The sequence below is a fragment of the Anabas testudineus genome, chromosome 14, assembly GCF_900324465.2.
Source record: "Anabas testudineus chromosome 14, fAnaTes1.2, whole genome shotgun sequence".
Taxonomy (NCBI): Eukaryota; Metazoa; Chordata; class Actinopteri; order Anabantiformes; family Anabantidae; genus Anabas; species Anabas testudineus.
In genome coordinates this window covers 457,576-508,085 of record NC_046623.1, presented here as the reverse complement: position 1 = coordinate 508,085, position 50,510 = coordinate 457,576, and the positions used below count along the sequence as shown (strand labels likewise).

Sequence of the window (50,510 nt, the reverse complement as noted above, 5' to 3'; positions counted from 1 at the left end):
CTATAGCTCTACAAAATTACATTACTACTACTATTTTTATATTTATTTATTACATTTTACAGAAAGCATCACACATGTCTAAAATGTTGTAGGCTATTTGTCATTAAATTATAAAGGCACACTAATTTACACACACATACAAGAAATGGTCACATGTATTATTTAGGTGATATGAAGTGAAATATCCCAGAGTTATTTTTGTTGCTAATTACTATTGTCATTAGCTTCCTTGTTTTTCCATTTATCCAACATCTATGGCATCTAACCCTCACTCTCTGATTATCACAAAAGATAAATAATAATGTTGGTGAATTGTACTGCAGTCCCAATTCACAATACAGGACAGTGTTCCTTCCCCTTACCCCACCTCCCCAGACTTAAAGCTCATGCAATTTCCAGGAAGAGAACAGTGAACATACACAAGCAAATGTGAGAGGAACGAAACATTTATTTTTTTATTTTTAACGGTAAGCAATGATGCGTTTTAATTTACTTAGCTAACATGTTTTTGTTGTGTCACAATTATAAACCAGCTCATGTAGATGTTATACTATTATGTATGGCTGATTATACTGCAGCCAAAGCTGAGCTTGTGACAGACAACACAAGACTCAATGAGGAGGATTGTAGAGAGAAAATTAGAAAATGCTGCATGATAAGGAGCAGGAACTGTAGAGGAGGACAGCTAGAGAGCAGTTAGATGTGATTGCTGAATCACTCACCTCATGCTAACAACCTGCAAACGTTCTTGGCCATATTTTAGGCTACTCACTCTAGGTACAGGACCCAAACACCTGGCAGGAGACACAGTAAAGTTAATACAGTATTTCAGTAAGGTTAGGTTAGGTTGTAACCTTGTTGTGATTAGGCATGAAATGAAAAGTCAGCAGGTCCATTGTAAGTGTGTGTGCTTTCTCAAGTTCCTCAATAAGGTCTCAAGCCACAATTTACAGATGAGGCTGGCATCACCTCAAGAAACAGAAACAGCTCTTCCTTCTTTTGACAGTTCCTTGGCATCTTGTGATTTTTATCTGTGATAAAACCACTTGTCAGTGAGCAAAGCTTAAAGTATTGATTGACTGCATGACTGTGATTTGGATAGAGTCTGTACAAAGTGTTAGAGTGCCACATGCTGCCTTTCTGGAAACCAACCATATACCCATAATTTGACAGCGACAGTCCATTTTAGTTTAGAATAATAACTTAACTTCTGACTTCCACTTAGTTCTGATGCCATGTGAAAGGTAAAAGGAACAACTTCAATTTTCTTCACTCATAGTTTTCCGTTTTACACACTGTAAGTTATTTATGTAATGTTTTTTTTTTATTTTTTTAAAGTTCATTTTTCAATGTCTAGAATTTCAGCTTTTCTTGAAACACAGGAATCCCGCATGTCCCTGCTACAGGCATTACGTTCAAGAGGCTTAGCACTGTGTTATTCTCTGTGGTACTTTATTGCTATGATGTTTTCTACTTTCATAGGCTCCTTTAAATCTTCTAAATCAACAGCCTTATACTTTTGTCAACTTCTTCCTAAAATGTTATTAAAGTTGGACATTTAAAAAAAATGTGTGTGTGATTTATTATTTAATTCAGTTTAATTAAATTTTATGTGCATAGTACCAACTCACAACAGAAGTCATCTCAAGGCACTTCAAACTGTAAGGTTTAAGACCTTACAAAGTAAGTATATATGAAGAATTATATAGAAAATCCAACGGATATATGGATGTCTTAACAGAGGACATGAGGTTGGCTAGTGTTAGGGTAGAAGATGCCCATGATAGAGTTAGGTGGAGAAGGATGATTCGCTGTGGCGACCCCTGATGGGAAAAGCCGAAAGAGAAGAAGATATAGAAAATCCAACAATCCCATTTGACCAAGCATTTGGCAACAGTGGAGAGGAAAAGCTTTCTTTAGAGGAAGAAACCTCCAGCAGAACGAGGCTCAGGGTGGGTGGCCATCTGCCTCAACTGGGTGGGATGAGTGAAAAGAGGAGAAAGAAAAGAACAGCAGGCAACAAAAACAACAACAAGCAGCAAAAACATTGGGCAGGTTGGTAGGGCCAGTAACTGCACTCTGGAGATATACAGCTCCAAGGTCTTGATACCTGCAGAAAAGTACAGAGAGAGAGAGAGAGAGAGAGAGAGAGGAGCAAGCACAACTACAGGAGAGAGAAGACATAAAGGTAATGGCACGCAATGGTAGCATTTGAATGGATAGAGGAGAGAGGAGCTCAGTGTATCAGTAGAGGTCCCCCAGCTGTATATATATATATATATATATATATGTGTGTGTGTGTGTGTGTGTGTGTGTGTGTGTGTGTATGTATATAAATGTGCGTGTATATATAAAATTTAATTTTCACCAGTAGCCTATGAACATACACAAAAAGAAATACAAAGGGAAACAGCCTTAATAGCAAAAGAACATCAGTGTGATACAATACAAGAAACAATGATACAACAATGCTGTAAAAGAAGAGGTTCTGTATACCCTAATAACACATTCTCCTTACCAGGGGGAATGTTCTATCATAGGCTTACAAAGTGCCGACACTGTGTTAGAATTAAATAATTATTCCATTATAAGCCCTCAACCTCTGCCGTGGGACAGCTGATCAGTATCCCGTATCCCCACAGGACGTGAACGCACGCAGTGGGAGACACTAGATGTGTGCGGCGACATGTGAGGCAGGCGGGCGGAGGCGCGGTCGCTCCTCGGCAGCACATGTGCGCTGCTGGGGAGAGTTGGAAAAGCACCGTGAGGATCCCGTGTGTCAGGAGCGGAGAACACAGCGGCTCCAGCGACGACCAGCGCGGTACAACAACCTGTTACGTAACACTGCAACTTCACTCGCTCACAACAGTGAGATAACAGAACACACCGGGGAGATTGTAAGGAGCTGACAATCACTGTGTCTCTGCGACTTCAGTGTATAAGCAATCAAGCCTTTTATTTTCAATATTCAACTCGCTCTTACTTCACTAAGGAGTACTTGCTTGAAAAACACTCCTCTACAAGACATAGCTTATTACTTCAAATTATTCTGAACTAGAAATACTGAGTAGGCTCTAAAATGCTCTTAAATTGACTTGAAATACAAATACATGTTTCTGGTAATGAAGCTGTAAAATAAATATAGTGGAGTAAAAGTACATTTTTCTATTAATTACAGGGGAAGTACTAGAAATGAAATACCCCAGTAAAGTACAGGTACCTCTAAATTAGTTCAATTAGAGCTTTGGTTTTCTCTTATTCTTCTTTAACAATGTTAGAGTGATTGGACACGGCATAGACAATTATATGAATTAGTAACCTTCTCTGGTAATCATTGGTCATTGCACAGGTATGTGTTTTTCTCTGCTTGGATGCACTGTAACAAAGCCAGTCCTGAATGAGCCAGACAGCAATGATACTGAACTGAGGTGTCATAGAGTGGAGAGTGGAAAGAAGAGAGAGAAAAAAACAGCAGGCAATAAAAAACAACAAGCAGCAAAAACATTGGGCAGGTCAACTGGATTCTGGAGATATACAGCTCCAACCTTTCTGCAAAACCACCTCATAATAATAAAAAAAATATTTATAGAGCACTTTTCTAAACATATGTTACACAGTGCTTCACAAAAAAACGATTGGGGTGCAGGAAACAATAAACAATAATACAAACAAAGCTTACAACAACTTCAACATCAGTATCAGTTTAGAAAACCAGTACCAAGGGAAAGGCATTCATCTAACTTAATGGGAAGTCGTCCTAAATGAAGAGCTGTCTCTGTTTAAAGAAGATCAGAAAAGGCTCGCCGGTAGAGGTATGTTAAAGAAGAGATTTAAAAGATGTTACTGAGTCAGCTATTTCCTCAGGTAAGTTGTTCCAGAGTTTGGGGGCTCTAACTGCAAAACCTCTGTCACCTCTAGTTGTCATTCTAACATCAGGGACAACAGAAGATTTCTACCAGAGGATCTCAGGCTACGTGCATGCTCATTAGGCTTTAAAAGCTGGGATATATAGCTGGGAGAAACGCCATGTAGGGCTTTAAAAGTTATTAATAAAATCTTAAAATCTATCCTATAACATATTGGCAGCCAGTGCAAGGAAGCTAAGACAGGAGTGATGGGCTCATATTTTCTTTTTCTAGTTAAGAGTCTTGCAGCTGAGTTCTGAACAATCTGGAGCCGATTAATAGATTTATGGCTGAGACAGGTGAACAGACTGTTGCAATATTCAATGCGTGAGGAAATAATGAAATAAATGCATGTAGTCTGATGAAGGGATCCAGGTTTTTTCAAAAGAGGTTGCACACATGCAATTTTAAAATAATCCACATATCCAGTGGACAGAAAAGTATTGAAAATAATCAGGAGAAAGGGAGCAAGCGAATCAATGATTAAGAACTTAGTTGGGATGACATCAACTGGGCTGGAAGATGGTTTAATTTTAGAGACAGTTTATAGTAGCTCAGATAAGGACATGGGAGGAAACCGGCTTAAAGTGCATTCTCTAAAAGGGTGTAAAACTATGACTGGTGAAGAGTTGGGGATAACAGAAGCTCTGATTGATTCTATTTTTTCATTAAAATATGTTAAGAACTTCTCACACTCTGCATTAATTTCAGCCAGAATGTTGGGAGGGGTTGGGTTTACTAACAGTCTGAAATAAAAACTTAGGATTGTGGAGATGAGCAGTGATCAGGCCTGAGAAGTATTTAGCTTTGGCATTCTTTACCATTGTATTGTAGTGGAATAGTGAGTCTTTCATAGCTTCATAATGCACTTGAAGTCCAGTTTTCTTCCATCTCCGCTCAGCTTTCCTACACTCAGCTTTACAGCTACAAATGCTGACATTTATCCAAGGCTGTTTGTTGGTGTCTTCAAGGGAGCAGCTGCCTGTAGCGCAGAGGCACAAATATTATTGAACCGTGACTCAACTTCCAGAAAATATTATTGAAATGGCTGACGATATCATCATCATGTGATGCACATGAAATACCCTGCTCCCACATAGAAAAGGTGCTAGTGTACTTTGCTACTGACTGGCTGTTAAATAGACGGATATCAAAGATTAACTGTGATATTTTGAGGTACAGTGATTGGATGAAGACACATATTAAATAAAACACATTTATGATCAGAGATGGAGTCCTTTAACTCAGTGGAGTTTACAGTCAAGTGGATATGGTAAATGGTCTGCACTTATATAGCGCTTTTCTACCTAGTTGGTACTCAAAGCGCTTTACACTGCTTCTCATTCACACATTCACACACACAAGCACACACACATTCACACACCGATGGCAGAGCTGCTATGCAGCTGACCTGACTCACCGGGGGCAACTAGGGGTTCAGTATCTTGCCCAAGGACACTTTGGCATGTGACGTGGCAGCCGGGAATCGAACCACCAATCCTGTGTGTGATTGGCAGTCAACTGCTCTACCTATTGAGCCACAACCACCCCTGTTGATATCAAGTCAAGGGTATGCCCCTGGTTATGAGTGGGACCTTTAATGTGTAGAACCAGGTTGAAAGATTTAGTAAGACTGATAAAATCATTTGCTAGAGTATTAGTATTATTATCAATATAAAGGTTAAAGTCTCCAGCAATAATTACCTTATCATACCTGTCTTAATACCTCATAACAATGTCACCAACATACTCAGAAGTCAGAATTCTGACAAAAATTTACCATTTGCTTTTGGTGGGCAGTGAAGTGGACCACTTCACTTAGGGGAATTAAAATTACACTTATTCACACCCATTCTCAGTCAGGTTTCATTTAAGAAAAAGAAGTCTAAATTCTGTGAGAAGATAAGGTCATTTAAGAGAGATGCCTAGTTAGGGATCTGACATTTAGAAGACCAACTCTTGTAGTAGGGGAACTAATATTAGTACTGGAGTTGGTCAGAGGCTTAACAAGATTAGAAAAGTTTCTTTGCACTGCTCTATAGCCTGTTTGCTGGAGGGGGAGATGAGGGAAGCAGATCTGAGATGAAGGTAGGAGGGAAGGATCTCCAGGTGTTAAAAGGAGAGACCATCGGTAATGAGGTGTACACTGAATGGCATGCTGCATATTAGCAGCGAGCATGCGGCTGCCATGATGGCTGCAATCGTAGATGCTGAGACTTGCAGGCAGACTGGAGCCAGGTATGAAGATTGAGGATTCAGCTGAAGCGCCCTATTCCTCTGCCTAAGGTAGGAATAGGGCCAGAAATAAAGACAGAATTGCCACAGGACTTTAGGAAGCTAAAAAGGGCATTAAAGTCCGTCTTAGTCAGTCAAGTGCTGGCGATTGGTGATCATACACGATCAGTGTCTATGTCATGCCTCAACAGCTGTTTGTTTCAAAGTAGCTCTGCAAAGACATATTTGTACTGGACAGTCAGTTTGTTTTGATACCTGCCATACTCTACTTCTATGGAAGTAGTATCCAGCTGATCATCTTTGCCTCTCTCATCTCTGGGCACATCTGTCTCATGCTGTTGCAACACAGATTAAATGTGTTGAGGTGGGCAACATGACTAATAAATCGGGTTCTTGTGTCAAGATGAAGTGCTGTTTACCATCCACCACTTTCACATGTTTTTCAGTGAGTGTTTTTCACCTGGATTAATACGACTGAGTGGAGGGACAAACAGAACAAAGAACAAAGGTGTATTAAGACAGTTAAAAATGTGTATTGGATCATTGTCTTTCAGAATTACATTCATAAACAAAGAGAAAAAAATTGTTTGAATGGAATAACTGTAAAACATATTTCCTTAATTTGAGTAGGTTGAGAAAGGACGAAGGAAAACAGTTAACAAGTAAAACGGGAAAAAAAAACTAAAACAAAAATAACGGAAATTATATGATAACAGCATATGTGGTAGAAGGCTCTGCAAACATGTTGGGCAGGTTCTCTGCACTAGCTCTTTATTTACACTCAGTGTAGCACCAATACAATGCTGGGCATATTTTTGTGTATGTATAACACCCAGAATTGCAAGTTTCAATGGTGCACCCTTCCTGGTTATCATTTGATATTGGTAATAAGAGCATATGTAATATGAAAACAGTAAAAGACAATCTTGCGAATCCACATTGCACTCAAACACAAAATGTCGCAATGGACCATGTTAATGACATACTGTACTTGCTGCATGATTTCTTCAGCTCTGCAGCTAGAACACGTTCAACCAAATCTTGTGGCACATTCAAGTCTGAGAAGCAGCAGCAGTTGAAATCCACTGGAACAATGTAAGAACAGTATGGTTTATATGAAGATGACAGATGACAGGACATGAAAACATGCAAACTGTCAGCCACTTCAAACGTGTAAAGGTCTCCACCAAGTAAAGTATACCATGGTGAGTTATGATCAGAGCAAAGACAGCTTTCATAGAAAGGCTACAAAGATATATAACACTTGAGAATGGAAATATTATAAAATAAGCTTTGGAGGCCAACAAAGGCTGACTTTCCAAATATGTTCTCTATGTTAATAAATGAGCTTTGAAATCAGTTGCTTGGGCTGGTTATCCTTTCTTCCAAATTCCAATATTAGTGCCAATATAACACCTGAGTTTAAGTACAAATACCAAATTCAACTTAGCTAACATAACACAATTTATACAAATGCCCAATTGGCGTAATTGAAACAAGTCATCAAAGGGATTATAAATTTGACCATACACTTGATGCCACTTTCTGGCAACTGACTTTTTGATAACTGGGGCAAACAGACCTGATTTTATGAGATGTTTAAATTGTAACTATGTGCTTACTGGGCTTGTTAAATGTTGTGACTGATGTGTTAAAGATCTAATTCTGAGCTGGGAGCAGACTTAACACAAGTATGTTTTACTTTGTCAAAGCTTTTCTCCATAAAGACTTTGTTTGACATTTGTTATCAATTCAACTGTTGTTCATGATGCATTTCTTGCATTAAATAAATACACACAAAAGCTCATGCTTTCGTAGACTCGGGCTAAACCGATGACGTTGAGTTTGAATTTGATTCCCCCACTTTCTCAAAAAAAAAAAAAAAAAAAAAAAAAGACAAAGAGATACACACACCCCTAAGAGAAAAACACCTGACAAACGACAAACTTCTAATCCTCTTCCTCCCTCATATATCTCACCAGTGGTAACAGCTAGTTCTGAAGAAGAGCACTTGGAAACATAAAGGAACCGTATGGCTTCTCATAAAACCATAAAAAGTAGAGTGTTAAAAATTACCGGTGGTTTACAGTCTGAAAAAGCAGCAGCAGTTGTTGTTGTTTATAAGCCACCTGAAGGTGCTACAACAAAGTCCTGATTACGTTGTTGAGTTATGCTGATGCCCATGTGAGGTACTGAAGTCCAGTTTGATACATTACAGTCAATGTGGCCAGGCTTTGTCTGTAGTGTGGATAACGGGGGGTTTTGTTAAACGATATGGCCACCAGTCGAGGCACTTAGATCCTGTTGGGACCAAAACCTCAATAAAGACAGAGGTCGTCATTTTATAGATTTAAGGGATGTGACCAAGGTGTTCATGCCTCATGTTTGTGTGTGTTTATGAATGTATGTGGCAGAGATGGTATCATTCTCTTATGCTAGCAGAATAGGAGAACTGGGGAAAATGTGCTTGCTGGCCGGGGTCCTCACAGTCCAGACTGTTATCTGTAACAACAAAAGCAAAAGCATCAGTAATTTGCCATATAGCAGCTGGGAAACGAAACCTTGATGGATCAGCCAATGTCACTGTGCAGAGCTGAAAGTTGGTCAGATGACGCTTACACTTGTCTGGAGGAGTTAGCGTGATCATCTGTGCCGTGAACTCTTCATCAAAGTATCGGGTGTCTGTCTCTGATGTCACTTGTGGTCTAAAGAGTGGGGTCAGCTGAGGAGGCAGGAAGGGAAAAAGATTAATTAAATTAATTAATTTAATTTCTAAGTCTATAAAAATCCCTATATGTAGAAAAGGGTCTGTGATTTCAGCTGCTTTGTCCATATATGACAATACTTGGAAGATCAGGGCCATATTATCTCTTACCAACACTGTCCACCAACTCCCATCAAGCCTTTGGAATGCAGGATACTCAGCGTAGTTAAAAGTATTCATTAAAATATAGCTCATGTGATACCAATTCAGCTATGTTGTTGTTTAATGTATCTACAGTAGGTAACAGGTAAGTAAAATCTGAAATTCTAAATTCCATCTTTTGATCTTAAAACACAACATGTTCACTTTACAGCAGTGGTCCCCAACTAGCAGATTCTGGTCCAGATCCAGACCTCAAGAGGTTAGAGGCATCTAACCACTCCACGTGCCAACCCATGTGCATGCTAGAGGTAACTAGTTAAATTCAGATCAAGGCAAGTGGATAAAGGGGTATGTATGTCTATAAGAAATCAGATTTCACATATAGCAAAAACACCAATAAATTAAACAAACAATTGTTTCGGATGTACCCTTAAAAAAAAAAAAAAAACTAGATACAAAAATACTTTTACACAATTTAATTTGTGTCATCTTGTCTCGACTACTGCAATGTGTTACTAACGGGGTTACCTGCATGCATCATCATGCCCCTCCAGATGAGCAGAAAATCATATCTTTTAACAACCAAAGAGTGAACATTAAACCACTCTTCAAATCTCTTCACTCACTTCCTGTAGCTGCCCACATCAGGTTCAAAGCCCTGACCCTTGCCTACAAAACGATCAACTCAACAGCACCTGTCTACCTGAACTCCCTCATCCCGGGCTACAATCCCTCCTGTCCGGTGCATTCTGCCAGTAAACGATGTCTTGCAATTCCCTCACCTCAAAAGATCCCAGGCTAGACTTTCAGCTCAGTGGTCTTCTGCAACTTTCTCTGCACTTTAATAATAATCCAAAAAATCTGGCACCTCCAGATAAACAGCACTTTGCTTTTAAGTTTCTTCTTGGCTTAGATATTTCAGTAAAGTTAAATGTTATTACAAGAATAAAAGACACTCTTCCAAAAACTGTATAAATTAAATACAATATTTTAGTTTATTTAGTTATTTTAAACAATTACATCAGTTTTACTAAGAATATAGACTTACGAGGCTTTCTGATGATATAATAATCACTAAGAATAAAATAATTCTTAAGAATCTGTCTACATAAAGTGGCGAGGAAAAGTATGTGACCCTTTTGGAATTTCAGGGCATTAATTTCTTAAAACATCTGATCTAATCTTCATCTGAGTCAAGAGTAGAGCTACTTTAACTGGCAAAAAACACAAGATGGCACAAGAATACACTTATGTGAGCCATACCTCACAAATAAGAGTTTTTAGAGGATCTACGATCAAGAATTGTTGATTTACACAAAGCTGGAAAGCCTTACAAAGTGATTTCCAAAACGTTTGAAACTCAAATCTACAAATGGAGACACTTTGGGACTGTAACTACTCTACCAAGAAGTGGGCGGCCTGTAAAAATGACCCTAAGAACACAACAAACTGAAACTATATTGAACAATTTGAAAAGAACAACCAGCACTTCATCTGGTGTAAAAAGGACACAGCATATCATCATGAAAACATCATAACAATTGTAGTATGGTATGGACAATGACCCAAAACACTCAAGTCCACAAAAGATTGGCTTCAGAAAACCAAAATCCACCTTTTTGGAGTGGCCAAGTTAGAGCCAAGGCCTCAAACCAATAGAGATTTGAAGAAAGCCACACACGAGAAATTCAAAGAATATGATCTAAAGCTGTTCTGCCAAGAAGAACTGTAATTCCTCCTGAACAATGTGCAGATCTGATCAACAACTCCAAAAAGCGCCTAGTTTATGGCTGTATCTGATGTACATCATTGTGAATAATGTGGTAGAAAGGAACACTTTCCTTTTCTCATTCATAGAAATCAATTTATTTTTTCCTGATCTCTATGTATTTCCAGATTCTAGGACCAAGAGCATTCGATCTAGTCACTGAAGGTCACTGTTTCTCTAGTCTCAGTATAATTTAGGCTTACCTTCTTCTGTACCACATCCTGCCAGTTGATGGTGCTGAAAAATTTGTGACTCATTACATCTTTGGCATCATTGGGACCTCCACCTAACCTGTCAGTCCACACAAGATAATTTACGACTTAAGTAGGTCTTTCCAAAAGAACACACACAGTCTGGATGAGTCAAGTGAGATACAAAAGTACTGTACCTCTGTTTCGGGTCCTTCTTGAGGAGGCCAGCTAGCAGGGACTTAGCCTCAGGCGACAAATTTCTGGGGAAACGGATCTCCTCCATGAGAATGAGCTCAAACAAACGCTCGTGGTCCTGGTTATAGAAAGGCAGACGGCCGCACATCATCTCATACATGACTACACCCAGACCCCACCAGTCCACCGCCCGGCCGTAATCATTATCTTCTAGGACCTGTAGAAGAACAGACATCTGCCTTGAAAATTTCTCATCTAAGAAGTAGCTTTGAAATTGAGTTTGGAATTGTGAGTTATTTTTTTACCTTTATAGCATATATGCAAAAAAATTATTGCAGAAATCGCAGTGTTTTTACAGCACATCGAAACAGCGCCAGTCAAATGACTGAAATGTAGTCAAGATGCCTACTTCTTCTCTATGAATTCAGTCAGTGAACTGCTGTAGTCACACACACACAAATTACACGAACCTTACACTATGGATCTCACAGGGTAAAGTCCATTTAATATCTAGTCCAGCTGACTCATAAATTTGTATTTTCAGACCCAGCTCCTCTGAGTAATGCCTAGATAGGTTCATGGATGCAGTGCATGTCTGTAAACAGGTCCAATGATGGCAGGACTAGGGGAGCAAGTGCGCCCCTGAAGACACTACAGGTTGTTTGTGAATAACTAAATTATTATAACCGTAAATATATAATATTGGAATCCGTAATGTCATATTACATGCATATACATAACATATCCACCATGTATTGCCAGAGAATAGACTGTGTGGAAACTAACACTAAGAAGTAAGAAAAGTAACTTGTCCAAGATAACAGACTGGGGATTTCACTGAACAGGGTACAGCTATTTTTGTTATTTGTTTTTAGGGCTTTCAAATGGTGCTCAGTTCTGGAGCCACAATACAAGGTTCCACCAAGAATACTTGATGATTAGCCTCTCTCTATATGTTGGAAAGTGGCCAATCATCTCACCATCATCAACAGGGCTCGTCAGCACATTACAGGACTGGCAGCTGGCATAAACATGGATCAGCAGCTAAATGCCTCTCTTCTTGCAGCAAAGAGCACCCCATATTGCCTGACATGGTGCTTGCATCAGAAGAAACAAAGCACATTGTCATGTTAGAGGTCAATGCGAAAAGGAGCATACTGAGAAGAACTCTGGGGGAAAAAAGCTATATTATGACAGACTGGCCGGCATGTGTCATAAGCAAGGCTGGAAAGTGAGCCTTGCTTGTAGAAGTCAGGTGCTAAGGTTTTGTAGGGTAGTCCAGCTCAGGGCCTTTGTCTTTTCAGGCTTACCAGCGGTTTGCATATTTTGGTGCATCCTACAAGGTTAAGGTCACTAACAAGGAAACATGGAAGCTTATGTCTTATTTCATTATATAAATTATTTGTGTTCCTTGATTTACAAGGTTGTTTCCAGCTTGCCTTTGTGCAGCATTTTAATTCAAATTGAATGTGCTGAAGCACGGAGCCTGAGGAACATAAATGCATCTAAATACTAACAAGAGACAGGAGTAAAATTCTTAAATAATAGCTGTGAACACCTACTCTGAGATAGGTACTTTTTGATAAATACGGGCACTGGTCAAGCCCTTTGTTCACATGCACAAGTTTTAAAAACATACACACAAATACTGAGACTAAGTTGAATGCGGTAATAATTGAATGTAGGCATTAAGAGCCTGATTTACAATAATATATTTTCAATATTGAAAATTGTGCTTTTCACAAATAATATGCACAATAAGGTTCATAATAAGGTGGCTGTATTTAAATAAGAGTTCTGCATGTTTCAATGGTGCGTCATAGAGAATTCAAAGAATGACCATTAATAAAAAAAATAAAAAAGCATATATTCTCTTATAGTTCTCAATGATTCATTCTCTGTAACAAGAATTTCAGGACCTGGGAAATAATAAATGAACACCTACTTTAGAAGATTGCAGTAGCAGCAACAGCTACAGTATGCTGGAATGACCCAGACAGAATAAAATAGAGAGATGCAAGAAAATTGGCATAAACAGTATAATGTGGCTATTGTTGTAGTAGGTAATAGTCCAAATATGCCTGTAGCTCACCCAACAGCCCCAAAATTGGATGATTACAGAGATGATATTTTTGATCATTCCAATTATATTAACACAAGTGTTTAACATACGTTCCCCACATTTCTCCTATGCCTCCTACTCGCCCAAATAACAGCAGCAATCTGATGCACAAGCAGATTGCATCAGCCTTTCAAAAGTACTGCATACAAACACAATCACAGCCACCACAATACTTTTAGACATGATTGCCAGTGCTCAGTTTTATGTATTCCATGTTCTCCTCCCTGTATTTTGCACACTCAGGCAAAAACAACACACTTTTTATATTTATGATGCCAAGGGTGCATAATCCAGTGTGTCAGAAAATAGGAATGTTTGTGCAGAGGTCAAAAACTGTGTTTAACATGGGCAATACAGTCAGTTTTAATGCCTTACCTCTGGTGCCAGATACTCTGGAGTTCCACAGAAGGTTTTCATGGTAGCTTCTGGTGTAATGCCCTCCTTACAAAGGCCAAAATCAGTAATTTTGATGTGGCCGTCTTTGTCCAGCATCAGATTTTCCAACTGACAGGGTAAAACAAGACATATCAGATGTGAGTCTGACAATCATGATATGGATATGATTGGATTACTGATCAAACTTTGATTAGCCTTGAAGGCTAATCAAATCCAAATTATGTTTCAGAAGACAGATATGACATTTCAGACTGATCTGTAAAATTAGACTAGTTTAATTTTAGCATTGTCTGTTAGAATAATCTAATGCAAGCTATAAAGTTTGACAAAAATAAATCCTAACTTATTTTAAGATTAAAAAGTTAGCCAACCTATTGATGACTCTGAACCAGAGAGAGATAGAGTTGCATTCATACTGTAAAAGCACAGTTTACATCCTGGATCTGATCTTCAACAAAATAACATATCAACAAATGCAGTAATTCTAAGATTCACAAATGCACTGACACCCTCAACTTCTCTAGATGAGGGTGAGCTGCATGTGAGAATGCAAAGGTCTGACTTATTCAGCTCGAAGATTACCCAGACTGCAAGCAGGTAATAGTCAGAAGTATTTACAGCAAGGAAGAGGGTGTTTCCTTTAAGCCCCTCTATACAGCAGGCTCTACACAGCGACAACGCCCCCATCCGCCCCTATTTTGCAGAGGGATAATGTATTTCTCCTACATGTGTAAATGTGCAACTCAGCACAATTATCCGGACCTGATTCATCAGGGCCGTGTAGTCCAGAGTGCATAAGGACTGTACAGAGTGATGGTAGACAAGTAATGGCAACAGTGGTTTAATAACTGGTTCAACCAAGCGTTTTCTTGCTTGAACATCCAGGAGCAATTCTGGTCCCTCCTTACTTATTGGACTGCTTTAGTTCAGTCATATTCTTAGGACTCCTGGTGTGAAGGTCTTTTCACAGCACGTCTAAGCTCTGACTGAGCCGCTCCAAAAGAGGAATTTTGTGTCTCTGATTTACCTCCATGTTTAGGACCACTGTTTAGCTGCATTACTGACCTTCTGATTTTGATTTAACATACAGCAGTGTTGTACTACTGTACAGCTTGTCTCACCATCAACTTGAAGAAACCATACACACTGACAACAGCACATTTGTTTTGACATTATTTTAAATCATAGAAACCAACATTAGTTAGCGACAGCTAATCTGAGCTGGTGTTTGACATTTTAACTAGAAACAAAGACATTCAGAGTTAAACAAAGCTGCTAACTGTTAATATGTGGATAATTATATACACACTGTGTTTGCTGTAAGCAAGTAACTACTAACACAGTAGAGTTCAGGGGAAATCACGTATGTCATAATTCTTTTGGAAAGTTTCAAAGGGTGGTCAAATTGTATATTGCGTGGGAAACTGCAAATATGGTTCAATCATTTATTAAAACATTGTTACCATTACCTTCAATAAAGACACAAAAGATCATCAAATGCTTCAAATTGATTACATTTTGTTCAACTGTGATATTTTTTCAAATGATAAACAAAAAACAAATCTTACAATCTTCCTTAATATTATCTGTATTATCTGTTTCAGAGCTGACTGAATCTATGAGTTTTCACCTTAAGATCACGGTAAACAACATCCCGTGAATGCAGATACTCGAGTGCTGACACAATCTCTGCACCATAGAAGCGTGCGCGGTCTTCTGTGAACACTCTTTCCCTTGACAGGTGGAAAAAGAGCTAAAAGACACAAGCGCAGAAAGAATCAAAAACCTATTAGAGAAGATCTGTATGAGTGTGATGGTAAGCCGTTTACAAAAAGTGACAGTGTATCTCCTTGTGACTGTAGGGGGTATTTGTGAGGGCTCACCTCGCCTCCATTTGCATATTCCATTACAAAACAGAGCCGATCGTGCGTTTGGAAGGCATATTTCAGTGTCTGCAGAAAGAAAATTATCACATAAAAACAACAAAATAATAAAAACACAAGTAACCAGCTGAAGAATTACACTAACATAGCACTGTCAAAAGCCAAAAAGACCTCCATGCAATACAGCCGAGTGATGAAAAAGCAGAGTTAAATATTTTCCATTATTCTACCTACCATAGAAAATACTGATAAAAAAACATTAGCATCAAATAATAACACTAAATATTTTCAAAATGAAAACATATCAGCAATAAGAAGCCCCAAGTAAAATAAACTCAAATCAAATATTTGTCCAAAGGGAAGCAAAGCCTTGCAGTTTGCAGTTCTCAAAATTCTGATTCATAAATTATACACTATATTGCCAAAAGTATTCGCTCATCTATACAAATGAGGCAAAAGAGTTGAAGCTGTTATAGCTGCAAAGGGTGGACTAATGTCATGTTAAACCCTATGGATTAGGAATGGGATGTCACTTAAGTTCATATGCCAATCAGGGCAGGTGAGCAAATACGTTTGGCAATATAGTGTAAGTAAATAAATAAAATGTATAAATATGAATTAATAAATAAGTAAATATAATTACTTTTGACCAACACAGCAGCTTTTCAACCGACTGACTGGCTTAATGGTAGTGGTTCCCGTCGGTTCAAGAAACATGTCTGATTGGCGGTTCAGTTTAGCAGATCAGTGCACAAGTATTAAAATCCGAAGAGACGCAAGCAAGCAAACAATGTACATGAGAGGGAGCAAGGCTCTCCTTATTTTTCATTGTCATCTTATCTGAAAATACAAGAATATTTTAACAACAACATGACCATCTGGAATGAAGAAACTGATCACAGACTGACTAGTGTGAAATTGGTAAGTAAACACTGCTTTGTTTACAGTTAGTATCATAAGTCTTAGGTAAAACGTATATATTCCAAGTGAGGCCACACCTAACAGCACATTTGTGGGTACAATAGCCTAACAATGTTTTCCAACCAACACTCTTTTTATTGTCCCCCTAACAAACCTATTAAGGTCAAACAAGAAATTATATTAGCCTAGAGGATAAATCTGAGTCTCTAACCCACTAAACTAAAGAAGCTACTCGGGTGAATAGTGAAACCTTTAAGCTAACAACAAAAAAGTCCAGCAATCATTTATAATCATGTTGTAGTTGAAGTAGTGGACTGACATTGCCATCCTTAGAGCTATTGTATGCCACCAATGTGGCTAAAGGACACAAACAATGTTTATGCTTATAAGTATTGTCATTTGTGAGCTAAGTGTCTAGTGAAAGAATCCAGCAGGGGCACAGCACTGAGATCTGGCACATTTGCAAGTGATCTCACCGTAAGGAAGGGGTGTCGTGTGTTTTGTAACACTCTGCTCTCTGTAACTGTATGGGCCACCTCGTCCTGCCAACAAACACATTGTAGTCAGAAGCTTAGAAAACAACATAAAATGTAAATCTAAATAAATGTTAATCAGAAGGAGGCATTAAGATTATAACATTCTGGCTTAAAATTATCTTTGTTTTAATCTGATGAAAGCAGCAAAATGTCAAAAAGTTACAGTGGTAGAAAAAATGGAGCTGATTCATACAGTGGACTCTGATCTTATTCGGACACCCTCTCCCTGAATCAGCAGCTGCCTAGTGTGGCATCACTGTAGCAATACCTGCATCAATGCTGACGACAACTGAAATGTGTCTGACAGATAGACGGCAGACAGCTGGTGTCTAGGGTAGTTGCCGCAGCTGCTGACATACCAGCACTGACAGTTATAGTTGTGCAAACTGCAAACAGTATGTAGGCTAAGTAATATATTTAAACACTGCAGCTCTGCATCTTATCTACATGCCTAAAAAGACTAATTTGTGTGTCTGAAGAGTTTCATTGCACTTGTTTAATTTAAGCTTACATTGTTAATTCAAAGTTCTGATCTCTTTTGAAATAATTATTGCTTCACTACAGCACGTTTTTACTTTTATGGCAGTTGCAGCACAGGCCCCAATGAGGAGTAAACACAGTTTTGTTTGTATGGCAACATGTCCCTAAATCAAACAACTGATAATATAGTGAGTAGTAAACTCCAATTTCAGTTTCTCACCTTTGCTATTATGACCTCTTTGCGCAGTATTTTCATAGCATAATGTACTCCAGTGGACTTCTCTTTGACCAGAATTACCTTCCCAAATGTCCCTTTGCCAAGCAGTTTCAGGTACTCAAAGTCACTCATTGTCTGTAAAGCAGAGACAGCCAAGATGTGAGAAGAAAATAATAATAGAAGTGATAATAAATATCAGATACTGTGTAAAAAAAAAAACATACAACTGAAACAAAAAACCTATAAGCCTTTGAAAAGCAATCTTGAAAGGTAAGTGACAATTTATCTCTCGAGCACCTTTCAGCCCTTTAAAGGAACAATTTGTAAGACTGCACATATGTGAGTGAAAGTGAGACGAGTGAAACAATAAACTTAAAACATCAAACCTAATACTGTGTGTTAAGTTGCTGATAACCTATTTTTGTTGTTGCTCATGAGGATGTTATATTATTCTGTCAGTGTTAGCTTGATGTATGGCTGGTTATAAGTACTGCAGCCAAAGCTGAGCCTGTTATACTGAAAACACCCACTGAAAAAACACACTCTGGAGGTGGAGTCAATAATTTGCAAGCCACCGAAAACATGGTTCAACATAACAGATAACATATAAATCACTTGCTTCACATTAATTTCTGAGGCATCATCGTGAGGTAACGAAAGGCTTTTACAGGCGTGAACCAAAGGCCCAGTCTGCTCTGTGTTATTTAGATCGCAAAGCTAATTAGCACTAATCGCAATCGTTTCATCATCCGTTTGTCTCACATGCTCCCCTGTCTGCACATGCACCACAGAGTACGAATGTCAGACCCTGAACTTTTAGATCAATAATATTTAATATAAAAGAATAACTATCACTACTGATTGTCATGATAAATTAAAGTAAACTAACTTTTGCTGAAGATTCAATGCTATTCAGGCAACAATTTGCTATCTTGGTGTCCATCATAAAATCCTTCTGAGCTTTAAGAAGTTTAATGTCTGGCACTCTGTGACTGGAGTTGTCTTACTGTTCAAATGTAGCATTGTTGTCTGAGAAGCTAATAGTTCAACTTAGCATGTTTCTTTAATGACTGATCACCTATATTGGTAATTTTATAATAATAATAATAATAATAATAAATACATGACATGTTGTTTTCTTTATATACGCTATACTTCCCCCTATGATTGGTTTATTGTTCCTTTACAAAATAATAAACACAGCCCAAGTATATTAACAGCGGCCAAGTATGTCTGGCCACCTTTTTTTTTTTCCTGTGAGAACAGAGCCATTTGTGATCAGTTAACTATAAGACGTTTTCTCTAGTGTATTGTTATACCTATAAGTTACTTGTTTGCTGCTTATATTGTCAAACAGCAGATGAGATCAGCTGTCACTAACTTTAATTTCATGACAGAACAAATGTATAATTGTCAGTTTGTGCACTTTGTGTGAGTTGGTACAGAAGCAGGCAACATTGCTACATGTAGCCATATATACCATATAATGCATTATGTATATTTAATGTAAGACAATGTAGAGATGAAGTGGTATTATTTCTTTTTAAAAACTGTTGCAAATGTTTCAATTGCCCTTGCAAGGAAAGCCTAAACACTGCAAAAATGTCACTGTGTCTCATGGCCATGCCTAGATAAAACAAGGGCTTCCTATCTGTTATGTCTAAACCTCTTACCACTTTGGTGCGGCTCTTGGACATAGCCACCTCCATCTCCTCCAGACTGCTTTCACTGGGTGAACCAAAAACATCCATTGGTTCTTCATCATCCTGTTCCCGCATTTTCAGATTATTTGCCACGGACTGGATTGCCCGCATCCACTCTTCTCTGAAAAGCAAAAAAGGATTGGAGAGTCTGTTACACACATGGGTCACTGACTGCCACTTTAGACATCACTTAAAATGTTTCCCTGTAGTCTGACAAACACTAAGCGTCATGAACAAAAGGCAGCTTTGTATAATATATTGCCCTGATCTTACCTCTCCTCATTGCTATCCACATGAAAGGTGCGTTCAATGACAGTGGTCCACTGCAGGCAGCGAATGACAAATGTGTTGGGCCGAGGTCTTTCTGTCTTCATTAACTGACATTCTGTTAAATACACAAAATTTGTGTTTTCAGACACTTGCTGAAGATGTAAAAACTGGGGTCAGAACTGTAACTCAACCCCATTCAGCTGAGAGGGTTGGACAAAAGAAAATCAATGGTTATTAAAGTCATTGTTTAGAGGTCTGTTTGCCATTAGGAGGACTGACCTGCCACTGAGAAGTTGTTGAGGGGTGGTAAAGTCTGGTCATTTAGATCAGGTTTTTCCTTGTAGCCAATAAAGGAGCCGTCACTCTTGAGGATAAAATACCTGGGCCTCCATGTTTTGATATATTCACCTGGGCCAAGAAATGCAAGCGATGCAATCAATGTATTCAACCAACATAAATGTCACTGTAAGTTTAAGGCATCTAAAAATAAAAATTATAGATGTCTGAGCATAATGGCAACAATCTGTAACACCAAGTCTTTGAGTCATTTAAATATCAACATGGCAAAACCTGAATGTGCTCCTGCTCCTTACCTCTTTTGTGGAGCCAGCCCTCTTTGACTATATTAATTTCATTCATGGCGAGAGATGTGTTTCAGAAAGGGTCAGGAACAGTGGAACACTCTTTGTCTGTTCAAGTCTCAGTCAGTGTAATCAAACCCAAAAAGCACCTGCTGCAACAAGCAGTGCAAAGGAAACAGGATTAGTATAACTGAGCAGCCGACAGCCACCAGGGTAATCATTGTTTAAAATTAAATACACATAATTAAATCAGTGATATACAAACACAATGTTAGTATAAACTGACGTGGCTAGTCTGACACAGCTCACAAAAACTCACTAGGCCTATGTTTTACTACAATTAGATTTATTACTGAAACCAAAGGTAATTTTTAATATGTGTATGCAGGAACACGTACGTAAAACGACATCTACAAATCTACCTGTACCTACATTTAACGTACAATGTTAATGTTAAGTGTGTAATGTTAACGTCATGATCTAAATTTAAGCATCGAACATAACCGGTTGACAGAAATGCTCAATTTGCCAGTAGTTAACTTCTTTAACGTCTAAAGTTAAATTAACCATAACACACTGTGGGAAAACATCTCGAGTAAGTTAGCGGAAAAAGTTTTTATAACTTGTTAAACTATTATCATTGGCTAAAGTGTACATGTAGTAGCTTAATATCAGTCAAATCTCGTATTAAGTTAACGTGTAGCTAACACTAGCCAATATCTGTTAGCTGTTGTTGTTGGCTTTTAGCTAAGGTTAAAATGGCACTTATTGTAGACACAGAGTGCATTAAGTTCACTGCAATGTTATGCTGCCAGTAATACGTTAACTTTTAACGTAACGTAAAGTCATAATTAACGGGAGACTGGGTACAGAAAAACATTTTTATCTAACGTTAGTTAACCCACCAGCATTTGACAATGAGTCTGTATTTACAGTAGCTAACCTTATCTACACCTGGACCACCAATAAACCACGTAATGTTAATGGTTCAAGAACATAAAACAGCTTGCATGTCATGTGCGTTGAAAGTAACCTAATAGCGTTAAACACCCTTGCATCAGCGATCATATGCCTTCTTGTGTACTGCTTTTAGTGATGTAGTTAGCCTTTGCTAATAGCGAGGCAACTTGAGTTAGTCTTATTAGCAGTAAGTTTTATTTTCCTCTGCTAGATTCGTAATCACACATCCGTGTCTATATATGCCACTTAATGTTATACGTACAGGAGTTAACACACATTACATTTCACTGACTTTATCCCACGTTTCTCTCGTGTCGGTGCAGTTTTGACAGGCTAAGTCCAGAGCAGGCCATCAACTAAGGAAAAACACCGTGGACTCTCTTCTTCTTGGCATTCCATAGATGATCGATGCTCTCTGAAGGTACAGCACCACCTGCAGGCAAGACAGCGCATATTCCAAATTTGCTGTTCAGTGTCAACTAGGCTTGTTTTCAACTTGTCAACTAGTTATTGACGACGTTTCAACTTCCATCTAGAAGGCTTCATCTAGAAGTTCAACATCTTCAAGAACTTGAAGACCAGCCCAGTTGCCACTGAATTCTTTAGTGCTAGTGCTACTGCACCTGCCCATAAACCACTTTCAAATTCCACTTTCAATGGCTGACTTGATAACCATTAATGTAACTGAACAATACTAAAGACCCAATTAATAGACTACTCCATATTAACTCAGAAGCAAATATTTGAACTAAGTGACACTGAATTGTAATTTTGAAACATCTTTTAACTGTCCATCCACCTTGGAACATGAGCCACAGCTGCTTTCACAATGAGTCATGAAGGCTATGGTAGCAACATGATTGCTGAGAAGAGATATTGTAAATATGAGAAACATGTCACATTTCTGTGTTCAAATGTTGTTAAGTGTGTTTGTGAACAGATATGTAGTGTTTTCAAAAAACCTTTTTCAGTTTCTCAGACACACCAGTCATATAAGGAATGACCAAGTTTTTCCGTTGGCCCTAGGACTCAGACTGTTCCGTTGTCCCTTTTCTGGAACGGGATGGTGCCTTGTTGAAGGCCCACTTGGGGTATCCACAGGCCTTAAGCTTCTTTTTGGCTTCTGTAAAGTTTGGGATGTTTTCCAATCTGTTTCAGATTTCTGATGACTTCTACTTGGTGGCTGGTAACTTGTGCAGGGTGAACCCCCCTTCTTGTGCAATGGAATTTGCTCCAACACTTCTTCCACCCTTAACGCAAAGTCTTTAGAATAATGGATGAATGTTGAATTAACAACTGTCTTAAATATTTTTTAATAGAACCTGAACATTATCACCGTCATGAAGAAAGATACTACTAGTTTTCGCTTGGACTACCCAACAATTTGCCAGCAGAGTATTTTCAACAAATGCAATCTATCTCCTACCACTGTCCTTACAAACTGACAGCACATCAGAATGGCTGTACCTGCAGCACTTTAGTATTTATTAAAACCATGCTTAGTAACCTGCAAAATGCTTTTTTAAGTGACATCTCTATAGAGAACAACTTTATGTTTATGTGTTCTTGTTTATTTGAATATACATTTAAATAGGATGATGCTTGTTGTTTGTTGGGACATCCATCTTTGGTTTGGTTAGGTATATCTCTAGCTTGTTTTCCCCTCAAGTGAATCTGGTTTGTATGTGCTGTTCTTTATTAGTCAGAACTAGAGCAAATGAACACGAGCCATGTAACCTTGTTTTCCTACCTTTCAGTAAGTTGAGTCATTTAAATAAATATAGTGGGCTAACTTATAAATCAGTGGGATTTACAGTGTAGCTGATATATCATTACTTGTTAGCATAGGAAATAATGTAAAATTGTTGATCTTTCTGATGGTGCTGAGATTTCACCATGCTAACAACAGTGGAAAAACAAAACTGTACTGTAATGTATGTCTTTAAATTTTAATTCAATTTAGTTCAATTCAAAAACAGTGTAACATATTCTTCAACTGTTTTCTAATTGAAACACAGTACACTCACTACATTCAAATATTACTTTAACAATTTTTTATTATTTGCATAAACAAGAGGAAAACAGAGTTATCACACACATTATAGCGCAGCAACATGTTCAGAACTATTATCTCATTAATTCAAAGGCAAAAGCTTTGGACCAAACAAACTTCAACTAATTGCACACAGTGTAGTTTGGTAAAACGAGACATAAAATAAATAAGCAGATACATTTTCTCCAACACAGCACAGTTTGCGTTTGAGGCACTTGTACTTTACCACTACCTGAAATGGAAATAGAAATGTTGTGTTTTTTTTTGTGTTGTGTTTTTTTCAACATTCATTTGACCCTTTTACTACAGGTTTTTCTGCAGGTTATAATGAACAAATGGTTAATCAGAGGTGATAAGTTTAATTCTCGATCTGTATTTCTCTCTATACATACTTACATAGTGACAAATTACTCGACTTCACTCCGATTTTAGAAAGTTACTAAGTACCGGTACATTTAGAAAAGACTCAAAGACTCTACATTTAACAGCATGAAATTCAATAAAATTTCTTTATCTTATTACTTGTTAAATTAAAGATTTGAAGTTCTACTTTTACTTGTCATGGAGTATTTTACTTTACTTTTGAGTTTGTGTACTCATACCACCTCTGATTTTAATGCAATACCTTTTACATGTAATTGAACCTGTCAATCGGGGTACAACTATCACAAGTGGAGGAATATTAAACTATTGCATAGCTTGAGTTTCTTGGTCTTTCTGGTATTTCACCTGAACTACAGTGTAGCTAAATACATTTAAACAATAATAATCAGTTAAAGATAATGACACATTTCAATATTTGATATGAAGAGAAAAAATGTTTTTTAAGAGAAATGTACTGTCTAAGTGCATGGAGAGAGATTATATCAGATTTTGGTGCTCCTATTTGAGATGTTCTCTCAATCTGATTTCTTCAGTCGTCATGCTTGAGCTCTGCACTCTGAAGCTGTTGAATGAGTGCTGGAAGTAGAAAAACAGAGTAATACATAGAAACAATGCAATTGTTTTTTCAAATATAAATACTTTTTACATGCACATGAGTTAAACCTCACCTTCAATGATCTCATCCTTCACTTTGTGAAGTTCCTTTTTCACTTCTTCAAGTATTTCCTTCAAACAGAACATAACATTAGGTTCACAACCTCTGTTCAGTCAGATAATCAAATTTTTATTAACAAGAAATTATGGTGTTTCTAAGTCAATATTATTAAAAAAAAAAAAAAACATAATACAGATTTGTACTGCCATTAGATGCACCAGGACGTTTTATGCTCAAATCTAGATGGAGAAACCAACCTGTTTGATTCGTTCCATATCAGTCTCACTTTCAGCCCCATCTGAGTTCTTTTTCACAAGCTTCATCCTAAGACAAAAAAGATCTGTGTTTAATCTTAACCAAATCTTGAGCTCAAGTAGGTATTTACCAAGGCAGAACGGGCGAGGAGAAGCAGCATACTTTGTTTCAAAAGCAGAAGCACGTCATAAGTACACTGTAAAGCTTTTCGAATCTTTTTGGTTTCTGTGGTAAACTACACTGAAACACCAGGTAAACTCATTATAGTGATGCAGGTTGTGCAGTTTCTACAGGGAAGTAACCTTTAATAAATGTCACTTTCCTTCTAACGACATCTGTACAGTGTGTTCTTTTAAAAGTAAACAGAGCTACATGTGTAAAAACTTCACATATCATGTAAGATGAGTGGCACCAGTAGCTGTTTCTCAGTGATTTAACGTTTGAGCTAGTTTTATTATAAGTGAGCACATACAGCAATTAATGGAAATGACTTTCTTTAGATTTTCTTCAGGTTTTGAGAAATGGTTCTTTATTCAGTGTGTCTAGAAGCCACTTGTGTAGCCTCAACCCACTTCTCTTCTTGTAGAAGAGAAGTGGGTTGAGAAAATCATCCTCTGTGTTGAACTTCCTCTTTTGTCTTTACATCTATAAAGTATCATTTAAATGCCTCCTAAATTTGCACTTCAGTGTATGACTGATATCATGGTAACATGTTTGTTAGGTAAACTGGTGTTAATACTCACCTACACTACAATACTATACCTGTGAGATGAGTTCAGTTCAACATAAAAATATATTGCAGTGAACCTCGAGACTGAAAGCCATCATACAGTATGGTAACGTGCTATAGTTACATCTCAGAAAGTGACTAGTATATGTCAAAGAATAGCACACTGAGAATAAGTTCAGTTTCGGGGTGGCTGTGGCTCAATAGGTAGAGCAGTTGACTGCCAATCACAGGATTGGTGGTTCAATTTCCGGCTGCCACGTCACATGCCAAAGTCCTTGGGCAAGATAATGAATCCGTAGTTGCCCCCGGTGAGTCAGGTCAGCTGCATAGCAGCTCTGCCATCGGTGTGTGAATGGGTGAATGAGACGCAGTGTAAAGCGCTTTGAGTACCAGCTAGGTAGAAAAGCGCTATATAAGTGCAGGCCATTTAAGTATCTCAGGACATAACTTAGGCAGCAGGAGTATAATTGGGTGATGGGGGTGGCTGGTACCTTGACACTGGTGAACTGGTGGAGTTAGATGAGCTGGGACTTTGGCTTAAGTGCTTTTGATTGGTTGTTGAAGTTTTGGGCCTGTTGCAGAAAACATGAAAGTGATTAAAAGCTGTTGCTTATTGGGTTTTTGAACATAACAATCATTCAGACAGCAAAAGACTGATGGAAGTTTCTTACCTTGACATACTGCCAAATTTGTCCTTAGGTTTTTCACAGATTTCTAGTAGAATATATTAATAGATATTATTAAAGTATGTGACCATAATTGCATTGTGAAAATGAGAAGGTAGTAATACAGTACACTTAGCTTCTTAACCTACCTACTGGTCCTGAGGATTTTGAAGTTGAGGAGTCAGAATCCTCCTATTGTCATTGCATACATACAAAAGTGGTTATTCACTTACTGATCCTTCTATTAGTACTAGAAAATAATGAGTGAAAATCCTGCAATCATGACATCACTGATAGGAGACTTACATTGTGAGCTTCCTCCTTTTTTACTGCGGGAACATTAGACGCTTTCCTCCTGTTTATTCAGCATTACAAGTTTGTGTGAGGACAACACAACACAGCACTTTACTTTTTCTCTTCAAATGATTCTACTCTAGGTGTCTGAGGCAGAAAACAAACATTTTCTTCACCATCTCTGGGATACCTGAAATATCTAGCTTATGTCTCTTAAATTATAATTTACCTCCTGGCAAGTATGGCACTCATTTCTCCCATTAGGTCACCTCCTCCACCTCCACCAGATGATGGTGCTGGTTTGGGGGCTGGGGTTGCTGCTCCTCCCTCATCCTGGATAAACGTTAAAACCCCCAGTCAGTATTTGGTTAACTGAATAGTCATGGACACCAGTACCATCCATCATACGGGTCTCAAGTCACATCTTTTCGTACAGTCTTAAAGAGTAGAGGAAATATTGTCTGAGGTGTGTATCAAGTGTGGACCAATGCAAGTTGGTGCAAATGCACCTTACCTTCGCTGTTTTACGCAGTTTGGCTCCTGCCAGAGCTGCAGCCAGATCGTTTCCACCACCACCTCCGCTTCCTCCAGCAGGGGGTGGTGGTGGTGCAGGAGGAATGCCGCCAGAAGGAGGTGGTGGAGGTGCGGGTGGGCATGTTGCAGAGGAAGGTGGTGGGCCTGGAGGTGGTGGGGGTGCTGGTGGGGCAGACGGGGAAGATAGGGGAGGAGGAGCAGGAGGGGTAACAGCAGCAGCAGAGGCCTGCCTCTCTCTCTCCTGATACTCCTTCTCCTGCTGCTCCTGTCTCTCTTGCTCTAGTCTGGACAGAGATAAACACAGGCACCCAGTTTATGATGTAGATGTGCTGCTGAAAATTGAGTCCATTTTTCAGCCAATCATTTACTGAACAATACCGTCTTTGGTGTTCCAGCTCCTGTGCAGAAGGTCCATTCTGAACAGGGCCTAAGCAGAAATTGTTGTTCATGTATAAGAAGAAAATCAAGACTATTTGTATTGCATTCACATTTCTATGTACAAAATACTTTTGATGAGAATAACATGCTATGTGAAACCACCATATTAATGATCAATGGATGGATTTTCAAACATGTCATGATTTACTAAATTATACTATACTGTGCACTAGATCTAAATACTTAAAATCCTCTGGTGACCTATTCATAGTTGAAATCGGTAGTTAGATGTATACACTATAAACACTGCAGCACAAATTAACACACACACACTTGACACAATCTGACCTGGATCTAACGTGCCGTCTTGCATTGTTTTGTTTACCTGCATTAAGAGTCTCTAAAGCATGCATCATGCAGCTGGCAAAAAGAGTAGCATCCTCTTTACTGCAAAAATTCAGTCCCCACACCTGTTTGGGGTCCCGCCACTGGTGGAAGTTTGCTGTGGCTTGATTATACTTCATCCCTCTGACTATGGGACAGTTGATTACCACCTAACATGAACATGAATGACAGGAATAGTAATTGTGGTGACCAGAGGTGATTAGATTTTGTGTTTGAATCCAATGGTTTTGAGCTAGTTTTCACTGGACATTAAATGTCTCTACTGGTCAAAATTTTGCAAACTTAAAATCTTATCTATACATTTCATTGTGGCCTTCATGTCTAATGTTAAATGTGAACATAACCACAACCAAACTGAGCATAATATAAAGGTGATTGTGTGTTTGGCTGTGTATATGTTTGTTTAGTACCTGTTGGTCGGCTTGCAGTTTGCGGCCAACCACTCTGAAGGTGTTTGCCACAGGGTTGTGATAGATCTGGACACGGCTGAAGGAAGGACTGTCAGAGCCTGCTGGCACCCAGCGTTTACTGGTGTCATCATACAGCATCACTGTTGCCCTCACATGGCAGATACTGGACTCACTATTTGTGGGAGGGAGAAAAAAACATGACAAGATGCAGAGGACAAAAGAGAGAAAGAATCAAAAATTTGGTCTTAACTCAACATTAAGTTATAGTATGGCCAAGATCACCGATAGTAATGAATATGTTCAGATATATTTTAATGACCACCAAACATGAGATATTTCTTCATATTATTGTCTTTCAATCACTCACACACAGTCCACAGGTTTAACCTTCCTGTAGTAGGCTCAGGAAAAGCAGGAACAGGCGAATAAATTGACTCTATCATCCAGACCACAAGACTGATATTGGAAAATTCTGCAAAACTTTTATGTTCAGTACATAACTACTACGCTTATCTGCTTATTCCACACAGGGGTACATGAAACATAGAAAAGACCTAGACCCTAACTAATAATACATAACTTTCTATAACTGGCACTTCCCGCCTAAAAGGTTTTCATATAACTGTCCATAACTGGACAGTTATGTACTCATAGTTTTGAAGATTATTTGATGTAAACTATCTCTGTGGCTGTAAGAATACATTTGTTACAGCCTATTTCATTTGTAGCCTGGCCTTTGTCTGCGGTATTGTGACATTGGTTTATTTTCAGCTTGCTTGTTGTTGCAAAGTCTGTAGCCTGTGAGAAATCTTTACTTCCTGCCAGAAAGGTTTTCATATTTTGACCACTTCCTGTGCTCAGTACAACACTGCCTAATATGGACTTCACCTTTCAGCAATACAGTATGAGCTAACTTCTCAATATGTGCGTACACAAAATATTCTTTAGGATCGACAACAGGCTTTGTCAAAAAGAGCTACAGATTATCCCACTTTGTTTTTGCCACTCTAGGTATAAAATGTGCAAAAACACCTGCTTTGAGTGCCCAATGCTCGCAGACAGCAGTAGGTAGAACTAAAGAGCTTGAGTAAAGTCGAGTGCAGAGTTGATAAGAAGCAGTGCCATTCTGCATATGTTGCACATTTAAGCATGCATGCATGAGCCATTCGTTTGCGAGGAAACAATTTAGGTGGAATAACATTTTTACTGTAATTAAAACCATCACTCACCTCATGTTGCTGTAGTCTAAAGTTTCACTTGCTTTTCAACAGTCAGCTGTTTCTCACCAACTTTAATCAGTCCCTTCTCCTTCTCACAAATGTGCCTGCTGTCTACTGATTCAAACCTACTGTCATTCTTGCCCACACACCTCCATCGCGTACTCTCACGATATTGTTTAACACTAACCACTTGCACTTCTGCATGTCATTTCTCATTTCCTACACACATTTTTTTCTGTCTTCCTGTTCTCGTCTACTTCATTCGTTCTTTCAAATTCTCATTTTCACACCTCCCCCCATTTTCCTTTTCCATCTGACATAGCTCTGATTTTGGTCTGCTTTCTCTTTGTAGTGTGCTAGGAGTTAAAGTTGATTAGATTCACTACACTGGCCTGAAGTCACATATTTATTTTGACTACTTCAGATTAGGAGCTGGAAGCATCTTATGCTGTTATATGCACCAGGAAAGTTGCAGTACAACAACTGCTGTTGTACTGCACCTTTGCTGTGGCTTAAAGAGATAGTGGCTCATTACTCTGCTATCCAACAAGTATGGAGCAATATTTAACTCTGAAAATGTTATCATAATAGATGTCATCAAATGGATCATAAACAGTGAAAATGTCAAAAGTGGATCATAAACAGTAGAACTATATTTAGAAGTACTAAATGTACTGTAAGTGTTACTGCTCTAAATGTACATTTTACTGTATCTGGGTCAGCTGTATTGAAGGCAGAAAGGTAACGTAAGCCACATGAAAAGAAAAAAACTCTGACTCATCCTAAAAAGAGGGAAGTGCCAAACTCAAAGAAAACTTGATGAAAATTTCATGAGACTCTTCTGAATCAACTATATTCATCCATCAATATGTTAAATGGAAATTGCAGATGTGCTTATGCTTATGTTATCAAATATACTGGGTACAGCTTTGGCATTACTTTGGCATTACTTGTGATGATATATCTATAATATGCTTTCCCCAGTGTGTCAGAACACAACAAGTGCTCCACTTCCTCATATTACTGATGTTGCACCAAAAGAAGAACTGAAAACCTCATTATTTTTACTGCACAGGGACTGAATAAATATTAGTTCAGAGAAACTAGGAACACATTTTTGTAAAGAATGCAAATAGTTTTCTGGCCCAGTATACATTTTCAAGATATAATAATTTTACATAGACCTGTCCTCCTTGGCCAGTGAATTTCAAAAGATTGTTTCCTCCTAGGTTTGGATAATAATGCTATTTATAATTTTATTTTAATAAAAGCTAAAAAGACAGATGTGACAGATATTGTTTTTTAACAGCTGTTTTTTTTCAGCTGGGCATGTACTTGTACATGTTGTATATTTAGTGTGTGTGTTCATTAACATGCAACTTTGAGTCTGTGTCTGTATGTATGTGTGAAACTGACACGTTGTCAGTGGCTTGTTATGTCCCCTTAATAGCTAACTCTAGCCACAATGAAGTGTTGATTTCCTCCTACCTCTCACAATCATTCTGCAGTTCCTCATCTGTCTATGTCTTTACACCAGACAGTACAACAAGCTATAAAATATTAACCTAATACTTTATACAATATTCAGTTGAATAAATTCAACACCAATATCTCCTTAGTAAATAGGAAGAAAGCAGGTTCAGTTTGCAGTTTGTCAAAGCAGAATTATAACTATGGCATTTGAAAATTAGACTTTATCAACACACTATATACATTCACTGATGTAATGTGTAGGTTCAGTGACTGTATATACAGTATACATATATATAAATCAGATGATGTGATAAAACAGAAATGTTGAGTGTGAGTACGGAAAGTAATAAGGGTAAATTGCATTTACCAAATCTCAGAGTAGGAAATCTCTCCAAACTGGCAAAAAATATCAGACACACCTTTGGTCCTGTCGAAATTTGCCTGGCCCTATATGAAAAAGTAATTGCCCCCTAAACTGTTGTGCCACCCTTCGCACCAACAACTGCAATCGAGTCTTTCACGTAACTAGAGACATTTTGGCCCACAGTTCTTTATAGAATTGTTCAGGATTCAGCCACATCAAAGAGTTTTCAAGCATGAATGGCCTGTTTAAGGCCATGCCACAGCATCTCAATCTGATTTGAGCCCAGACTTTGACTAGGCCATTCCAAAACCTTATATATATATATATATATATATATATATATATATATATATATATATATATATATATATATATATATTTTTATCATTCAGATGTGTTTTGCATCATTGTCCAAAACACATCTGACAACCTAATTTTGCTTGAGGTCACAATATGATGCAAATTTAAGAGGAACCTTTGTGTTCTTTTTGGTCAGCAGTGGCTTTTGTCTTGGAACTCTTCCATGGATGCCACTTTTTACCAGTCTCTATCTTATTGAATCATCTTGTTGAATCATGAACACTGACCTTAACTTTGGCAAGTAAGGCCTGCACATCTTTAGAAGTTGTTTTGGTCACTCCTAGTTTTCTCCATTTGTAGATAATGGTTCTCAATGTGGTTCGTTGGAGTTCCAAAGCCTTAGAAATGGCTTTGTAACCTGTAGTAAGGGTAGAAAAATTGGTTGACATGATGCAGAGAAGAAAGGTGGACATACAGTACTGTGTGTCCTGAAGACTAGATGGAAAGGTAGCAGGGCTAGAAGCTTAGGATCAGGATCATGGTGTGGATGGGAAGAGAAATAGAGTAGTAGAGAGTACAGAGTTATTCTGAATTTTTTTGTCAGGAATGTTCTGGAAGTGAAAAGAGTATCAGATAGCAATTACTTTGAAGCTGGAAATTATGTTGTCTGCCCTACATGAAGTTATGCCCTACAGGTAGGATGTAAGTTAGAAGAAAAGGAGAAATTCTGGAGTGAGTTAGGTGATGTGATGCAGAGCATCCCAAGAGGTGAGAAGAATATTGATACATGACACAGCATGACAGACACAACACCCCCCATTTTAGGTTTAAAAACAAAACAAAAAAGTTACAGCCATACAAAACATAAGAAAAAGGGTATTGCCCTATCTACCGATTGCCTTGTTACTAGGGACTTTGTTTATTAACTTCACTTAACTGTAACCTTTAGAAGATGGTCAAATGGTGATATTACAAATTAGCTATTCATGTTCCTCCAGTCATTGATAGATTTTTGGGCCCCACTGAAGGTTGCAGTCTCCTCATTGTTCCCTTTAAAAAAATTAAATCATGAATGAAGGAATTCATGAATGAAGTCAAAATTGAATATCTTCACTGAGATATAATTTTTTGTTCTTTCCTAGCTCAGAGTTGCTCTTAGACGTTTCCTGAATCACTCTTAGGCTGGGGCTCCCAGCTAGGCCTCTTTAGGCTAAGTTAGGAGCTTTGTGAGAGGATTCTAAGAAGGTTTGTGAATACAACCCCCTGATTCACATGGTGAACACTGTCAGAACAGTTTTTGCATGCACAAATTGCCTGTCACCCTCAGTCAGTATTGGCATCTCACAAAAAATAGACATGGCAGACAAAGCAGTTTTGACATTGAATTGAGAGATGAGGGAGTGTCTGGTATGATGGACATTTATGAAAAATCCTCTACCCTTATTAAGACAATATTCATCTTAACAGTTTTTAACGAAATGGCACGTTAAAACATATTACATTGTTGTTGTTATTTATATACACACGCAGGTGTTGCATTTCAGTTAAGGACTGGAATAGTTTAGCAGACATAAATGTGAAGAGTGTGAGAGTACTTCCTAAATAATTCAGAATCAAGGACTATATAGTAGATAGTTCCCTAAAGAGATTCTATGGTAAGGAATCAGTAAGTAATTTTATAACTCTCTAGTAGCTCATCATACAATGAAGACCCATAAACTGTTGTTTGTGACTGCATACATGTGTGTTTTATATTTGCATTAAAAGCAAATTGTTGTCTCTGTGGTTTTCTGTAAAGACTCACGCATTGACTCCTGCCTTTCCTTTTTGATTGGTCTCACAGATTATACAGATTTAATACAACAGAATGCAATGTCTGCAGTTCAGTCTTATTTATCTGCAGATTACTTACAGGTTTTTTAATTGCTAACAAGCATTGGTTGAAACTGAAACTACATTTCCAAAACTCTTCACAAAGCCTGCACTACAAACATGCATTTAAGCTAAACCATTTATCTCACACTCAAAAGCCTCCGTCACCAACAAAACACATCACACATGGCTCAAAATAAGCTAATTCTTTCACAACACTGGCAACAAGTCTCACTTGGGAACCAAACACTTAACTACAAAATACTAACAACAGAGAGCATTGCATAAACAATATTTTACTTTTAAAATGTTATGTCAAATTTAAAAAGATAAATCAGTATTTTATCACAGATTAAGATCTTTGCACGTTTTACTTTTTTTTTAAAACTTATATTGTCTTGTATATTGGCTCCACCCTTAAACTGGTCTCTCTCAAACACAGACCATCATCCAATACATGTTAATAATTGTATCCCTTAACTCATCAGAGATCATAGCTTCCTCTCCCTCTCCCTGACACTGTTCTCTCTCCACTAACTTGTCCTCTTTGATCCATATTAAAATTTAATAAAATAATAATTTAGAAGCCAACCCTTTATCTGCTTGCTAATGACCCAAATACAGGTCATCCGGGTAGATTTTCAGCTATGTTGTCAATATTTTTTAATATTCTCTATATATTTGTGTGTGCATGCACACACACTTGTACAGACACCATAGAATTGTGTGTCCTGACACTCTGTCCTGACACACTGTTACAACATCCAGCACCACCAGGCATACTGGACTTTAATTATTACAACAATAAACACACATTAAAGGATGGCTTTGCCAGGTGCATCTTGAAACAGCAGTTTCAGCTCATATGAACACTGATACAGGTAACAGGTGCTGTGGTAATCATTCCTCCTGTTCATACTGGCCACAGAGAAATCACAAAGTGTTCTTAATGGAAGTGATGGGATTAAAAATCCCATAGTCCTTGTTCTGGTCAATGTATAATATGAAGCTTAGATCAGAGTTAATCAAATCAAGTGAATACTTTCCAAATTAAAGTCTTTATTAAGGGGTGTTTAAATTAGGATAGCCTTTTATTGTTTTTAGCTAAACTTAACATCTTTGCACAGAGGGAGCCCTACATCACATCACTTACAGTGAAAGCATCTTTTTGTGGGATCTCTTAAAGGGCTATATACGTATATAACAGAAGCACTGATTAGAGCAAGTGAAACATGAGCATGGAAATCTGTTCTTATACATTCCTGGGCAAAAAAGCGACCCTGCCCTTTAAGGTTGCTCAGTGATCACTGTTTGGGGTACCCTGACCTAAGGGTATGGTTTGGTTTGAAATAACTGCTTTGTTAAGGTCATAGGTGCTCTCATGGTTACACTAATAAGCATAATTGACATTGTAGAGTCCATATGTCAAAGTCAAGGCCCGCGGGCCACATCCGGCCCGGCGTGTAATTATATCCGGCCCGCGAGATCATTTCTATATTATTGTTATTAATGGCCCGGCGATATGAAGCGCTGGTAACACAATCAACTACAGATCCCATAATGCAGCGCTTCAGCTGCCTTGCCGAACACATTCCACGTTAATCAAGTCTAGTTTATGATGCTGCTAGTTATTATGAGGCTGGTCCTCAGGATGCCAAGTAATGTTGAACCATATCGGCACAACGGTGTTCACAAATACGCACTTTGCTGATAAACTGAGTTCATACGGAGCTTTGGTGACTTTGACGAACAAGAAAATCTCTCCTCTTCTCTCTCTTTCCCTCTCCCTCTCTCTTTTCCCTCTTCCTGTCTCTCTGTCGAGCTACACGTCATTCCACCCTTTGCCCTCTGGACCTGTCTGACTCGTCCTGATACCCCACTTCTGGCTGGAGATCTCGTCGCCTGGATCTACCGTTTGCCCTATGAGATGCGTTTGGAGACTGGATTGGTCACTAGCTACTATGATGTGTGTGTGTGTCTTGGCCTCGGCGGACGTCGGAAGCTGTTTCTTGGAGGTCTCGACTCAACGCTCGATAGTCAAGGAATGGAACAAGATTAACTTAAAGACATTAACTGTTATACTGGACTGCCTGCTGCCTAACACAGCATGTAATCACCCATATGAGGATGGGTTCCCTGTTGAGTCTGGTTCCTCTCAAGGTTTCTTCCTGTTGTCTTCTCAGGGAGTTTTTCCTTGCCACTGTCGCCCTCAGCTTGCTCATCAGGGACAATCACATTATTATGATTCTTACACATTCACTGTTCATGTACTGTTCTTTGGTTGTGTAAAGCTGCTTTGTGACAATGTCAATTGTAAAAAGCGCTCTACAAATAAAATTGAATTGAATTGAATTGAAAATCATTTTGCCGTCGATTTGGAAACTGCACCTGTGCAGATTCAGACGGAGCTGATTGAGCTGCAGTTTAATGACTGAAGGTAAAGTAGGACACTGCAGGACCTGCACAGTTTATTCACTTCATTCCCGTAGAAATGTCCCAGCTCCGTCCACATGAGGCTCGAACCTTGTTTATGTTTGGTAGCACAAATCTTAGTGAGAAGCTCTTCTCAGTGATGAAGACTAACAAAACAGCACACAGGAGTCGTCTCACTGGTGAGAACCTACAGTCCATCCTGAGAATCTCCACAACACAGAACCTCACACCAAATATAAACGAACTTGTTGACAAAAACAAATGCAGCTCTGATAAAATGACTGAAGAGCAAAGACTGAATGATTTGATTTGTTATTGCTGAAAAGCAATATTTCCAGGTTTTGTTATGCAGCATGTTCACATTTTGAATTTGTATAATTTTGACAGGATATATTTTTATGGAGAGCAAAATCTTTTGGGATATTTAAAATGTAAGTTTATTTTTTATATAAAATGACATAAGATTAAAGAAATTTGAATGTTTGTTCTTTTAATGTTTACTTTATTTCTAACTTGTATAATTTAGACAGGATATATTTTTAAGTTATTTAAGGTTTATGTTAAAAAAAGTTAAGTTTTAAAAGTTTTAGTGTGTTCAATAAATGTTTATCCTGTTCAGCCCGCGACCTAAAGTGTGTTTTGGATTTTGGCCCCCTGTGCAATTGAGTTTGACACCCCTGTTGTAGAGCAATCATGGACAAAATAAACAAACATGATTTTAATTTTGAATAGGAAACAGAATCCTTACTTGTTACAATCCTATTGAGGATCAGGAAATGTAACAGGGAAGCTTGTTTTTAATCATTCAAATGTGTTCTATAGCATTTAATCAGCCTTTATTGATTAAACACTAACAGTGGGGGCTGGTAATGTAACCATTGAGTGTATTTATTAAAACATGCACTCCTTTAAATAAATACAGTTATTGCCTCTCTGTAATTTATCCAAAGTCATCAGAGCTCACTGCTTCCAGTATAAAGATAAAATCAGCAGACAAAGAGCTTGGCAGGTGTCACTTGGGCCATTTCTTTTCTGTTGTACAAAGTGGAGCTGCCTTTTTACTATTTTATTTTCATGCTGCAGCACTCTGGTTAATGCTTTGCATACAGTTAGAGTGCTCCACAGTGCAACAACACACAGTACAGTCAACAGTCTCCTGCAGCCATTTTCAGAAACGCTAAGTCCATGTCAACCCACATGATCACACAGTATTAAGATATTTCCAAAGAAACACTGAATTACTCTTTCAGAAGAAAAAAAACACATACAGATATAGATGTTATGAATATAATGATTAGTCATATTTTACCATATTTTACTAAGAGATAGACACATTATTTTTCAACTTATGCTGAATATATAATGTTCACATGTAAAAATCTGTTAAAAGTCAAATTTTATGTAAACCCATATGAAAAAGAGAAAATGGCTTTTGTGTAGCTGGTAATACACAGACACAGGAGTACAGAGAAGCTATCAGATACTAATAAGTTCCCTGCTTTTTTTTTTTTCACTGGACCAATGCAGCAGCAATGTGAATGTTTAGCATCCACTGCTAAAAAGTGGAACATACATCATATACTGTACTGTAAATGAACCTGTGAGGCTGATGTATGTTTATACTGGTGTACAGCCTGTACAACATTATCCTCCTGGTGTTCTTGGAGTGTCCTCTATAGTTATTTGCATGACAGGGTTTAGTCTCGGGCTGCATTTGCCATGCAGAGTACAGTGAAATAAGATGGATGCAGTTCTGTGTCCTCTTAAGCATAGGCTGACTGTGCAGACAATTAAATAAGGTTGTGCAGTTTGCTTTCAAAATGTGACAGTTCTGTTCATCAGCGAATTTGTCAACCCACAACAGTTCATTCATGAGTAATGTGGTGTATGTAGGCTGGAGACATTTTAGTCCATACATCCATCTCTATATTACCTATTTCTGTGACATACAGATATTTTGTATATGGGTGCAGCGGCTGCTGCCAATTCCAACATGCACTGGGTGACTGGCAGGGGACAACACCATTGCATAAAGAGTGCCATCGAGTGTGCAATTATGTAATCAACACAGTAAACGGACAGCAAGGGCTTGATATCTTTTCAGAGTGCATGAATAGCCTTTGTGTGTGTTTTTAGAAAGTGTGTAATCCCACTAAACAATAGCAACAGAAAGAAAAAGGAGAAAAAGAAAGAAAGGACTGATTTCCCTAGCAGTTAAGGCTGTGGCTCCTCCGTGCTCGCTCCTGTTACTCAGACCGTGCCCTTTGTCTGGGGCCAGGGCTTGGTCTGGAGCCAATATTTGCATGCCAAGGGCCACTTGAATGCGAAGCTCCCTGGATTCTCACTACCTGACATGCAAAACCAGTGGAGGACCAGTTAAAATGGTGCACAGTCAACACAGGTGTGCTCCAGTCAAAACACTGTCCTCTTAATACCCCACCTCCCACTCCCCAAACCCTCACTAAACCTTCTCTACTCTTGCCAGATTGTTATGGAAATGAGAACTGTGATTTTCTAGGATAGTGTACCTGCAGGTTGTCAAGAGATGAGGCTTGGATGTAGGAGCTAAAGGTAAGGCAAAATCTATGTTAATCTGTAAAAGACCAAAAACTAAAATAAATAAATAAGCAAGAGACAAATCAATTGAAGAATCAGTTCAATAAATCAATCAATTAGATCAGTAAAAAAGGAGAAGAGGAGTAGGATAGATAACATTCAAAGGATGCCAAGATCTTTCCTTATTAAAAAGAAACGTGGGGCATGTGGAGCATGGCAGTGGAAAGAACCAGAACAGCACGAATGGAAAGAAGATAATGCAACAGGTAAGAATATATTGTACGTTTTGTAATGTTTAAATCTATCAGCTAGAATAAGCACTAACACACAAGGGGATTGATTGCAATGACGCTGTATCCCTGTAGTGATTCATTGGAACTTTCATTATCTTGTAAATACCTTTGTTGCCCCTTTTTCAGTGAGTGAAAATGCTAAGGGCACACAACTACCAGCCACTGTGACTCAGTCACTAGCCAATGTAGAAAGTGGAGTGGTAGCAGGGATGAGAGTTCCAGTACCTTTGGCAGGCTCAGGAGGACCAGTGGCTGACACCAGGCTGGACTGGTCCACCCTGATGCTTGAAGGCTCCTTCTACCCTTCAAGTACGCTGGCACTGGTCAGCAGAGCAAAAGTAAGCTTGGCCTTTCCTTGTGAATTAAAGTGTATGACCTAATGTATAGGAAATTATTTATTATATCAGCTTTTGATACATCTATCATAGGCTGTACATCACACACATCACATAACTGCTGTGAATAGGGCAGCCGACAGTAAGCAAAACACTAAGTGACAGTCTAGAAATTAGATGACAGGAGGAAATAGACTAGCAAAATACTGTGGCAGGAGTTGAGTATGTTAATCTGCACCATTTATAGTTACAAGTTAAAAAAAGAGCAAAGGTCATCTGGCTACTGATCTTGGAATAGGATACACAGAAATGTGCAAGAAGGGATTTTCAGAGGAAGCCAGTGTATCAAAGGCAGAGGAAAGCCAGCAGGTATAGTTTTATGGATACAGACAAGCTAGTGGTACCATTCTGAAAGAGGACATGCTAGAAAGGCATTAACAGCATCAGCCACTGGTTTAAACATGTGCCTTGTGAGCTGTATAATAATGCTTCCTATATGTTTGTATTTTAGTGGACATTTTAGTGGACAAATAAAGTAACTTATTCCAACATCTTTGTGAAGAATTTTCAGCTAAAAATGTTAGGGAAAATGTTTTTGATATAAGTTGAAGGTGACTAATTTAATTTTAAGTTGTAATTTAATCTTACATGTCAAATCTGATGATCTGATGGAAAAGCAGCAACATCTCAGTCCAGAAATAGTTCTGTTGTTATTCTGGACAATTTACATCCCCAGAACACAATGTCTGTAGATAGCCAACTGTAGTTTTTTATTTTTTTGGGATTGTTAGGTGCTTTGAAGGTTAAGCAGAGTGCCAACGATAGCAACAAGCCTGTGAGCTTAATGTGTTATTAACTGATAGTTATTAGCTAGCAGGCTTTTAATGTTAATGCTGTTAATGTGCAAGTGAAAAGTGAATGCAGTATGACTTGCTATGCAGTTTAGCATGTAGATATGAGGTTAAGTTATGCTGCTGATTATATTTGCTATTTCTGTTCTCTGCTCTGCCTGATACCTACTGCAGGGCATAAAATAGGTCAGATATCATTCAACATGAACACTGCGTTAGTAAGAACTGACGGTTTATAATCCAAATTCCTCTTGTTAATTTAAAGAGGACAAAGAAAAATCGAAAATCTGATCATTCTTTTTGTGATGTTTCTTAACCATCTCTTCCTAATAGCCCCGTCCACGTACTTCTCCAGGCTCAGGAGATTTTGTTTGCTCAGTGTGCCACAAGATATTCCCTCTGCAACGTATGTTGACCCGCCACCTGAAGTGCCACAGCCTGGTGAAGAGACATCCCTGTCGATTCTGTGGAAAAGGATTCAACGATACCTTTGACCTCAAAAGGCATATGCGAACACACACAGGTCAGGAATTAACTTTGCACATGGAAATGAAGTTTTGGAAAACAATTATGATGCATCCTACTACTAGTCTACTTTTTAAAATCTTTCACTTACATTAAAGGAACTAATGCACAGCATAAAAATACTCATTGCTGCAATGTGAACTTGTTTAAACAAAATAAAAGATAGAAAATGAGACGCAAGGTATACAAGGTGAAGGAGAGATAAAATATTCTCTATGCAAAGTAATCTTGTTGGTTACGTACGTTACTGGATAATTATCACTAATGCACTAATTAGAAGCATTTTAATGTGGCATTTGGCTGAGTTGGAGGTAGCTTGCTCTTAAAATACAAATTTAATTGGTCTTTACCTATAAAAAATATAGTGGTGATCCTGGTGGCAAGATTTGGCATGCAGCTGCAGAGCTGCTAATGCAAATCTGAGTGTACAAGTGCATCATAGAAACATGCTCAAAAAATAAACCCTATGTTGTCTCCCCCTGCTGTAGGTATCCGTCCTTACAAGTGTGAGTTGTGTGAGAAAGCCTTCACACAGCGGTGCTCTTTGGAGTCCCATATGAGGAAGATTCATGGCGTTCTCCAACAGTATGCCTACCGCCAGAGACGATCCAAGATCTTTGTGTGTGAGGACTGTGGTTACACCTCAAGCCGCCCTGATGAGTACTTCCTCCATGTTAGACAGTGTCACCCAGGCAGTCCTGCACTCCGCAGGTACTACCGCCGCCAGGCCCATGACAACAGCAGCTTTGCATCCACAGACCGTAAACTCAACCCATATATGCTGTACTCAAACCCTTCATACTACATGTAGTGCTTATTCTAATTCTGTAAGTATACTGTAATGTAGCTACTCTAAAAGGGATTCAAAAATATCACTGTATTTTATTTTAATGAAGTATTCAACAGTGTAACACAGTGTAGGTCATTTATATAGTGTATGTAGCCTTGAGATTTTTGTTTTCAACAGTAACTTTAATCACTATACAATAAGTCAAGAAGGCAAAACTCCTGAAGCACTTTTCTACTTATCTACTCACATATTCACAGTTTCAGATTTGCAACTGACAAACCAATAAAGTAAATTTTTGTTTTTTTACATGTAAACTATAATACATGTAAAAACAGCATGGTCCTGTGTGACACAGTATCTTTGTTTCACAGCAATGGTGATGACGCACAGCTTAAGTGTCAAAAAACAGTGGTCAGATAGTTGAAGCAGTTAGAAAGTAATACCATGTTGAGAGAAGTTAAAATTAATTTCAGTCTTTCAGACAGAAGACTAGCCTCTCATTTTGAGCAATTTATTTTGAAAGTTGTAAATAGGGAACACTACAATATATTGTACTAGATTCTCATGAGCAACTAGGTTACAGGTTCAGGCCAGACAGTGTTGCTGGAAATGTTCATCCAATAAACAGCCACACTTACACACTGGATGGGATAGGAATGTGTTATTGTGAGTTTTGGATTGATGTAGCCCAGAAAAAAAGTCTGTGTTAACTTTATAGATCCTGCACTTCATATAATAGGGATTTCTACTTGATCACCCTACTCTTAACAGGTTCACTTCCACAAACTGATGTTTTCCTTCCATGGCCAATGTAAAAGACATCTTTCTGAACCACTACTTTGCTCCACCTCTGTTTAAACTTAATTGCTTTCTCCCAGTAAATTTGGACTAGGATTGCAAAAATTATCTTTCACTAGTTGTCCACCAGAGGTAGCTGCTGCTGACATTTACAGTACCTGCCCCTCCACTTGTATTACCTGTACCTGTATTATTTCTTGTTACATTTATTGCTTTATATTTCTGCTTCCTTGCCAGTGCTGGAGCTTTACTTTTTTTTGGGTTGTCCTTCAACATGGCCACTGAATTTTTGTGGACTCAATATTTAAGGAATGCTTCGAGTGAATTCCTTCAAATTTGTCAACTTGGACTCAGTCATGAACTTTGGTGGTCAAAGGTAAAAAGTTACAGTGACCACATTTGTCCAGTTCTTCTGAGCACAATCTTGTGAAATATGTTAAGAACGATTTTAAAACAATTGTTCCTCTGCTTGTGCCCGTGTATAGCAAATGTGTAGATGTCTTTGTGACCCCTTTATTGAGGCAGCCAATGCTTAATTTCACTTAAATACTTGTGAGCACTTAGACAAAAGTGTACTGATTTATCATGCAGCACAGAGGGAAGATGTTACCTTAAGCCCAACAACATTGTAATGCCTCTTTTCCAAAAAATGTTACAGATAAATCAATAAGCCAGAATCTTGTGTCACTTAGATTTTGTTTGCTTGCCTTGTTCCTCACTTGTAAGTCGCTTTGGATGAAAGCGTCTGCAAAAGACTAAATGTAAATGTAAATGTAATAAAACTAATTACTGACACACAATCATGTAGGGAGATATATTGCTGCAATATTGTGAAAGTGAAAATGTTTTGGTAGTTATAGTGTTATAGATGTGACTTTGGATTGACTTTGTTTTTAAAATTACTTATGTTTGCTATACTGTACACTTGCGTGAATACAATTGTTACTTGTTACCTAGTAGCCACACACTTTTTATGAGTCATTATGAAGCATGAGTGAAACAGGTGGTGTGAAACCACTGTGTTACAGTGTGTTGTAATTACTGTATGTTCCTAGTTAAATCTGCCTTTAAAAGAAGTAAGTTATAACTTAAGTAGCTAACCAATCACATCTCTGCACATCTATTCTCCTCCAAGACCAATTATATTTCACCTGTCAATACCATAAAGTGTTACCTCTTTGGTTTATCCAACACACTTCTAACATTGCAAAAGGCTTTGATGGTATGGCCTAAGTTCATACACATAAACCAATAAAATAAAAACTTTCATATCATTGTCATTATTAGTAACCTTTTATATGCTAAAACAGGCACAGCAAAAACATGCCTATAGTTGTGCAACACAAGTACAAACCACCCCTAAGTGCACAAATGATACATGAGAAAAAATCATATCCACTATAACAATTAAATGCACCAATATGGTCTAAAATGTTTTAAGATAGTATGCCCACTTTCTGTGTCACTCAAACTTCATTGTCATTGTCACACATTAAAGTATGTTAACTCTTTTTTTCTCAGTGTATTCTACACTCATCTGTACAGTGCATCTCTATCATGACTTTTTGTCTGGTCAGAAAATGTTTTCAGAATTTTTGCCTGTTTAGCTTCCAGAAGCCTGACCTGCCTCATCCATCATATCAGTTGGAAAACATTTTTAAAAATCTTTCTACATTAATGTCCAACAGCTCTAATCACACGCCCTTTAGTCCTGCTTTTTCTTTAGGTTTAAAAGACTGAGGTGTGGGGCAGGCACACTCAGGGAGTCCTTTGTCCTTTAATGGTGGAAGATGTCAGCCACCGGAAGGTATTCAGGAGAGCTCAGTATAAAATTGTCTCTCCCAGGCATGGAGCTCCCCCCCTTCTGCACACACTAGTAGATATGACTCACTCCTCACCTGTGGCAGCCAAACCTAAAGGACACAAAGTACAGGGCATAAGATGGATATCTTTATTATTATTAAATTGAAGTTAAATTAATTAATTATACAGTGAGGGAAAAAATTATTTGAACCCCAGCTGATTTTGTAAGTTTGCCCACTAACAAAGAAATGATCAGGCTATAATTTCAATGGTAGGTTTATTTGAACAGTGAGACACAACAATGACAAAAAAAATCCAGAAAAATGCGTTTCAAAAAGAGTTATAAATTAATTTGCATTTCCATGAAGGAAATAAGTATTTGATCCCCTATCCGTCAGCAAGATCTCTAGCTCCCAGGTGGATCTTATACAGGTAACGAGCTGACATTGGCAGCCCTCTCAGCTCGTTACCTGTATAAAAGAGACCTGTCCACAGAAGCAATCAATCAATCCAGATTCCAAACTCTTCACCATGGCCAAGACCAAAGAGCTTTCCAAGGATGTCAGGGACAAGATTGTGGACCTACACAAGGCTGGAATGGGCTACAAGACCATCGCCAAGCAGCTGGGTGAGAAGGTGACAACAGTTGGTGCAATTATTCGCAAAAGGAAGAAACATAAATTAACTGCCAATCTCCCTTGGTCTGGAGCTCCAAGCAAGATCTCACCTCGTGGAGTTTCAATGATAATGAGAACGGTGAGGAATCAGCCAAGAACCACTCGGGAGGAACTTGTCAATGATCTCAAGGCAGCTGGGACCATAGTCACCAAAAAAACAGTTGGTAACACACTACGCCGTGAAGGACTGAAATCCTGCTGTGCCCGCAAGGTCCCCCTGCTCAAGAAAGCCCATCTACAGGCCCGTTTGAAGTTTGCCACTGAACATCTGACTGATTCAGAGGAAGACTGGGTGAAAGTGTTGTGGTCAGATAAGACCAAAATCGAGCTCTTTGGCATCAACTCAACTCGCTGTGTTTGGAGGAGGAGGAAGGCTGCCTATGACTCCAAAAACACCATCCCCACTGTCAAATATGGAGGTGGAAACATTATGCTTTGGGGGTGTTTTTCTGCCAAGGGGACAGGACAATTGCACCGCATCAAAGGGAGGATGGATGGGGCCATGTACCGTCAAATGTTGGGTGAGAACCTCCTTCCCTCAGTCAGGGCATTGAAAAGGGTCGTGGTTGGGTACTCCAGCATGACAATGATCCAAAACACACGGCTAAGGCAACAAATCACTGGCTCAAGAAGAAGCATATTAAGGTCATGGAGTGGCCTAGTCAGTCTCCAGACCTTAATCCCATAGAAAATCTGTGGAGGGAGCTGAAGGTTCGAGTTGCCAAACATTGGAGAGGATCTGCAAAGAGGAGTGGGCCAAAATCCCCCCTGAGATGTGTGCAAACCTTGTGGCCAACTACAAGAAACGGCTGACCTCTGTGATTGCCAACAAAGGTTTTGCCACCAAGTACTAAAGCACGTTTTTCGAAGGGATCAAATACTTCTTTCCTTCGTGGAAATGCAAATTAATTTATAACTCTTTTTGAAACGCATTTTTCTGGATTTTTTTTTGTCATTGTTGTGTCTCACTGTTCAAATACACCTACCATTGAAATTATAGACTGATCATTTCTTTGTTAGTGGGCAAACTTACAAAATCAGCTGGGGTTCAAATAATTTTTTCCCTCACTGTATATCTTTTTTTTTTTTTTTTTTTTTTTTTTACAGAGGCCTGGTCGTGCAACAAATTAACAAAAACACAATATTTGTAAAAAACACACAAACATTTGACAAAAAAACACCACAACAACAGTGACAAAAAAGAAAACACAATAAAGTTGAACAATGAACAAAACACAACTAGAGGGAGCAAGCAATGTTCTGTGTTTTCATTCATGTGAAATGGGTGTCAATATTATTATTGTTATTATTATTATTATTATTACTATTATTATTATTATTATTAATAATAATAATAATAATCATTATTATTCGTTAGACCATTTCAAAGGCATAATGACTAACAATTTAAACTTAAATTCTTGGACACTTTTTAAGAACATAATCGTTTCAATTCATTTACATACTGAGTCAACATTTTTAATCATCAGTGCATTTATTAACATGTATTCAGGATGTATCTTGAGTGTGGTACAAAGGAGAGGGGTCAGTGTTCATATCCCATTTATGGGAGAGGGAGAGAAAGATGGTGATTAAGATTAAATGTAAATAAAAATTTTGTGTTTAAAGTCTGTGTCAACTGTTTTTCTGTTACACCAGACCCTTGTACTGCAAAGGAAATGTAGTTAGGTTCGTAAATTATGTAATACTGGTGAGTGCAGGTTCATTTACATGTAGGTTGTGTTTTTTATTTTTAAATAGAGAAATAAATAATTTTGACAAATGGTACAATTACAGTATGTACATTACATGACAGGGTGGTCTATAATGAGCACTTTTAGTTTTCAAATACATCTTACTCACACTTTACTAAGGTAAGTAAGCTGCAAAACACACCGTATCACCTATAAAGAAAAAAAAAACCACATCATTCCTAAATGACAGGTTGCTGTTTTGTATACTGTACCCTGTGAAACAGAAGCAGGTGACGGTGGAGAGGAATCACCAGTGGGTAATGGCAGGCTGGGGGCATTTTCGTCCTCTGTAACATATGTATGTAAAACTAGTGAACAGATAGCAGCTTTATAGAAACATAAGAAGATCAATAGCCAGCTGTACACATTTCTGGCATATACACAGAACCTCTGTTCATGACCAGCCTAGTTGTAGTTACAACAACTGTAAGTTTCTGCAAATGTAACAAAAAGGTTACGTGCTGTTTTAAAAGCTTTTTTGTTTTCCATGTCAGGCAAAGAAAGACTATTTAAAGGTGGATTAAAGATAGGCTTACATCCCCTGGTGTATCCACACAGAGGGCAGGCAGGGCAAAAGATTCTGGGAAGATATTCAGTTCTGTGATTGGAGGAAAGACAGGAACATCAGAAGCCATGAAGTGCTGCAGCACTGTTGCGTTTTTGGTGCACTGCTGGCTGAACAGATTTGTAATAAAACAAATAAACAGAACAAAAACAAAAAATAGCACATATCTGTAGTGACGCAAGTGATGATGGTGTGAGTGTGAAAGGAAGGACACAAGGGGTGATGGAGAAAGCAGAGACTAAAGTGTAGTAAGCCACTGTTTTATTATTCACACATAGAGTGACATGCTGTTTTGTCAACATGCTTTTGCAACAACAGGAGTTGTGGTCATTATTCTTTATCCATCAATCTCACAGCAGAAAGACCATCATCACTTGATCTTTAAAAAGCTCTGGACACTGTATTGATTTATTAAAACAAAGATCCAAGTTCCTGCATACCAAGGCTATTCTTGGAGTGGGTATTTATCACCATGGTCTGACTCAGGCCTCCAATATAAACAGATGCTGCTGGGACTGCACCATGATTATTCAGAGTGGCTCATATTGTCTGGAATTCATTCCACCTCACATTTATGTTGTTCTTAAGAGACTGAATTGTGTGGGTGGCTATACGATTAGGTAATGTTCCTTCCACTCTCTACATCTGTGTGGCTTTGGCTTTTAATGCTCCCTTGTTCACACAACAACTCCTTTGACACAAGATTGTCATTCTGTGACTGTGGTTTCAAGTGTCAAAAGCACAGTATGCCAAGGCATAATTGCATACTATACTGAAATACAAAGGGACTGTCCAGACTAGACAGAGATAATTATGAGAATGATGAAGATGGTGTGATGAGGAAGCAGGAGTGTTAATCCCTTGCCTGTCTCCTTGGTGACTGTCTTGTCCTGCATCTCCTCCTTCAGTCTCTCCATTTCTTTCTCCAGTTCACAATATCTCCTCTCTGCTTCTTGTAGCCGCCTGCTTGGTGAAGAAGGAAAGACTGAGTGAGACTGACTTAGTGACAGATTTGCCTAGATGGTATATCCATATTTTTGACAAATTGTGATGAAATGGTTTTGGAATAGAATGAAAAAAAAAATGTTCATGATATGCGAAGAGTTTGACAATTTAATTAAGAATCAACTAATCAGTTTTGACCAGTAAGTTTTGTGCAGATTTTTAGACAATTGGACTCATTCTTTTGTACAAATAGACCAAAACAATGCAATTTGCTTGAATTAATAAATTGACTTTGTTGTGAACGATAAACTAAATGTTCTGACACACACACAGCCATATACTGTACACACACACAAAACACACACACTATATATTGACAGACTGAATAGTGTGTTTACATCAAACTCTGTATACCATAAGCATCACCACTCTGTATTATTTGGTGTTGCTTGATTAGAATAAAAAATCTAGCCTTGTGAATACAGTATGGAGCATTGTCACAACAGATACAGCAGTTACACCCTCTCGCACTGAATTGTTTGTACAGATCTGGATGCCTAAATCACCACTTGCGTACTGGCTTTTGGTAGTCTATAACTTTGCTCATCTGACTTAAATGCAAAATATTTCCATACACAACTTTTGGCTGGTCAAGTCACAGTAGTACTACACCTGGGCTTCCTGATGCCATATAACATGTTGTGGTTTCTGCTGCTGCATGACCTTCCTTTTCTGTGCATTCAATGTTACACTAATGCTGCCATCATTACTAATGGAAAAATCACATTCTCTGTGAAAGTAAATAAGTCATTTATGTAATCCTTTGTATTGAATATTCCAGGTTGGACTCTTATCCACTGCAGTGCATTACACTCCTGCCTTCACAACAAATGTGAAGACTTTAGAAGGACTTTTACCATTTTCTTTTTTTTCCTAATTGTGGCTATTGTAGCTCTATGGATCATATTGACAAGAAAGAGATTCTTGGAAATTAAAAAAAAACAAAAGATATATCGGGGCAAGCTGTGTGAGCCTCCTTCAGCTTTCTAAATAAACACCTATACCTATTGGCGTCTGCTAAATGACTAAATGTAAATGTAAATTTCCCTTACCAAACCATACCGATGAGATACTGAAAAGGAACTGGTAGCCAGTACGGGTTGCTTAACCTATTCAACTACACGGATTAGTCAGGATGGAATACCTCTGCAAGTCTTCGTCAAGCCCTGATATTTCATCAGTTTCCTCCTCCTCTTGGGTGGTATGGGTGGAGGCGATAGGACCTCTTTCCAGAGTAAGCGGGAGCTCCATCAGTGCAGGCAGGTTTTCTGGTAGGTTATCTGTGAGCTGCCAAAGCTGGCTCTGAATTCAACCCACAAGTAGATCACAGCCAGCATAACAAGAAAGAAACACTGAAAGTCTGTTTTAAATGCAGCATATGAGGCAACTAATGTAACATACAACAAGTTGTAAAAGGTATACAGGAATTAGTGTGATGATGTCTCACTAATTTCTCTGGTGTGTACAGACTCTTGAACTCCCTGAGCCTTGTGTGGTCAATTTGCATCATGATATCTTGACTGCGGTCGATTGCACCTGTCTGACTATTAAAGAGACAACAATTAAACAATACCTAGAAAGACTAGACACTAAGGTACGGCTCATTGGATACACATCAGTCATTAATCATAATTTTAATTTCACCTGGTGGCCGTGTAAGAGTATCCAACAAAAGCCAAGTGTACTCCTATAGGTGCTCTGTCCATTACATCAGTCAGTGTCTCCTGCAGAATATAACAGATGTCAGTCACTACCAGTTCATGTTATTTTGTTCGGGTTGTGTATATTTTGAATGGAGCTGTGAGCTGGTTTGTGGGCATATGTCAGGTTTTTTTTACATGAATGCTAGCCCTGAGAGATTAACATTGTTAAAGACAATACCATTTCACTTAGACAGTCATCCAAAATGTCAAAGTTGGAGGTGTCAGTTGGATTAGATACTTCAGGTAGGAATGGGGCAGGGAGTTTATGCAGGGAAGCCCAATCTAGTCCAGAAAAGAATGGATGATTCCTGAAGTCACTGGAACCTTCCCTCCCCAGACGGATTTCCCTCTCACAGATGAGCCCAGTGATGAAAGAATAAGCCTTGTCTGAAATTTCAGGGCCAGATGGAGGGAACTCAAAATATTCCTGGAGGAAAAAAAGAAAACACTACTGCTTCACCACTTCCCAAACTTAAAGGTAATGCTGAGATATTAAAGCTTTGTGTCTAGCGTAAAACATATTTCTTTTAAGCTGAGCCTTACATCCAAATATTACAACTATATTTTATGGATTGCTGAGGCTCATAGTGATAGAGAACAGCCAACAGACTGTGGCGCCATGAGCTGAATATAGAGATAGAAACAGCTGACAAAGGGTGAGGTATTTGGGGAAATGCAAAGCATGCCATGAAGCAGGGGTGTCAAACTCAATTGCACAGGGGGCCAAAATCCAAAACACACTTTAGGTCGCGGGCCGAACAGGATAAACATTTATTGAACACACTAAAACTTTTAAAACTTAACTTTTTTTAACATAAACCTTAAATAACTTATACTATTTTGCTTTCTATAAAAATATATCCTGTCTAAATTATACAAGTTAGAAATAAAGTAAACATTAAAAGAACAAACATTCAAATTTCTTTAATCTTATGTCATTTTATATAAAAAATAAACTTAAATTTTAAATATCCCAAAAGATTTCACTGTCCATAAAAATATATCCTGTCAAAATTATACAAATTCTGTGTTGTGGAGATTCTCAGGATGGACTGTAGGTTCTCACCAGTGAGACGACTCCTGTGTGCTGTTTTAGTTAGTCTTCATCACTGAGAAGAGCTTCTCACTAAGATTTGTGCTACCAAACATAAACAAGGTTCGAGCCTCATGTGGACGGAGCTGGGACATTTCTACGGGAATG

General features: G+C 38.3%; 4 protein-coding genes across 16 annotated transcripts in view; 1 reads left to right on the top strand and 3 right to left on the bottom strand.

The window, feature by feature from the left end:
* Window positions 1-7,995: 7,995 nt before the first annotated feature.
* On the bottom strand, window positions 7,996-21,629 carry LOC113169980 (RAC-beta serine/threonine-protein kinase-like). 8 transcript variants are annotated; one of them, XM_026371792.1, is made up of 14 exons: window positions 21,522-21,629; window positions 20,282-20,421; window positions 19,968-20,096; window positions 19,692-19,803; window positions 19,389-19,539; window positions 17,719-17,850; window positions 16,959-17,024; window positions 15,562-15,630; window positions 15,309-15,431; window positions 13,658-13,786; window positions 11,163-11,377; window positions 10,978-11,065; window positions 8,760-8,862; window positions 7,996-8,642 (listed from the first exon to the last, which is right to left on the bottom strand). In XM_026371792.1, exons 2-14 carry the CDS (start codon window positions 20,325-20,327, stop codon window positions 8,563-8,565), a joined length of 1,443 nt encoding a protein of 480 aa, XP_026227577.1. In that variant the 5' UTR covers window positions 20,328-20,421; window positions 21,522-21,629; the 3' UTR covers window positions 7,996-8,562. The 8 variants fall into 8 exon arrangements, with proteins under 8 accessions (XP_026227577.1, XP_026227575.1, XP_026227576.1 ...); XM_026371790.1 differs by having other exon boundaries at window positions 21,492-21,623; XM_026371791.1 differs by having other exon boundaries at window positions 20,282-20,418; window positions 21,492-21,623.
* A 1,639-nt stretch (window positions 21,630-23,268) lies between these two features.
* LOC113170783 (vasodilator-stimulated phosphoprotein-like) lies at window positions 23,269-29,419 on the bottom strand. The gene is made up of 13 exons (XM_026373033.1): window positions 29,222-29,419; window positions 27,993-28,164; window positions 27,563-27,731; window positions 27,178-27,226; window positions 26,780-27,083; window positions 26,495-26,598; window positions 26,278-26,326; window positions 26,121-26,163; window positions 25,978-26,020; window positions 25,798-25,878; window positions 24,579-24,645; window positions 24,335-24,392; window positions 23,269-24,242 (listed from the first exon to the last, which is right to left on the bottom strand). Exons 1-13 carry the CDS (start codon window positions 29,224-29,226, stop codon window positions 24,196-24,198), a joined length of 1,191 nt encoding a protein of 396 aa, XP_026228818.1. The 5' UTR covers window positions 29,227-29,419; the 3' UTR covers window positions 23,269-24,195.
* Window positions 29,420-38,376: 8,957 nt separating this feature from the next.
* zgc:171929 (C2H2-type zinc finger protein) lies at window positions 38,377-41,025 on the top strand. Its single transcript, XM_026371633.1, has 4 exons — window positions 38,377-38,476; window positions 38,630-38,841; window positions 40,023-40,212; window positions 40,703-41,025. The coding sequence occupies exons 1-4, from the start codon at window positions 38,377-38,379 to the stop codon at window positions 41,023-41,025; spliced, it is 825 nt and encodes a 274-aa protein (XP_026227418.1).
* A 476-nt stretch (window positions 41,026-41,501) lies between these two features.
* Window positions 41,502-50,510, bottom strand: part of LOC113169876 (myotonin-protein kinase) — a 20,641-nt gene continuing 11,632 nt past the window's right edge. Inside the window, exons 8-15 of one of the 6 annotated variants that reach the window (XM_026371626.1) lie at window positions 49,488-49,736; window positions 49,251-49,330; window positions 49,054-49,150; window positions 48,751-48,908; window positions 47,467-47,567; window positions 46,573-46,634; window positions 46,249-46,323; window positions 41,502-43,715 (exon numbers count right to left, since the gene is read on the bottom strand). In XM_026371626.1, the coding sequence (XP_026227411.1) occupies window positions 43,614-43,715; window positions 46,249-46,323; window positions 46,573-46,634; window positions 47,467-47,567; window positions 48,751-48,908; window positions 49,054-49,150; window positions 49,251-49,330; window positions 49,488-49,736 (924 nt within the window). In that variant the 3' untranslated portion in view covers window positions 41,502-43,613. Of the gene's footprint in view, window positions 43,716-46,145; window positions 46,187-46,248; window positions 46,324-46,572; window positions 46,635-47,466; window positions 47,568-48,750; window positions 48,909-49,053; window positions 49,151-49,250; window positions 49,331-49,487; window positions 49,737-50,510 lie in introns of all 6 variants that reach the window. The other 5 variants (XM_026371627.1, XM_026371628.1, XM_026371630.1 and 2 more) reach the window with 5 other exon arrangements.

What these genes read in the sequence shown, in the direction of transcription:
- LOC113170783 (XM_026373033.1), bottom strand. An exon ending in AAAAGGAGGAAGCTCACAAT is followed by an intron (nt 26,164 to 26,277) that starts GTAAGTCTCCTA and finishes CAATGACAATAG; the next exon opens with GAGGATTCTGACTCCTCAAC. An exon ending in AAAATCCTCAGGACCAGTAG is followed by an intron (nt 26,021 to 26,120) that starts GTAGGTTAAGAA and finishes ATATTCTACTAG; the next exon opens with AAATCTGTGAAAAACCTAAG.
- zgc:171929 (XM_026371633.1), top strand. Translation starts at nt 38,377, where the DNA reads ATGCCAAGATCTTTCCTTATTAAAAAGAAACGTGGGGCATGTGGAGCA. An exon ending in GAAAGAAGATAATGCAACAG is followed by an intron (nt 38,477 to 38,629) that starts GTAAGAATATAT and finishes CCCCTTTTTCAG; the next exon opens with TGAGTGAAAATGCTAAGGGC. An exon ending in CACTGGTCAGCAGAGCAAAA is followed by an intron (nt 38,842 to 40,022) that starts GTAAGCTTGGCC and finishes TCTTCCTAATAG; the next exon opens with CCCCGTCCACGTACTTCTCC.
- LOC113169980 (XM_026371792.1), bottom strand. Translation starts at nt 20,327, where the DNA reads ATGAATGAAATTAATATAGTCAAAGAGGGCTGGCTCCACAAAAGAG. An exon ending in GGGCTGGCTCCACAAAAGAG is followed by an intron (nt 20,097 to 20,281) that starts GTAAGGAGCAGG and finishes TTCTTGGCCCAG; the next exon opens with GTGAATATATCAAAACATGG. An exon ending in GTGGATAGCAATGAGGAGAG is followed by an intron (nt 19,540 to 19,691) that starts GTAAGATCAGGG and finishes TTTGCTTTTCAG; the next exon opens with AGAAGAGTGGATGCGGGCAA.